The 72,089-nt window shown below is 41.2% G+C and overlaps 3 protein-coding genes across 4 annotated transcripts; 2 read left to right on the forward strand and 1 right to left on the reverse strand.

The window, feature by feature from the left end:
• Positions 1-14,301: 14,301 nt before the first annotated feature.
• On the reverse strand, positions 14,302-46,300 carry ccdc85a (coiled-coil domain containing 85A). 2 transcript variants are annotated; one of them, XM_028423550.1, is made up of 5 exons: positions 45,967-46,300; positions 44,555-45,617; positions 21,225-21,233; positions 16,652-16,709; positions 14,302-15,518 (listed from the first exon to the last, which is right to left on the reverse strand). In XM_028423550.1, the coding sequence occupies exons 1-5, from the start codon at positions 46,189-46,191 to the stop codon at positions 15,503-15,505; spliced, it is 1,371 nt and encodes a 456-aa protein (XP_028279351.1). In that variant the 5' UTR covers positions 46,192-46,300; the 3' UTR covers positions 14,302-15,502. The 2 variants fall into 2 exon arrangements, with proteins under 2 accessions (XP_028279351.1, XP_028279350.1); XM_028423549.1 differs by lacking the exon at positions 21,225-21,233.
• A 6,603-nt stretch (positions 46,301-52,903) lies between these two features.
• LOC114447389 (B2 bradykinin receptor-like) lies at positions 52,904-53,979 on the forward strand. The gene has a single exon (XM_028423612.1). It carries the CDS (start codon positions 52,904-52,906, stop codon positions 53,930-53,932), a length of 1,029 nt encoding a protein of 342 aa, XP_028279413.1. The 3' UTR covers positions 53,933-53,979.
• A 2,908-nt stretch (positions 53,980-56,887) lies between these two features.
• LOC114447390 (B2 bradykinin receptor-like) lies at positions 56,888-59,828 on the forward strand. The gene is made up of 2 exons (XM_028423613.1): positions 56,888-56,974; positions 57,868-59,828. Exon 2 carries the CDS (start codon positions 57,869-57,871, stop codon positions 58,862-58,864), a length of 996 nt encoding a protein of 331 aa, XP_028279414.1. The 5' UTR covers positions 56,888-56,974; position 57,868; the 3' UTR covers positions 58,865-59,828.
• The last annotated feature ends 12,261 nt before the right edge of the window (positions 59,829-72,089 follow it).

The raw sequence follows: 72,089 nt of genomic DNA on the forward strand, positions 1-72,089 counted from the left end.
CAGGTGTGCCGTGCACTTCCTTCCTTTGTCCAGACGTAGACCCGAGGCTAAACTGGTAATGTATCAAGTCATTTCCATTTTGTAGCAGAGACTGCAGTTTGTCAGTGTATGTTGTGGATACAAACTGACAAGCTGCTGTCTCTCACACACCCACACAAACCGCCCACACACACAAACAAAATCCATCAAAATGCACACTCCCCTAAGCTGTCCTGCAACTTAACTCCCTGTGAAGACATGATCAGGAGGAGCAGCACGCTATGTGTCATATTTCATTATGTATTCTTGGGGTCACTAACTGGCATCCAAACTTTAAGTATTTGAGACATGGCACAGGTTGAGTATAAAAAAACAAAAACACGTTTCACCTTCTATTCATTACAACTGCTACCTTGTGGATAAATGTAGGGCAGTTCGGCTGCTGCGACTTCTGGGAAAATTAGTTTCCACAATCTGGAGACTGAACTGGTGGAGACACTGATAATGACATCATAGTATGGCAGGAGAGTTTAGGTCTGTTACCATTATGACATGGGTCATGTTAGCCAGGAGCTGTTTACAGCTCAGTAGACAATTATGTAAGGAGCAGCGGTGTCAATGAGGCAGAAAGGAATGTGTGTTTCCCTGTGATGTTGGGGTCTAAAGCGAACAGGATGTCTACATTTAGCTTGACTTAGTCTGCCTCACTGCCCATTGCTCACTTATGAACAAAGAGGGAAAGAAAGAGAGCATTTTATATGACATCAAACTGCCCACTTCTCCAGATCTTCGTGCCAAAACCTAAAATAGTCCCTTAGCTTCAGGGCTAGCAGTGGGAAGCAGACTCCTGAGCTGTAAAAGTAGGATTCTTTGCATGCCATATTTATTACATCACAATAGTTCACATGTTATGTATGGAATAGGATGTTAATATTTCAGGGTCTTAAAGACAGAGTAAGCAGCTTAGATATAAAGGTAGGAAACTGGCCAAGCTTCAGGTGTTTTATAGGAGTCACTTGGTAGAGATGGACTATCTAGTCCTTCTAGGATCAGCCTTCCCAGACTCTTCTACCTGCCTATCAATAATTAGTGTTGACACAGAATAATAATTTACTTTTGAGGCTCTGGTGAATCTGACCATTTCTCTGTGTATTAAGCTTCACATTTAAAAAGTTGATGATGAAGAAGATGATGAAACCTTTATTTTTAGAGCAGGGCTTTGGTGTGGCTCCTCTTTACTGGGTGCCGTTGAGCTGACTGTGTTGTGCTCTGGTACTTTCACCTCTTGCTTGGAGTTGTGAGTGTTCCTCTCCTATTCACTTCTATACCTCTTGGTGAGGTCCTCATTGATGGCCTGTTTTATGTCCAGGACCTGTGGCGAATCTTCACTACTGAGCTTTGTGTTCAGGATTAGCTTGGCGTGCACAGGAGCAATCAAACATACAGTGAGATTTTTCTTCCTGAGACATGAGTGCAGTAGCATCTTTCATAGGTTTGAGGGCAGTGGTGGCATCCTCTGCATTTCAAACATCCACTTAAGTGCAAGTGGTCAGAATCTTTTATCCTCACCTGAGGAGAGAACAGGCTAGTGCATATAGCTGGCTTTTGCTCCATGAACCTTTTAACCATCTCATATGCACCATTCTAGTGCACACATCTGTCTTCAGCTTGTAGTGTTTGATGCCAAGCAGGTTTTGGTTCTCCTTCAGCAGATCAGTGGCAGTGGCACTGCAATGAAAAAAGTGGTAATCTGTCTCACCCTCCCCAGGAGGCTTGCCACAGCAGGCAACTTGTGCTTTCTGGGAGGCCAGGTTGAGTGTGTGAGCATAGCATTTCACATGTACTTTCAGTAAGTTCGTAACGCAAGATTCAGCTGCAAGTGATGTCCACTCAGAGCGACTCTGCCCGCTGTCTTTAGCAAATCCATCACTGTGGTTTTGGTCTTGTATGATTTCGGGATGGCTTTCTGTGCAAAATTTTTGCTTTGGGAGTCTTTATCTTGGGTCCAACGTCCACATCATAGCTTGAAATCCCTTGTTATTGTCAACTGAGTTTGGGCAAAGATCCTGAGCTATAAAAGTTGAGACTGACTTCTTTTTGCCCTTTCGAAGAATCCTTCTTCAATTGTTTGTTGGTTGGCAGCAACAACCAGCAGCTTCATCTTCTTGTCTAATTCTGGATGGAAACAGGGAGATACCTCATATTTGTGGTGTTGCCATTTGTCGGGGTGAAATTTCCTTGTTTCTTCTGATCACCTCCACCACAGGGGCATCTACTCCCCCTCCCCACTGGAGTGGAGATATACAGAAAAACACATCTTAATGTTTTACACAATACTGGACCCACTTTGATTCTGTGATACCTCATAAAACCTAAACTTATAAGGATCAATACTATGAAGTTATAATGCTACTAGAGACAAACAGTAATTATACACACACACAATCCTGTGGAGCACTCAGGAGGAAAACACATTCCTATAGAATCTGGCTTTTATCATGTCAGAGGCACTGCTGTCCATAGTCTGAATTTATGACCATCTTGTACCATCCTGCGCTATCCCCAGTGAGCAGAAAAACAAGAGGGAGAGGGAGTCAGCTACAAAACTAAGTTATATGAGAACAATGCAATTCCTTCTTAATACATTCAGTATCCTCAAATTACTTTGATTTGCCGCCATTTCACTGACTGGGGTCCGTCTCCTAATATGTCCTGGGGGGGCATGCGCAACTTTTATTCATTCCAACCGCTGCACTTTCATTGCATTATTAAAAAAGTGATTTTTGAACATTTATAAATTGATGCTAAATCGTCAAGTGTCACATCATGATTAATCTATGAATTGATGAATCGGGCACACACCCCTATTAGATTTGGAGGTGCTGTATCTCATCGATGATACTTAGCCGCACACTGCTTCAGTGAGAGCTGGAGGTCATGGCTGGATGAAGCCAACAAGACCTGTCATGGCTGTTGTCATTGTTGGATTTGGCATAAAAAAACAGCTGTTTAAGGTTAGGCATTTAAAAAGATGGTAAGAGGTTAGGTAATTTTATAACACAAAAGAAAACTGCTCACGTCACGCTGATGCCATTTTTTTGTCCGCATTTAAGTCCCCACCTGGTAATTAAAACTACATGCTGTTTTGTTTGAATTAGTCACACATAAGTTTTAAGACAGGGGCAGCAGATTTGTTATTGCTATAAATAATTATTACCTAAAGAATAGAGACTTGTTTGATGTAGTAAAAGTATCTTAGGTGTGGGTGTGGAAGGCCCCTTATGTGTTCAGGCCATGAATCACACAAAACATACAGACTGACAGTGTGAGTCACCAGCATTCACTGAGGAACTGGGACAGACGGGTGTAATGGCACTCTGACAAAGATATCAGGAGCCCAACAATGCTGCATTGCAGAGTGAAGCTACAAGTGCTGTACAGTGTGAGAGAAAGTAGGAGACTCTGTATTGCTGACAGTGACACACCTTAATAAGCAACACACCTTCTCTACTGAGTGTGTGAGAGACAGAGAGATGGCAAATATGAGAGCAGGTTTGGTATATTAGACTGGTGTGTGTGTGTGTGTGTGTGTGTGTGTGTCCGTGTGTGAGAACTATGTAGGTGGCTCATATTTAAATTTGTTGTTAGCCATTCAAGCTAATAAATAATTGGGGAGCATTTCCTTTGGCAGTCAGCCAGCTAGAAATCAATCTGTTCACTGTACACAGAATACACACAGACTCATACACATACATAGAGGGCGAGAGAGAGAAAAGGGCATACACTGTATGCTGGTGCTGAATGGATAAATAAGGAATGCCTGAGCTGCTTACTGCACACACATATACCAGTTTTTACTGCCCCATAGGACTCCCGGGCATAGTGCAGCCCTGTGGTATCCACCCTTTCTGAACAGACTAGAGACATGATTTCAACAGTTAAAAAAATCTGAAGACTGATGATAAATATCAATAGACTCAGCATAAAAATGTATTCTGATTTTTTTTGTGACATTGTGGGGTCCCATATACCAAGTGCATTATATAAAGTCAACACTATAAAAGACAGGCTAGACTGACAAAATGGTTAACAGTGAAGCATTTACCTGCTGTCTCAGGATTCTTGCTATCCTCAACCATTACAGGTTTATCACAGGTTTTCAACTCAGCACATTATTACCTTTAAAATATTTACAACATGACATTAATAAAATACGAAATGCTTTGAAAAGTACCATCGAGTTTGTGACTTTTTATTTTGTCTGGAACATGCAATACCAAACCAGGTGAGTTCTTCCAAGTCACCATCTGAACTTCTAAGAGGTTGCTGCATGGGATGGGCACAAAATTGAGAACGACAATGTCATATACTAATAAAATATTTATGCTAAACCAAATTTCAACTTAACACAACTGTCTATTATATAAAAAAATCCAAAAGCATATTTCACAGACACAAACTGCCTTATATAAAAGCAACGTGTCAAAATAAATGCAGAACAATTCTCACAGATTTAAAAAGTTAAATGTGACTCTGCGTGATACAATAAGGACTGAACTAGATGAAGTGCAGCCACAAATAAAACAAGCCCAAAGACTTCTCTTTTTGTGCATTCACACTGAAGTGCAGCAAAGCGATTTTTAACACAGTAATCTCTTTCCAGCTTCTGTTTTAGGGGGCCCCTAGGGGGCCCGCCTTAATGCAGGCGTCACAATCAGATTTTCCAGGTAGTGATGTTATAATGAAGGCCTACAAATATGTTAAAAAGTATTAAATGCTTTTCAGGCTTTGTCATCATTGGCTTCTGGCATCTCCACATTCAGACTGAAATCAAACTGGTCCAGGTGTACTGTTTACTGATCTATTTGGATCTGGTCCATGGTCATTCCCTAGAAATCTGCTAGCCAGCCTTGTTCTAGTACAAAGGCCACTTTGCTGACTTTAGCCAACTGCAGCGTTCCCTCAGGTAGTCTGTAGTATTCCTATGGACTCGGATATCATGACCAAGAAAATCTGCCAATGTGTCCAACTCATTATCTTGACATTCACGTTGACAGTGTGGACACCTGTTTTCTCAGTTTAGTTCAATACAAAGTCAGGATTCTTGGCACCACAGTCACTTGTCATCTGTCTTAAGGCATCCGATCCCCTTAAGTGGAAATGGAGAATGGATTCTTGTACGACATGTCACAGACCCACCTGTTTGCAACCAGGGTTTCCATTGGGGAGAGCATGTTTGGTGTTAGAAGAATAGGAACATTCCTATTTCTCTTTCCTCTTATTTCCAAGTGTTAAAAATGCGAGCAGAGCTTTTGCTCAGACTCAAACCCTGTGCGTCCCCCTACCACATCAGACTGGACACCTGTGGTACTGACACAGGCCAGCAGGCTCCAGTTCTTCTTATTTGGATCACACTCAAGCTCACATATGTACACTTCCCTGCACTTTTCAACATGCATGTGCATTTTCTTCACATTGTCTACGAAGGGAAGAAGCTGAGGTTTGTTCCACTTTTTCTCTTTCAGTGTTTGGAGAGCACATGTGGAAATTCACACATCCCACTGACTCTTAAAAAGTCTGTGAGGCCTTTTCAGATTACTCAAAACTTCCTAATTGTCAGACTCTGCCATGTGAGCTTCACATTCAAGAATATCAGCAATCTTTTTTAGGCTGTGGCCTAATTTCAGATCCAGTGATGGTGTCTTGTAAATATTTTTACTCATCAAAGCCAGCCACATTTTTCATCGCTACGATCGCGTCCTCTACCTCCTCAAAGAAAGCCAGAAAGGTCGACGCCTCGTCCCCGGACCTTCTCCGCACCTCCTCCGTGGCGCCGCCAACGCTTCTGCTCTTAGCCCGCAGCACCTCTTGTGTATATGTATATAAAAACTTGTTGCTTCTAAGTACTGCTCTATCTCTGAAACAGAACTAAACACAAAATAGAGCAGTATTACACTTTACACTGTATATGTGAGGTCATAAGTTAAACAAAAAATACCTGATCTGACAATATTGAGAAATTTGAGAGAAAAGTATATTAATTCTGTGAGAAGGCATCACTATAACAAAGTGCATGATCACTTGTCATACAGTGCGATCAGGTTGAAACATATAATACCTTAATAATTTTTTAATTTTAAGTAAATATGCAGTGGAAGGTCTCTCTCACTCTCTCAGTTTTTTTGTTTTGTTTTTGACTTGACTCGTGGTTTGGTTTGTGTTTTTTTACAACAACAGACAAACACCTATATTTCCTACACAAACGTTACCTTTAGTAAGGAAGTTTACCAACTGATGCACACCTGATCGCTTTTCAAGCACTTATCGTGATAGTGTAGTATATTGCTGTCTGTATTGCTTGGAAATAAAACAATTGAGGAACAGGCATTTTTCATCCCTCCTCAGGACCTGTGTGTGTGCGTGTGCAGCAGGTATTTAGTTATGTTTCGTCTCAGTTTGGCAATATTATGAGCTGCATTGAGCTGTTTCCAACACATTTAGTTGTAGTAGACTTTTAGTCAGTTGAAGAGAAGCTCTTTTTTTGGTACTTAGTTGTGTTTCAGCAGCTTATTTTATTTTTGTTATCACAATGGGCACACACACTTCTCTGGTGACACACGAATACAGGGCCTAGTAACAACACCCGGGAGTCGGGAGTTTTTCCGGACGGTCGGATGTTTTACAGGATGGTCGGGAGTTTTACCGGAGGGTCGGATGTTTTACAGGAACGGTATTGAGTTTTACAGGACGGTCGGGAGTTTTACAGGACGGTCGGGAGTTTTACCGGACGGTCGGGAGTTTTACCGGACTGTCGGATGTTTTACAAGATGGTCGAAAGTTTTAACGGACGGTCGGAGTTTTACCGGACGGTCGGATGTTTTACAGGACGGTCGGATGTTTTAACGGACGGTCGGGATTTTACCGAACGTTCGGATGTTTTACAGGACGGTCGGATGTTTTAACGGATGGTCGGGATTTTACCGAACGTTCGGATGTTTTACAGGACGGTCGGATGATTTAACGGACGGTCGGGATTTTACCGAACGTTCGGATGTTTTACAGGACGGTCGGATGATTTACAGGACGGGCAGATGTTTTACAGGACGGTCGGAAGTTTTACAGGACGGTCGGGAGTTTTACAGGACGGTCGGGAGTTTTACCGGACGGTTGGATGTTTTACAGGACGGTCGGGAGTTTCACAGGATGGGCGGATGATTTACAGGACGGTCGGATGTTTTACCGGACGGTTGGGAGTTTTACAGGACGATTGGATGTTTTGCACACCAGACTAGTGTATAAAAGGCCCGGTACAGGTGCTTGTCACATAACTTGCCTCTACACATCATCGTGTAAGCCAAGAGAGATAGATACTCAGATAGACCAAACAAAAACCAGACTGAAATTGGAACGACTAAAAAGTGAACGCAAAATGGATCAGATGCAATACATTTTATCGGATCAACCTCCCTGGTACCACCGGAAAGATGAAGAGGATGATAACACTCACGAGCAGTTCGCATGTGAAGTGCAAGAGGGCTTGTTTGATCAGGTTGCTCGCATCATGATTGAACAATATGCCAATCTACCCAGAGAAACCGTAGCTTATCAAGCAAAGACCAAGCGCAAGATTATGAGAGATTTGATAACACAGAAGGTCGCGAGCATTACACAGAAGCCGTCGCGGCCCTTATTGCTTGCACTGATGGATTTGATAGACATTCAACTGGAACGTCTGTACATCGATGGCGAGGACGATGACGACAATGATGACAAAGCTTGCATGAAGCAATTGTTGCTCGCCTTAGGGAACTACATGCTTTTCTACATACCAAAAAATGAGCTGAGGACAACAGATGGCTGGAAGATTATTCCTGTGGTCACACAGTACTTTTATAAGAATATGAACATGCGGTTTTATGACCGGACCAGATCTATGGTAGGGACGTATACAGTGAAAATTACAGATGGGACAGCGTACTTTATGCAACAAGTACTCTTTGTCCCTGGTTACAAGAGTTTGGAGGTATTGAAAGCTGTAACATGTAACAAATTCGAATTCTGGGACATGGCACTCGAGATGCCCACACACCCAGATGCTCTAACACCGTGTTTCCAACACATTCAGTCTGGACAACTCTTGCATGATGCGAATGACTGGCAATCTCGTGGTCACAGTGGCGGTGATGAAGCAGCAACTTCTAAGGACAAGTTTGAACCATTTTGTTGTATACTCGATCCAGAATCAGCGGTGGGTCAGAGTAAAAAACATGGAGGTAGCATCGATTGCTTCGATGACAAGCAGGTACTACATGACCTCAGCAAGTTTAAATGTGAAACCGGGGCAACCGGCACCGTGTATTTCAGACGTATAGGTAAACTGTTCGAGGGAAAGCGTGGCAACCTTGTCACCGTTGTCCATTTGCGGAAAGATCAAGTGGATAAAAACAAGCAAACCTTGTACTTATCTACCACAGCACGCTTCTTCAGGGCTTTGAAGTGTTGTTGCTTTCAAGGTAGCGGTGAGCTAGTGAGTCATTGGCAATCCGTACTGAAGGCTCTCGGGAGGGGAAAGAGCTTCTTGACCGAAGTCGAAATACATCAAGACATACTTAGTCCAGCACTCACAGCGTTCATCAAGCGTACCAGAGCAAACGTCGCATGGTGCGCATACACACCAAAGCACATCGAGAGCGCGATCGAGGATCCTGTCATGGTTGAGATTGTAAACCTGGCTATCCGGTTCATGGACAGTAAGATACCGAACGCGCAATTGCAGAAATACTGTTTTCCCCAGTAGAGAAGGTGCGACAATACATGCGTTTCCACAAGAAGTACTCTGTGGATAAGGAGTTCTGCGGCCGTGTAAACAGACTCAATGTGTCTAGGCTTCAAACTCAAATGCAGAGTGAGTGGGAATCTCTGGTTGCGACTGTGGATAGTTACGTTAAACAGAGATACGACCCCGCTGACTCCGTAGTAGCAATTGTGAAAAGTTTATTCGATGACCATAGCTACCACGATGCATGCAGCATTCAAAAAGAATGGCAAGGTCTGGTTAGACATGAAGCCAAAGCGAGGGCTCAGACCATGAGAAGACCTCATGACTGGCAACACAGAGCAAATCCTGACAGGATGAAAATGAAACAACTGGAGCAGCTGTATAGTAAGATAAAGGTACTATTCCATAACTTGAAGGTGTATCACAATAAAATGAAGAAGCTTCTAAAAGATGGAGGGGGTAATGAGCCAAAACAAAAACGCAATGACGAGGAATCGACATAGTTGGCGTCAATTCAGTTGGCATCGGCATCATCATCATCAGCCTGTAACAGTGAGAGGCGACAGCAGTGTGTGCCAACATCTAAGATCATGCTTATACCTGACCAGGTTTCGGTTTCATTGTGGATTAGGAACATTGCGGTTTTGATACAGAGTCCGCCGTGGCTTTATTATGATGATCTGAGGAGGGATGCTGTGTACAATCTATTGGGCTTGGAGAAAACTCTGCTATGCAAGAAGTACAAGGATATGCTTTGTCAGTGGGTCATTGCCAATGCCACGATCATCGAGCAACTGAAGACCCACAATCTACATGATCGCTTAAGCGAGGCTATGATTGAGTGTTTAGACTCAACAGTGAACTGGATATGTAAGTTGGAATCCAAATACCCAAAACACCCTGCACTATCACAGATGGGGGAAAAAGACAAGGGAAAAAAGAAGAGAAAGGATAAGTGCACACTCTCACGCGAGGGTTGCGCATCCGAATGTTACCCTCAATGCTCCAAGCCTGCCCATGTCCATTCTCGTAAACCTGAATGGTCCCCTCAACACTCCGAGCCTGCCCGATTCTTGTAGACCGAAGTACAGGGTCGACGACGTGTGGGCCACATCTGACAATGGTGACGATGCATTTTGCGCGCAGTGCGGCGGTGATGCTCACCGTATAGACAATGAAGACCACAAAGACTGGAGGTGGAAGACAGTATTGCCATGTGGGAAATTGGACCCACAGAGACCAAATTTGTGACAGTGATACATTTTTTTAATTTATTATGACTGAGCTTTGATATTATCAGCCTACTTGTCTAGAATCAACAGCACAACATATTTAATCATTATATGTAATATAAAAACAGCAATTAGTATGGATAATAATAAATGTTGATGGACTCTGACATGAATGAATAAATCTAAGGAAGCAGCAAACAAATACATTTTTTTTTGCTCTAAAATGGACCAGAAGTTAGCCATTTTGAAAAACTGTGACACTAATAGTTTCGCGCTGATGAAGCAAAACATCAATTTTTAAACATGAAATGAAAATTAAATAACCATTTGCTCACTTCAACAAATGTTACTTCTACATGCCCTATTTTCTGTAATTATGTTTTAATTTATTGTATTTTATAAAAATAAACAAATGCTGTCGAATACAATGACGTCAAGCGCTGTTGAATTGAACCGGCTGAACTTGCTTCCTGTGACATCAATATCAGACGTTGTGTGAGTTCCATGTAAGTCTATCAGGTTACCCACCTGATAGATTGATAGACGGCTACATCTTACATGAGTTTGAGCTTTCTAGTTTACTCTGGGTAGTTTTTGTCCTCCACCAGGCAAATAGCTCAGCAATGACCCAAAAGTATGAAAGAATCACCCTGGGAATGGAACCTGGAGCAAAAAGCTTTCAACCAATCAGTCAGAACAGGACATACCTCACAAAAATGTTTTTGCTCCATAGAGGCCTAGCCTTTTTCTTAACTGACATAAGTCTCTTTCTTTGCAAGCACAATAACCTACAACCTCACTCTAATGCATAACCTTTGTGTTTTAATGCCTAACACCAAGGAGATAGAAGTGAGTCATAAGGCATTTCACCCATATAAAACATCACCCACATAAAACAACAGTGGCATAGGATAGACTTGGACATGGGACTGAAAACCTGTTGCGAGTTTGCGCCATTAACTTTTGCAACTTTATACTGTGAAACGGTGCTTTTGTTTTCATGTTGGTACAAAACAATACATTATGTAACTTTCATAAAATGGGTTGAGACTGTGCTGGAGTTTTCCAAGGTTGTGTCAAAGATTCATGGTATGTGCTTCTTTGGACTTTCCTCATCAGTGCTGACGGAGCACCAACATAACCTATCAATGATTAGATGCTCCAACCCAGTTCTTCTTCACATGCACATATTTAAAAGTTAACTTTAAAAACCTATAAAAAAGGCAAGGACCCTGGCATACATAACTGCAATGAGAGTGAACCTTATTTCTAAGAATTGTTTTGACTATGATTGGTCATAATGTTTGGATTCCTCTACTACTTTTTATGCTCTCCTTCTTCATCTAAGAGGAATAAATAGACTTTTTGTTTGGAATCTGCAACACAACCAAATATGAAACCTAATGCAAATACAGAGGCATTTCAATGAAGACAGTTCCAGGGACCTTTAACAGTGATGGACCTGGCTGAGACACTGTTTTATTGGTGTCTTCTGGTATTGGAAATGTTGTGTTTCTTTTGATTTTGGCATTTCTTTTGTTGTTTGTGCCACTTGCAGAGTTTGTTTGCTAGTGTTGTGAGTTTCTGTATGTCCCATGAGCATATGTATCAAAAAGATGTTTTCCTTATTTGCTGGTCTTTTGTGTAGGTGCAGGCATTTTCTTCAGTTGCAGTGTTGATCGATGTATTTTCGGTCCCACAGGACCTTCTTGCTGGAACCTATAAAGTCTAATATAGATGCCCGAGGTAAAACTGGTGCAGTGTGGAGGGAACAAAAAGCACACTATTCTACGGTCTTTGTGTGTATGTAGTCTATAGAAACACATACAACTTCAGACAAAGGAGTCATTTTAGTTAAAGACACTTTATTAGCTTATACATACATCTCTGGATATAATAATCAGTTATATAATACCAGAAAGTCAAAAATAATAACTGTAGTTATATATTTATAAAACTAATCAGATATACTACTCTTGACTTTTTAAAAACATAAAGGTCTTTAATAATATATTATAGCTCCTGCCTGGTTTCATCAAATCTAAAAAAAAACAAAACTCACAGGGTGAAGAGGTTATACAGAATGGCTTCAAGATAAATGTTTATGTGTGGATGTCTGCATGTGCATATTATTGTGAGTCACTGTGCATATGCACCAAGTAAAACACTCACACTTTCCACACGTCCAATCATCCAGTTTTTTCAGGACAGCACACCTCCATCATTTCATCTGCTTTCAAAGAAAAGGTAAAGAGCAGAACTCCTTTTGCTACATCACCGACTCATTTCTTTTTAAAATTTCGACCTTAGATATGAAATGTGCTTTCATTTCCTGTTTTTTTTCTGTGTAAAAGCACAGAGGGCAGAGTTTGTACAGTGTTGATGTGTGGGAGAATTGATTCAGTAAATATTATTATTATTATAAATTTTAGTTCTGTCATTAGCTGCAACTAGGCCTGTCGGGATAAACAATAAATCAGTTAATTGTACGATAACTTTACATGGGCTCGATACATTTTTCGGCCGCGATAAATTACATTTGCACGCTCGTTTGTTTTCCTCTGTCTCTCTCCCTCTCGCTGCCAAAGAGGCTGGATGACAAAAAGCGTCACTCCGGTGCATCGTAGCGTATAAAGTGTGCCAAAATCAACAGGTAGTTCTTATTTTTTTAACTCATTGTGTAATGTTTACGGGATGTTCTGAGCAGACCATGGTCAGGTCATGGTGAGGTGCTAGTTGGTTTGACTTAACTCCATTGACTATGGTAATAGGCCTACCACTACTCATAATAATAATATCAACATTAATATCATTAATAATAACAATAATAATAATAATAATGTTGATGATTGGGGCCTTTAAGTGTTAAATGTTCTTTAGAAATTAAAGTTTTTTGATCTTTAAAAGGGTGTACGTACTTGCATATATGTCTTATCATTATATTAGTTGAACATGGTCTCAAAACGACAATATTATCGCTTATCGCAATAATTTTTCCTGGCAATGAATCGGCCAGCAAAATCTGTTATCGTGACAGGCCTAGCTGCAACGATGGCTCGAGTACTCGAGTGATATTCGAGGGCAAAATGCATCAACAACTTATTTAGTATTCGATGACTCGTTAGTGACATCATTGAGAATGTGAAACTATGAGATTTACGCGTGATCCAAGTACTTGAATAATTGCAAAAATAATTGGCGAGTATCCAAGTATCAAAATACTTGTTTGTTGCAGCCTTAAACTAAAATAAAATACACTAATAAAAATCACCATAATTGGGGGTGTGGAAAGTGACAAACACACACACAGCACCTTATATATGACTGAACGCTGACACAAAGTTTAGAATACTATAACTGGTATAGGAACAGACCTTGACACAAAAGCTGAATGGGAATGGAAAGTTTTTAGTTTTATCTCCCCTAAACAAGAACATAGATAATTCCACCAACCCATCCATCCATGTTCTCTCTGTAACCTTTTGAATTACAGCAACCGGGAAAATGTCTCACACAGAAACTACATTTACACAGCTCCTGGATCCAACTGGATCTGTTGGTTCTCTGTTAGCCTTTTTTTGGCTAGTTCTCTGTTAGTCTTTTTTCCCTTCTAGCTGGCTCACTGTTATTCGTTTTTATTAACCGTGAAAACGTAACTCGCACATGGGTTACATTTGAATTGCACATTATCTCACTTACTAAAGAAAGCACTAATTTTACACAATATCTCAAAGATTTCAAATTAAATTTACTGGATAATAGATCATAACCATATCAATATCAACAGTCTGATATACATCTCAGCGGTCTGAACCACTGAATGCCATGAGAGACCAATCAGAATCAAGTACTGTGTTTTAAATATAATCTGTCTAAAGCCAGACTTGTGTGTGTCCACATTGCCGGTTTGATTTAAATAAAATAACCCCTTGATTAGTTCCACAAAATGGAGGATATAATATACCACAACAAGAGGCAACTCATCATTTGATAACAAGGCAGCAATTACAAGATGGGGAGATGACCAACAAGCATGTAGGTACAGCCCCGACTCAGCACACAGCACTGTAAATGCAGGTGCACATCTATAGACCACAAAGGCTGTCGAATAAGGTGGTGACCTTAGCCACATTCATTTTCCTTTTTTTTCCAGACCAGTACAACTTAACTACAAATGTGGACACACCCTGTGTTGTAGTTTTGGCCATCATCTCTACACAGAAGTAATAACTTGATAGGAGTGTTTGTATGTTTTTAAGACAATCTGTGATCTTTACCTAACCCCTTACCCAGTTTTTTAATGCCTAACCTTAACCAGTAGTTTTTAATACCTAACTCCAAACTTAGCAAGTGAAAGAAAGGGGATGGGGGCGCTTGAATTCTGGCTGAATCACTGCCCGTCCCCCTGTCCCACCTTCTAATGCAGACTCTTGCAGCTATATTGGTCCCATGATCAGATGACATCAACAATAACATCATATGTTCTGTTAGCCTAAACACAGCAATGTGTCCTATATGGAGGATGTATTATTGACAAAATGTGGCCTTTTGTTCATGATGTGGTAAAGACTACTTTATTTTAATACCTCAGGAAATAAGTCATTATCATTTGCAGAGCCAAATTTTGGTTTTCTGTGCTTTATGTGGGTACAGTGGGTACATCCTTTTGGTGGATGTGTGTATCCACAATGGACACTTTTTGTTGTGTCCACTCATATTCTTGAGGCATTAGCTGTGTTAGCTAGTCCATTGCAACCCACATCCACACAACATGTCTCTCATAATAAAAGGTCATGTGCACAGCTAATGTCCAGACTTCAACCAAAGAGGCTAGTTTTTAGGTACTTTAATAATTCCTAGTATAGTAGGAACACACACTCATCTGTAGTGTAGTCTCATTAACACATCCCGTACACATCTGGCTAAGAATGATGGCCAAAACTACCAGAATAATCTTTACAAAATGTATTTTGTCAGTGTCAAATTATCCTTTTGTGCTTTAATCCCAGCTCCACAATGACTTAGTGACCGTAGTTACCATCATTACACAACAGTTTCAAACAGTTTTCTGACTGTGAAGAGACGGGCTGTAACCTCCAGCGTTAGCAGGAGAAGTAGTCTTCATGTACATCTTCTTTCTTCCCAGAGGGGCTCTGTCTTTCCAAAGAGGTAGGACATATTGTTGGCAACACAAAGATTCTCTCAGTTGTCTTATTTTATTATCCCCAAACTTCCCTTTTGGCAATGCAAAGACGAGCCTCCGCCCGCCCGGAACGATGACATTCAGTCCTTTCTGGTTGTCCGCAGGAAATGCATAGCAGCAACAGCAGCAGACAGGGCAGAGAAGAGTGTTCGAGTGTGTTTCCGTAGGTTTTTTCCACTGGCTTCTTTCACTGCTTCTTTTTGATTCTCTCATCGATTCTTTTAGTTTATCCACCGGTTTATGCATCGATCCTCTCGTTCATCAGGTGTGTGTTGTTGCAGCAGCATCTGATCAGGCAGCATGTCGTGGTCAGGAGGCATCAAAACTGAAAGACAGGAAGGAAACAGCAAGAACATTTTTACGTGTGTGTGTGTGTGCATGTGGATTCTGTGTTCAGCAGAATGCAGGCATCTGTCGTCTCCAGGTAAAGATGGAGGCTGATTTATTCACCCATTAGGAACTGCTTCATCATTAAATATTAACGTACTGCCATCACTCAACCAGTGCATTAGAGCAGGGGGTCACACACCAGGGTGACCTCTCTCTCTCTCACACACACACAAGTGTGCTGTCTGTAGCTAAGATATTTGACTTTTTAAATTTAGTTTTCATACTAGTGCTTTTCCTCTACTTTGTTTTAATTTAATTTAACAGGATTTGTTAAGTTAGTTTATCGCCTTTCATGTTAGACAGTAGCCCAGTTTAAAAGCTGACACCTTAACTACAGCCATTAATTGATTGTGTGATTAATCAGTTGGTCAGTGAATTAACGGATTAAAACATTTGTTAGTTGCAGCCCTAGTTACCACTGTTCCTGCCTGCAACAGTGGACAACAGCAGGATCCTTAGCACACTTCCAAAGAGAGAGTTCTGAACAACAGCAATTACTTTTTATTCTAACCACCAGACAGTCCAGTCCCCACCAGTAGTGAGACAGAAACCCATCAAATACTATGACTATACTAAGGTTTAGTGGGTAGCATTCTGCCAGCTAAGAAAGAACATAAATTTACGTATTTCCCTCATCCTGAATGAGAAATAAACAAAAAAAAATGTGTGTGCCTATTGGACTCGATTCCTGTCCTCAAACATCTCATTTATGGTACACACCCCTCCTCTCTGGCTCGCTGTGTACCTTAGACAGCTAAGGAAATTGGCATAAAGCCCTCCTATCCCTCTGCTCTGCTGCAGCACAGAACATCCTGACGGAGATTATCCACCTGGTGTAGAAAAAGGTCTTCTCAGGACAGGACGTGCACAGTGTGCTAACGGCACTCCCCTCCCTGCAGCTGTTGCACATAGCAATTTTGTCATTTAGATGACTAATAAAGATTTTTGAGATTTGGTGGTAAAGACCAAAACGAGAGCAAATGGGATTTTATAATGAAATTAAATTTACTAAGTGCCCTGAAACATAACTTGTAGGTAGAGTATCTGTGGTGTGTATTTGTGACTCACCTGTCCCAAAGCTTTACACTCCTACAGGAGTTGGTGCAGCAGCCAGCAGATATCAGAGCTGCAAAAAAAGAGAAATGATCAGAAACTGGCAGCATCAGTAGTAAAAATGTGTGCGTCCTTCACTGCCAGCCAAGGGCGTAGGTTTGCATATGGACATGTCACAACCAATATTTCGGGAATTAGCATTGCATTTATTTTTATATATAACAAAAATATGAATGTATTCACATATTTCTCAATAGTATCATTTTAGTAGTCACTTTTTTTACATGCCAGCATTATTCCAGAGCTACAGACAGAGTCATCCATGCTGCAGTTTCATTGGCTGAAACAGAAAGTCTGCAGGCTGACGTTCTTCACACAAAGCAAATCTAGTGGTGCAGGCACAGGCCTGGCATAATAATATTAACCATGCAACTCATGCAAAAACGCTAACCATTGGTAGGCTAATTATTGTTAGTGTAGCCTGTTACTAAGGCTACTTTTAAAGCTAATTAATGAAGCATTTTTGAAGAGGAAAGACAGCATAAGGCAGATGCAAGCCAGGTTAATGAGGAATCTGTCAATATGTCAAATTCATAATTCATTTGAACCCAGTATTAACTCAGTCATGCCATAATTTCTGTTGTTTTGTAAGTAGCCTAGGCCAAATACATTTGCACGGTAAATCCTTACTAATGTAAAATGATAGGTTTTTGAATAATACCGTTAACGTATAGGAAAATCAGATATCTAGTACAATGACTTGAGTTGGTATTGTCCCTACCAAACCTACACCCTGGCTGCCAGCTGCTTGTTTTATGGTCTTTTGATGAGCTAGTCGTTTCACACACACACACACATAGAGGACATCCACCTTTCATTCTGTGTTGCTTCATTGAACATATGAAAGCAACTCTGTCAGTCCTCCTCAATTCCTGTCATGGATGGGCAGCCTCTGGCAGCACTTCCTGTTTCCCATCATCCCCTCCTGCTGTTTTCTGACAGTTGCCACAGATATGTCAGTCTGTGTGAATCTGTTCTGGCTCTGATCTTAGAAATGCCTTCTTTTTCTATCAAATTCCTTTGCATTCAGGTAAGGCAGATTCACAGCCACAGATACTGATAAGCTGCGATAATGACGTGACAACTGGCTCGCTTCCTGTCTCCAGTAGTGCCTGCTGGTGTACGTGTGTCTGAGTGATGTGGCAGTCGGTCAGGAACACAGCCAGCCACATTATATATATTGTCACCGTCCACCAGTCGCGCAATTACACTGATTATAATATAGAGGCCGTGAGTTCTGCTATGTTTTGCTGCTCTTCTGTCAGGAAGAACATCTGAGACGGAGGCCTCTTGTCATCTTACACAGGACACAAACATCTGTGTTGATCCATGTGCTGGAAATCTATTGATGATGACACAGATTAGATGCAATGGAGATAAAGTTTAAGGTTGTTTTTTACACTTATTTTTACACAGAATAGGTGCAAAAAGTAAGTTGAGGACTTTTTACATTTAGAAGGGCATCATCATTAGGACATAGCTGTGCAGGGGTTCGCACTGTCGCCTTTCTGTGTGGAGTTCACACGTTCTTCTTGTGTAAGTGTTTCCCCAACAAAATATTTGCAGTTAAGAAATGAAAGTTTTAAACATGTAAATGACAACAGGTAAGATTCCTTTGTTGTCTACTTGCTAAGATGACACTGATTAGATCAATTTTAAAACCATTGTTGCCTCCAGTTTCCAACAGGTCATAACTTGGGGCAGTGGGCATGGCACAAAAATGTAATGAAATTATTTATATTTATATATATATATATATATATATATATATATATATATATATATATATATATATATATATATATATACAGGAAGCTGAATGTGAGCACACTTTTAGAAGATCAATGCAGTAAAAGTCATTACAATCAATCAATCAGCCAAGTCCTAGCATCTCAGAGCACAAATCACTATCTCTAAACTACCTCTCAGGAAGAACAAACACAAACAATAGAGCAGTCACAGAAAGTGATGGAAACATTTTTATGTATATATTTTGAAAGCAGAGTCAAATTAATGCCGATTGGAGTTATTAAAGAAAAGAAGAGAAGTAGAAGTAGATGTGTAGTCTTCTTTCTTCTGCCCCCGGAGCACGTTACCTACCTCATCTACACAAAAAGGAGGGCTACATTGTCATAGTCAGATCTGTGGCTGTTATATTGCAGTTATGCTGCGATCTAGTCTACTAAAAAAAAGTGTACAGAATTTATTTAGAATTACTAGAGGTCGACAGGGGGAAGCCATCATTGCTGTTCCACCCAAACACAACAGCACACATCTGGATCAAGCTAACCTGGCCAGCTGTAACCTGCTCACTTTGTGAAAATTCCCTCTGCAAAGTGGATTTTAAATTTTTACCATTTGTAGCTAGTTCCACTTTACACTACAAACACTCATACCAGTCGTAAGCATTTATCTAAAATAAGGCAGGCTTTATGCCATGACCTCTTGCTGACTACACTTGTTGCCCAGTGTACCTACTCTACTGCACGCCGTTTTGGGTGTCTTGTGTTTATGCTAGTCCAGGTGTCACCCTGCCTTTATTTCTCTCATTGGTTGTGTGTCTATCCAGATGGGTCCACAGGTTTATTTGCCGTTCATTGATACTGCCCCTTGGAAATCCAACTCAAATCCAGTCCAGACTAGGTCTTTGACTAGAACAAAACAAATGGCTGGATGGGATACGGTCAAGCACACTCCTCCCCTTAAGCTTTTTTATTTTTAAGTAATCTATCAAATAAATGAGCATTCAACACAGATCAGCATGATGACAACTGGCTAACAAGCCATACACTATATCTGGGAAACTGTTATTTTAGGAGTACTTTTAGTTTTAATTTGGCAATCCAGATGTTTTGGCCTTACTTTTTGGGGAGCTGTCAATGCTGTCCATCTCTGTCTACAGTCTCTGGAACAGACACACAACTGAATAATTAGATCTAATCTCTGTTTAGACCACACTGAATGTGAACACACACTGTTATTACATAAGCAGCCGTTTCCGCCTGTTTAGAAGGCCTGCTGTACTGTATGTGCTGTACCGCTCCAAGTGAGCATGTGGCACAGCAGCTGTGAGGAGGAAGAGAGGCTGACCGCTGACGGTGGTCATCTATCAACCCTCAAACACAGATTAACCACTCTGTGTGTGTGTGTGTGTAAAAGTGATGAATATTCTAATTAAAGAGACAGTTCTTTGGATCAACCTGTGCTACCTCACGTCTCTCTGTTTGTCTTTCAGAGACTGCCCTCGTTCTCGTGTTGACCTGCTTACGCCTCTGGTTGTGTCCCAGTGGTGCAGGCTGTCAAATACACACACACACACATTCACATAGGACAGGCCTGTGGGTTGGTTCACAGCTGTGTGCTCTGCTTCGCTTCAATGCACCTCACTGTGTGTCAGGGAGACTGATGGAGGAAGACAGGAGTTTGTCAAGAAGAGTGTGTGTGTTAGTGGTGTTGTGTGTTTTTGTTAGGGAAAGATGGAAAAGAGGGAACCGAAATGGGTCTCTTTGAAGAAGAGAACTGGCCTTCTGTCAACCATCAAAGGGCACATGCACACACACACACACACACAATAGGTGGTGAAGGGACAGAGCAGCAGCTTTTCTGAATTTAAAATAAAGTCTAATTTGCAGTGCACAATCATAACCACCACCCACACTCCTGCACACACACACACAGAGAAGGTGACTGTGCTGCATTTATTTGAATACATAACAGATAAAGCAGGCTTGGAGCCGACACCTGGACACTTGTGTTTTTTTACATGGTTTCTTCTTCAAAGAGATTTTTAAATATGTGTGTGTACATGTGAGTGTGGTGTGCTCACGTGTCTGCGACGGCCGATTGTGTGCTTGAATACAATCTATTAACATGCAAAATGTACCCATGTTGAAATAATGGGTTAAAATGGCTTCAAAGCTGAATGAGGATGAATTGCCAGGGAAGCAGCTGTTGGCCTAGTTAGCAGGCCTGTCGTTAACACAAGACCTCTGATCACACACACACACACATACTTACCACACTTACATCTAGTACATTACACACATTTCCTGGACTTGCACACACTCACACAAGCTGCTAGCTTCAGCTAAACTTTGCCCGAGACCTTTCCTGACCTCCCAGACTGTCTCCTTAAAGTGTGTTATTATGTGTGTGTGCTTCTGTATCATCCCATAATCCACCAGGCCCTCAGGTCAACACTTAATGACTTCTTCTGCCAAATATTCCAGCGGGTCCAGCACCTTCCTGGCCTACTTTATCATAAAATGTCTCTACATCAGTAAAACCTGCACCAAAGACAGAGAGACCCTTTTCCAGCCACCTGATCTTGTGTAGACAGACCAAAAAGAGTATTAAAAATCCAATGCCTCACCAGGGGGTGAGTCCTTACCTATCATATCGTTGAAATTCTCATCAAAACATTATGAGCTTTGTGGCTAACTTGCTATTGCAATTTGCCCCATATGCAGGCATGGATAGTGTCCTAGTTCCCCATCTATCTATAAATGATGGTCAAAATACCCCACACCATTCTGTCCTTACCTGGAAACATAACAGAGGTTGACTTTTTGCCCCCTGTGTTTAAAGGGGGGGGGGGGGGTATGTTGCAATTGTAGCCAAAAATGGCAACTGACCCTTTTTTCCTGTAAAATTTGTATAAATGTGTTGTGCAATCAAGGTGTTCACCCAATCCCCTACCCCGTTTTTTAACATCTAACCTTAAACAATGCATAAATCATGAGCAAAATCAAAGCAGTTTGTTGTGTCAGGGGGATGTGAACTCAGATTTGATTGCACTGTCTGTATCAAACCTGTGACGGGAATACTTCAGGTTAGCATAAACATAAGCATGTGTCGTATATATGGGGATGTGTTATTGACCAAACGTGGCCTTTGTTTTCATGAGGACATGTTGTCCCAAGACACCAAACAAGAGCAGTGTTAGCAGCATGTGACCTCAGTGGTTAGAGCTCAGCTGGTAAAATGTCTAAAGCTGGAAAACAGCCCTGCAGCCAGGTTTGGCACTGACAGCTGTCTCCTCTGAAGAAGTTTTTCTTCTTGTCATTCTCTTATTAAAGAACTGAAATAATCAATAGCACCATCATGGGTAGCAATGGGTTCAAATGCAGTGAGGACTCACGAGAGGCCTTGGGAGCGTTGGTTGAGGAACTGAAGCTTGGTACTTGAGTAAAAGTACAAATAACCAGCAAAATACATATATACCTAAGTAAAAGTAGAAGTGCTACATCAACAATCCAACTTAAGTAAAAGTCATAAGTACTTACTTTTAAATGTACTTAAAGTACTCACGCACCGAATATATAATATTGATTTCCATTGCAAAGGATCAAGGGGGTTAATTTACATTTTCAGTACAGAAATCTTTGAAATGTACCCAGAAGCAGCTATGGACAGGTCTGTGTGTCATGAGGCAGGCTGTGGGCATCAAGTGAACAGAGAGGTTGCTTATAACAAACATTCGGTGTGCTCTTGTCTCTAATTTCCTCACATGGTGTAGGCCACAACAGTCAACTGTCAACCTGAACATGAGTATCAAGTATGTGGATCCAAAGATCGACAGGACTCCAAATGCATAATTTTTCATATTTTCATATTCCACAAATATGTCCAGTGTCACATAAGGGATGCAACATTAAAATAAAACGAATTGTTTTTATTTTAATGTCACAAGAGCATCTCGATCTCTAAATAACTATTGCAATGGAGGAATGAAATGAATAAAATTAAATACATTTAAATTAAATGGCCATTATTTATTCACATTATTTTTTTCCAAAATGGAAAACGAGATGGTGCTTTCACTCTGTAAGCCATGGGAGCCAAAGCAAAGGGTTGAAAGAGCTGCAGGTTGCTGACCCCTGTTCTAAACAAATAGTTTCAGAAACATAGATACAATCGTTACCCAGATTTGAGAAACCTAAATATGATTACTAGGCCCACCATGCTAGATGTGGTATAACCAGACCTTAAACTGAAGCTAGCTTAACCACTATGTTTATTCATTCTTGAGGATGTAAATAGAAGAATAGATATTACTTTCCCCATGTATTATTTTTTAGACTTGTACACTAATCTGTTTTCCACCTCACCTGTTCTTTCAGCTGTAGCTGTCTGTGTCACAGCGTTACTGTGTCTATGCTGAATTAGAGTGCAGGATGTTCTATTATCAAGATCATTCAGTTCATAATGCTAATATAACCTTGTCCGAGTCAATAATAATTCTGTGAAGGTGTGTTTTGAGCACAGGTAGAGAAGATTGAAGCAAGGCATCTGGACTTTTCTTTTTCTTGAAGACGTTTCGCTGCTCATCCAAGCAGCTTCATTAGTTCTAACTGTTTGGTGGGGAAACATGGTTTACATGTGGTTACAGACCTCAGTGGGTGGGTCTGGGTAAAACTTTAAAAAACTTACAAACAATAGCTCTAAATGTTTCCATACTTACCTGTGATGTTCTGGCTGACTGGGCCAGGTGTGTCTAACGACTGGCTAACGACTATGAAACTGCCGGAGGGGGACTGGTTGACAGCCCTTAGTTCTTACTGTGAGTATGTGTAAACTTCCTGGAATGGATGGAATCACTGCATTGTATGTGGTAGAAAGATGATGTCTGAGGCCACCACCTCTGTTAAGGGAAGGTTTTTCCAGCTTAACATAGATGGCTTCCTTGACTCCTCTTTCATACCACCTTTCCTCCCTGTCTAAAATGTGAACGTTGTTGTCCTCAAAGGAGTGTCCTTTGTCTTTGAGGTGGAGGTGAACAGCTGAGTCTTGTCCTGAGGAGGTGGCTCTCCTGTGCTGAGCCATTCTTCTGTGAAGTGGTTGTTTATTTTCTCCAATGTACAGATCAGAGCATTCCTCACTGCACTGGACTGCATATATCACATTGCTGTGTCTGGGAATCTTGTCTTTCTGCCTTCGGGCGGACCAGTCTCTGTCTCAGTGTTGTCATTGGTTTGAAATGGACCAGGATGTCATGGTTGTTGAAGATCCTGTGATAAGTTTTACCCAGACCCACCCACTGAGAAACGTCTTCAAGAAAAAGGAAAAGTCCAGACGCCTTGCTTCAATCTTCTCTACTTATGATGACCTGGATGACTGAGAATCTTCATCAACATTTTGAGCACAGTATATCATAGGCTTCCAAATATTCAGTGAACTCCACATATCATCTGTTTTGGGGTTTCCTTCAACAGGCTATAGATATCAGGATAGAGAGAAGGAGCGGGCACATCAGCTGTCAGTGTGTGTGCATGCTTGCATGCCTGTGTGAATGAGAACGAGAATGAGAGAGTTACGTGGAGTTGAATGAACAGAACAACAGTTTAATTAAAAAACAAAGAAAAACAGAATCAATTTGTGGCGGCGGGTGTTGATCAGGCATTGGTCTTTGTATGGGAAACATACATGAAATGAATAAATTAGATGGGGTGCAAGGGCGTGTATGGGCTAAGACGCTGCCTGTAACACTAGCAGGTGGCACTGCTTCAGAGCAAACATCGCTGCTGCACATAAACTTGCTGATGTATGCATATTAGGCTGGGGTTTGAGAAAGCGTATCGTAATGGATACTGGAATCCACCGAGAATACAGCAAAGCAGCTCTCTTATTATTTTGTCTTTCCTCCAGTTGCTCCTGACAAATTGCTGCTTTTCCCTCTATGAGGTAAATACTGTAAATAAGCTTGTTTGGATTGAGTCACACTGAGGTAAAACAGCACCAGTGGAGCATGAATTACAGTATTATACACACAAAAGTAAGACCAGCGCATACACACACACTAAGCATTAGCTGGACATAGAGTGTCATTGGTGGCTCTGCCACCTACTCTACTTACTGCTTCTCTCTCTCTGCACTGATGCTACTGTCACATTACTGCCCCCTGGTAATGCTCCTCTCTATTAACAACAACAAAGAGTTTGGAGTAAGTGGGCAGTAATCAGGTGCAAAATTAGAAAGGGTAAATGAACCAAACCATTTGTGGATTTGAGATTTCTATTGATCTGTCAGCTAAATGTGCTACACATACATTTCTTGTAGTAATCACCCTTTCGTAATGCTTCAATGACTTTAAATTAGAGTACTTTGTAAGGACATCTGCTGCAAAAGTCAACTGTGGCAGAGCTCGCAAGGGTGCTAGCAAGGGTGCTACCAAATGGTTGTTAGGTTTTATTGTCTTATTATGTATTCAGCAGTTACTTTCATGTGAGTTTCTTGTTTACATGAGTTAGTTCACTATCGAAGTAGGAGAAACTGCTGAAATGGTGTCAAGACAACAGGACAAACAGGAGCTACTCTGTATAAAGTCACATGACTTTACCAAACTGCATTAGAGTACATTAGGAGAAAGGTTTTCTGGTGTGACTAGACAAACTGTAGCACTGTCTGGGTAACATCAGGCAACTTCTTATGTGACTAGTAGGATCCCTATGGTGGTGGTGGCATCATGCTGTGAGGTTCCTCAGTAGCAGGAATGCAGTGTTCAAGTTCAGTGTAATCTCTGAAGATTATATCATGTGACCTGATGAGGGGTCATATTTTAGCACAACAAATGTGATACACAAGTCTTATTTGAAATATTTTATATGCATGACTTGATTTTGTGCCGTGTGTATTCATGAGGAAAATGGAAAATAATTTTAGCAAATGGCTGCAATGTAACAAAGAGTGTAAAAATATAAATAAATCAAATATGTGTTCTTCCTATTTAATAATGTCATGACACAGGTTTAGTCAACTCTCTACCTGCAACCGAGCAGAGACCTGTAAGAAAGCATGTTTGACAGCTGACTCTGCAGTTGCCTAGCAACATCAAAAAGTCACAGCTCTGTGTAGTGTGATTGGACGTAAAAGTGTTAATTTGACTTCATAGTGAAGCTCTTTGTAAGCTCATCTGAGCACGTGTGACTGGCTGCATCTGCCTTTATGAAAAACTACATAAATGATAATTATGTGCATGTGTGCTAACAGGCCCTATTTGATCTTCAGTGGTGCCTATTCATCCGTCTTAAACACTAAAGCACCGACACACCTTCAACAGGAGCCGACTGACAGCGAGAACAGGAAGCTAAAGGTGAGCTGTACCTTCACCGTATTACACAATCCTCTTCCACAGCTTTATCACTTCAGCCAGGCTCCTGTGTATGTTCGTGCATTTGTTTTTCTAAGGGGGGCTGCAGGCGACAGTGAGCTGATGCAGGTGTGCTTCACTCTTTGATGTGGAGACAGTTACATCATGTTCCAGTACATTTATAAACAGAGGAGAGCTCAGGATGCAACAGTAATCCGCTGCTTTAAATTACTAGTCCACCACTTTAAATGGACACAAATATCTTCAATGAAAATGATGGAATTGTACCCATGATGGTGCTTCTTACGAGCTGTTCCCTGTTTTATTTTGTTAATTAGTTTCCTTAGGTGTCATGGACTGACTTGACTTCCTGTCTTGTAATTGTAATCTCTGCCCTAATTGTGTTCACCTGTGTCTCGTCACCTTCTCTATTCAGTCCATGTGCTCCTCCTCTCGGTTCAGTGAGTGCTGCAGTGTTTGTCATGCTCTACCTGCTGAGGAGATTGCGGTCTTTTGGAGTGAAAGCGGCACTCCTGAAGACCTTTTATGACTCTGTGGTGGCATCAGTCATTCTGTACGGTGTGGTCTGCTGGAACAGCAGCATCACTGAGAGGGACAGGAAGAAGCTGGACAGAGTCATCAGGAAGTCCAGCTCTGTCCTGGGCTGCTCTCTGGACTCAGTGCAGGAGGTGGGTCCTGGCAAAACTGACATCTATGCTGGACAATATGTCCCACCCCCGGCTGGACACCCTGTCAGCCCTGCAGAGCAGCTTCAGTGGGAGACTGCTCCACCCTCGGTGTGTGAAGGAGAGATTCAGAAGGTCTTTCCTTCCTGCTGCTGTCAGACTGTATAATAAACACTGCTGATAGGTGCAATACTCACACACCACAGTGTACAATCAATTATTTATTTAGTTTTTGATGCGCTATGTACAGTTTTCTTACAGACCACTTCTACCTCCACTCACCTGTGCAATAACTGTTAATATGTAAACTGTTTTTTTGATCCTATTCTATTTTATCATGTATATATCTTTCTTAACTTATCCTTTGCTGTCTGTATCTGCTGTTGCAAAAATGCAATTTCCCCATTGTGGGACTAATATAGGTTTCTTAATCTTAATCTTAATGACAGTTCTTTTTGTTTCTTTACCTTTTGACTTTCTGTTCTATATCTGCAGTTAGACTCCAACTGATATAACAGTCTGTCAGCACATCATCCGTCTGTGATTTGAGCTGCTTGAATGTCATAATTTTCTATACTTTCAGCACTGTCTGCAGCACATGTAGCAAGTGAACCTATTACAGCTTAGCAGATGGTGATGCAGTGTACAGTAACTGAAGGTTAATGTTATAGTTTGTGAAATAAAATGCTGGAAAGTTAATGAATAATGACCCCCACACAAAACAGCCAATCACACTCACACCTTTTAGAAGTCCCCAGTCAACCGATGTTAGACACAGGGAGAACGTGCAAACTTAAAAAGGTCTAAATCAGAAACTGGTGGCATGGAGGATTTTGAGCAGTTTGGACAAACGGGTCCTCCTCTATAAAAGTCACTATTCGAGAATGATTCTCTGGTGTGATGAGACAAAGCACTGCCTTTGATGGTGGTAGCATCCTGCTGTGAGGGTGTTTGTTACAGCAGTTGAGAGAATAGGGTTCTTTAGAATCATTGAAAATAACCATGTGACTGGATGAGGGTTCACATTTTAGCACAGAAAATGTGATGCACAGGTCTCATTTCAAGTATTTATTATTACTGAATACATATATACATGCGTACATATTTAAATGACAATAAGAAAAGGTCCAAATTAAAGATAAGTGCAATTGGGAGATAAAATAAGTTGAAGAAGTAAAAGTGAAGTAGAGAGCGTACTGGAGAAAAATGAAGCAGAGGGAGGTGCGTGCATTACTCAGAGTGATCGTCAAAGACACGGCGACCTTCAGCTCGGTGCACTGCTTTTATGACACATCACCAAGGTAAATGCTCACGCACACAGCCTGCATCAGTCTGTCAGCCAACGTCACACATATTGTTAGTTTTTCCACAGTCAATCCAAAAGGCTGAATGGTGAGCCACAGATTCTCTCTGCACTCGCACACAGGTTAAATTAGATTTCAGGTTTTCTATAACAAGCACAGACATACCAGTTGTCACTAGCTTTGGGGGGAAAGAGTTGGCTAGCAATGAGGGTCACGAGAATCTATTCCAGAATGCAAACTAGGCTAAGAGCCAGTGAACTCCCCCTTCATTTTGCCATGTTGGACCTCCATTCTGACCGACTACTGCTGGATAGTGCAACACACACACATGATGTTTTATGCAGCCAGGGAGGGGGGGCAAATTCATCATCATGGCAGCAGATTTAAGTCAAAATGAATATGTTCAGATAATACCAGACTTTACTACTGCTTGAAGTAGATTTTGGAGGATGGATGGTGTCTTTGAACATCACATCATCTGCTAAGGCTGCTATAAATAAATATGGATAAGCCTAATTGATCTACAGACAGAAGCCGGCCTTTATACTGAAGCAGCCTTATACGCATAAGCAACGCACAATGGTCTCCTAATGAGAGCATGCACACAACATGGCTGTTCCATAAATACAATGTTATATAAATGCTATATATTATTTTATAGAATGCCAGAAAAAAAGAGTTAGTATATTGTACTTAAGGATATGAGAGGGAGGGTCAAAGGTCACAAGTCACAGACTGAGCTGTCAGGTATTCACATATGAAACATTATAAAGTAACATCTCTCTGAGGTCAATAAATGTTTTTATTTTTATTTTATTTTATTTTATTTTATTTTATTTTTTTTATTTTAGATACTGTATTAATCCCAGAGGGAAATTCTTTACGGCTGCTGCCAAGCAGTGTCATACAATGACTAGCAAGGCGCGCCACAGGCTAGGGTGAAGTGTCTTGCCCAAGAACACACAACAGTGACTAGGGAGGAGTTGGGATCGAACCAGATAAAACTGAACATAAAGGTTGAGCTTAGCATTAAGGATAGGCTGGTTGTGATGGTTAGGGGCCTGGAGATGCAGTGTGTTAGTGAATGTCCTTATGAACATAGCTGTACAAGTTGTTTGTGTGTGCATGTGTTTCAGTTTATCCATCTAATGTCCCTTAATTTGGGCAAATTCTTTTAAGACTTTAATCCTCTCTAACAGAAACTTGTGTGATCAAACAAAAAACAAATATGGAGGATGATTGATGTCACCAGCTTGTTGTTGTTGCCATAATTCCATGAGTTGGTCTTCTTTTTCTATAGTCCACTTAGCTTATACTTATGTTGTGTGTTTTGGTTTCCATCATGTTTGTGAACCCAAGAAGCAAAACATGTTTGGTGATGCTTTCCCAGTCTGCTCGCACTAATGGGCTATAATAGACTATTGTATAGTCTAATTGGCAGCTGGAGTCCAGCCAGGAGGTGTAATTATCAAACATCGGGTTCGGTTTTAGGTCCCGCATTAGATATTTTTGTCCGTTTTGAAGGTTTTTGCTGCACAACAATGTTGTTGACTGCAGCTTGAACTTGTAGAGGACATAGTCAATGTATGTCATTGCAGCATAATTTAGAGCAATCTTTTTTCTAATAGCAGGGGGACCTGCTGTCTCAGAGGCACTTAGGTTCAATCATATTGCTGCTGTGTTAGAGTGATTTGATTATTGAGGGATTTAGTATTGTGATCATCTTCTTCAATCCGCTAAAGCTTCATTGATGAGGGCTCATCATGCAGCTAAACACTGACACACAGGCAGGATCATTATTTTATTCATTTTTTTATTGGTGACTATTATGGTGACCAACAGAAACAACACCGGGGATTTATGAAGCTGTGTTTCCATTGTTTCTTGAACAATTGGTAATGGTGAAAATCCAGAGAATAGAGATTGGTGGTTGTAAAGGATAAATGAAAGAATCTGCCTCTGTGTCCACGCAGAGAACAGACACTAACAATAGACACATATGGAGCCTCCTGCTTCACTTACATTTCTACATTCTTTCAGACAGTGAATAAGCTTTCTACTGCATTATTTTAACACAAAAGCACATCATGTAGACTGCTGTACATGCATTGTTCATCAGGCTGAAATAAAGTAACAGATAAATCATGAGCATAAGAGTAAGATTAAGATTAAGAATTACTTTATTAATCCCTGTGAGGAAATACATTTTTTATGTTAAATTGTAAGAATTGTTGTATAAACATAATTAAATGTACAACCATGTGGGTGGAAACGACCTTTTACTGCACAGCATCAGCAGTTCAGTGGTGCAGTGTTCACAGATACAGATGAACTCAAGTCACTGATTATAGGTCAAGGCTGACAAGACCTGTGAATTATGTCTCTTGCCATTGGAATGTTATTTTCCTATTTAAATATTGCCAAATGTTGCATAGAAATGATCGTCACTAACATACAAATGTTAGTTAGCAGCCTAGGCTGCCATAGGCTACTTACAAGTGTTCTTAGCAAAACAGCAGCTAGTGTGGCTCTTAGTAATGGTAAACAGTAATATGTTATTAGTAGCAGTAGTAGTGGTAATAGTAGTATGGGTATTTGTATGTTTGACTTGTTTACCTTGATGTTGTATTGCATGTTGCCTGTTGTGTATATATTGAGCATGTACAGCACATTCATCAAGCATGGTTGTTTTTAATTGTGTCACATTTGACATTTACCATTAGCTATTTTTTTAAGTGCAACAGCAAATTGCATTATCTTGGTCGACTCACCAGTTAAAAGAATCTTTTTGTTGTTGTTTTGAAGTACAACTATGTAAGCATACAAAGTGTACTAACATGTATCAAGTAGTCAAAGTGTGTTCAAAGGGGCTACATCTATCAGTGACCATGGCTGTGGCATTTTTAAGACCCCAGATGTTTGTTTTAACTAAATTAATATATTAATATACTATATTAATATAGTGTATATAGTATACATCAGTGGTCTCCAACCTGGGTTAGGGGAGATCACAGGAGGTGTGCACAATTTTGTCTGTGCTGAGGTTGCGAGCTTTCCAAAATTATATTTGTCCATATTAAATGTATAAAATCCCAATAAAATGCCCACGGACCATCACACACAACCCTCCCTCTCTACTTTCTCGCTGACAGCTGTCCAGCTGTTTATGGTAATAATTCCACCTTAATGCAGTGTTTTACTAGCTCCTGTAAGTCTTTGACATGGAAAGTATGTGTGTGCACATTTATTTTAGTGACAGGCCAAAATCTGCAGGTATGAGGCTTCAGTTTATTAATAGCAGCAGCAGTGTAATATATTATATGCTCCCTTGACATGTGTTCCTTTCCGCTTATGCACAGTAATGTGAGATCAAGCCAGCTGAGCCCAACAAAAACTGCTGTGTTTTCACTGATGAAACACACACACACACACATTCATGCCATGTGTTGGAAGCGACACCATACCTGACGTGACCCTGTGAGGTACATTTAAACTGTGTGTCATGTCTTTGGGACTTCACAGTATTATTGGTAACAGAGACAGGCCCTGGCCGAGGATTCAGCCTGTTCAACTCAGCTTCCATTAACAGATGAATGATGACAAAAGAGGCGTTTCTCATTTCCTAAATCGCTTGCCGACTGACACTGGCTGGGTGTGATGTAAGAGCTGCAAATCCTCTAAAGCCATTTTGCTCCAATTTTAGATTTGAGGTAATGAAATGTTTTTTTGCAGAAATCGGAGCATTTTGGTGATCAATTTGGGCAGAGAGGGGAAGGAAATAAGAGGTGGGATCGCTTCTGAGAACTGGGCTTGTACAACCTGTTACAAAATCATCCACAGAAATCAGGGACTTGTGAAAATCGCATGGTGTTTTCAAAGAGACTGTGTTGGTGGTGGGGAAATAGAGGGGGTTACAGAGGGGTGTGTAGGGTAAGAGCTGACCTTAAGGAAGGGGTGGGAGTACATGAGTAATGTAAATCTGAGTATAAGTTTCCACCCACAGTGGATTATTAAAAAAACACTTAGAACTTGCAGGATATAAATCTAGATCTGCCAGAAATCTAGATATAAATGATTAAAAAGATAGAATTTAAATAATATATAAAGGCTTCACTTTCACTGGAAATTATACTCCAGAGAAAGTTTGTATCTTTACAGAGTATCTTAATACCAGATGAAAAGCTTCAATTACTAGTGGACGTTTTAACCTGATGTAATGATGTGGAAGCATTTAAAGGGTAACAGGCATGGCACTGGGCCAGAAAGACCAGGGTCTGTATTCACAAAGATTCTTAGAATCCATTCTTATCTTAGCCTAAAAAATCTTGGTAAGGACTCCTAGCTTAAAAGTGATTTAGGAACATTCTCAGAGTGACTCTGGAAAGGAGCAGACTAAAGGTTTAATCTTAGTGAGGAGGCGGGTTTGACCCCGTTGCTAAGTGTGACACATTGTTTTATGAGATGTGATTGGTCGACAGAACAACATGAGAATATGTTCCTAATATATAAGCAGCATCGATTGGACAGTGACAAGGGCCGCATGCACAAAGAGTATTTGTTTCCATTAGGAGAGAAATTCTAACAACATTCTTAGAATTATGACGTTTCTAAGAATTTACTCTTATATTTAAGCCTAAATCCTAGTAAAGATAAAAGTGATTCACAAGGTGAGAAACTGTTAGCAGAGAGGAGGACTTCTAACAGAGGAGACAGAGAGGAGAAACCTCCAAACTAAGAATGAGTGAGGTTTAAAATGCTGCGGATGCATCGTGACTTCTGTGGTTCTTTGTTTATTAATATTATACAACATCAATGATATGCTTACATAAAAAACATACCATTGACCTGTATGCTTAATGCAGATTGCTCAAGGACTTTAAACTGTCTCTGCCACTTGGGACAGCTGTTTAGGGGGTGGCGACCTCCTGAAAATAATCCATTAGGCTTTAAGGGAATATGTCGTTATGCTTCATGTAAAATTTGTTCAAAATATGTGCATACAGCCATCACTTGTACGAGCAGATCCCCGTGTATGTGCAGGATCTCCCCTCACCTTACATTGCAGCCAGACATACGGTGGTATGTCTCACAAAACCGTGCGCAAAAAGAAGCGCTGATGTGCTGCTCTGTCCTCTCGCACCCCGTGTCTCCCGTCATTTGACTGTGCTCAGGCTGAGCTCTGCTCCTCTTTCCAGTTCAGTGTCTGCGTTCTTTAACCTGTTTCCATTGTGTTTGCACGTAAATCTGCTCCAGCCAGCGCCTCCATGTAACAGACAGCAATCACAGGAAGTTGGTGACAGCTGAGCCAGTCATCCCTCGTTTATATTCTACAGGCTGAATTCCATCCAAACAATTTGTGTCACCGTCCATTCTATACTTTTTTTTATATTATTAGAAACACATTCTCATGTTTTTTTTTCTGTCAACCCACCACGTCTCCTAAACAATGCGTTACGCTTAGCAACAGGGTCAAACACGCCTCCTCACTAAGATGAAACTTTCAGTCTGCTTCTTCCTCGGAGACTTTAAAGATAAGAGTCCTTACTATGATTTGTAGTCTTCATATTGAACCACAAACATTGTTCCCGCTCGTTCTAATCTGTAGCGTTTTATGAGTTCAGAGTCATTCATAGCTTGGGGAACGTTTCTCTCTGTCGCTCCGTCAGGTTCTCCCTGTTTAAGGAATGATTAAACCTCTTAAAAGTCCTCCTCTCCATTCTTAACAGTTTTTTACCTGAAGACCTTTTTTATCTTTACTAGGATTTAGTATTAATTTTAAGGGGAAATTCGACACTAAGGGAAACTCCTAGCGCTACGAATCTTTGTGAATATGGCCCCTGATGATTTAAAGGGCTCATGGTTCACTGGTTCCTAAAGATGTCAATTGTTATCATATTTTGTTGAAAAATCTATCATAGATTTGAAAAAAAGGCACTACAAAGAAATGCAAAATGTTCTATTATCAGAGTAAATTCAAAGAAACTGCCAAGATTTAAAATGAAAACATGTGGCACGCAAATGTTTAGTGTTTACAGCAAAGCAACTCTAAGTGGCCACAAAAATGCTTAATGGCCTTGATTTATTAATTATCATATCTTATTTATCAAATTTGCTTTTATCCTACAAACTCCTAGCCCCCTCAGGTCCTCTGGTACTGGTTGATTGATTAAAAGACATAAAATGACCGTAAAAAACTATAACACAGTGGCTGAGTGTATCATCCATGGGCATAATAATAGTCATACTTTTTGATCAGTATCCAGGATATACTGTATGCTCAAGTAATATATGTCGTACAGTTTTTGGTATATACACTGTTTAGTTTATCACACTATAATGCTGTTCTAAAAGCCCCTCTGTTCATTTACAAACATTAACCCTTCTTAATAGAGAAATTGACATGCCCTGTTTAAAACTACCGTAGCTCGGGTTATGTTCACACTATTGGAATTTTTTTTTGAAAGATGAGAAACAGCTCTTTCGAGCACTATTACATTCATTACGGTAATGACCAAATTGCGTGTGCCAGGGGCGGAGGTTTTGTGGAGTGTAGGAGAGTTGTTAGATTTTTGTCATCTCTGGTTGTCTTGTCTACTTGTTGATGCACATTTATAGTTGTTTATAAAGAGAAATTTGATGAAAATTCAAATCCGTTTTTTTACTTTTCTTGTCATTACACACTGTTCTGAGCATAATAACTTTCAAAGTTATATTTCATCTGTCAAGAAAAACAGGTAAAATTATTAATACAAACAACATTTTCTGACAGAATCATTTAAAAAAAAGAAGGTGAACTGTTATTAATATAGTAGTGAAAGGGTTAAACATTAGCATACACTTCCTGTGCTAACACAAATGTTATTACACTCACAGCCCTAGCACTCACATCCTTGGCCTTAAAGACGGGACTTTTTTCTGCCCCATTGCCTAAAGATCACCTGTTTATCCTATAGCTCATACACAGCCCTGCAGTGTGAAAGCACCCTTTAACTTATGACATACATGAAATCATGTCTGAACTATATATTACAACTGCAAAGACTTCAGCATACAGCATGTTAGAGAAGCAGCTCATAGAGAGAATTTTGAATTGAAAGGTTGCTTGTTGGCCAATTGCCAAGCAGATGGAAGAATGTATCCAGAGAGACAGAAGATGAAGCTATATGAAAAATGTAGTACAGGGAAAAAATATATAAAATTGATTTATAGAGGAGGCCGAATGACAGATGGAGGAAGGATGAGTGGAAGTAGGAAGGAAAATGTCAACGGACACACAGAGCTCCATCCATTCCTCCTACGGACGTGATCTCCGAGGGGCACAAATTACATTCCAGTTTGACACCAAAGCAGCCCAAGTTCAAGTTATGCACTGATGCGCGCGCACACACACACAAATCACACCCATTTCAGTCTGAAGCAGACAAATTCAATTAGACCACCACTGGCTAAATGGGCTTATCTGAACAGCACAAGCTTGTTACATGAAGCTCTTAAGCCCTGTGTGTGTCTGGGTGTGTGTGTCCGTGTGTGAGAGAGAGCATTTAATATCCTATGTTAATAGGAAAACATGAATAGAGAATAATCTTGTCCATTTACACATCACAGGGGAGTCAGAGTCAGGGGATGTACGAAGGGGACAGATTTCTATTCGACTTAATCCTGACTCCTTCTAACACAACGCTTCTTTATACACGGGGCATGATGGGAAACCCTGATACCCTGAACATTTTAGAGGTTTAATTGAATTGATATTTGATTGTAGTTATATTATGTCAGATTTTCATTTCAAACCAGTGTTGTATCATTAGATGTGGACTTTATAGTTTAATGTTGCACTTTTGTGGCAGAAGAACAGCAATGTTAATATGAATACATACAAAACATGTTTTATATTTTGTCTGCTAGAGCACACACAATATCCCGGTTTAAGATTTAGCCCTAATTAAGTGCGTTTCAGTGTTAGGCCTCACTGTAATGGCTCTTAACAGTTGTTTTTAATGGCATAGAGCTAAGAAGGGAACAACTGGAGTTTTTTAATTTCTTGCTTAGGTTCCAAAACACATATTAAAAGATGAAATTTGTCCCATTTTTAATTAGATTTCCAGTTTCTTGGTTTCCATGGTGATGTTGAGCATTTTTTTAACTTTATTGATGTAGCACACTGTCCAAATACATTTTGAAAGTCTCATCCAGGCATGTATTTAAGATAATTTACAATGCTGTTTCTGTAACACTGAAGAGACATTTGAAAACAAAAACAAATAAAAAGCTTCGCGCTAGGCTAACGCTTGCTTCACTGACTTAGTCAGTTGTACAGCATGGCTTGAGCTATATGTTTGTATAATTGTGTGGTTATGTAACAGTAATGCAAGTGACACCTTCCCTGTCATTGCAGATGGAAATTAGCTCCATACATTCTCTGTGCAGCCTTCAAATGTGGACACTAAGTCTGACACTGTACAGTAAAGGTGTGCGATCCTCGCCTCACAGTGGTGACAGGAAGGTGATGATACTGAAAACAGGAGCACAGTCACTTCTCAGGCTGAGGGCAGAGAGGGTAGTCACAGCCTATCACATCTGTGGTGTGTAACCACAGAAGGTTTTTTGTGTGTGTGTGTGTGTGTGCGCGCGCGTGCTTGCATCTGTTTGCTTATATAATGTGTAATTGTGCATGTGTTTGCGGCAGCTCTGCTTCAATCACGAGACATGTTAGGCTCCTAATGAAGCGAGGAGGCTCTTTGGTTCTCCTCCTTTGGAAGAACAAAGACCGCATCCAGCACCACTGCATTCTGCTTTGGGTTCGGCCTTTGTACGGAGCCTAATGAGTTTTACACGCTAATTCTTCCCATCTGATTCAGCACATATCCACAATTGGGCTGGAAGCCACACCAGCTGAGCTCAATGGAACAGCAAAGAGGAGAAACTCATGCTAAAGACATAGCACAGAAGTGCCTTCTGCCTTCAAAACGTTGCGTTAGAGCCAAGATTTAGTGGCTGTACTACAGATATCAAAATAAAATCCCACGCCACAAATCTGACCTAAAAGACATGGCTTCCTATTAGGAAAGAGGGCAAAAAGAAATGTAATATTTTCCCTGAGGTGCCATTATAAAAAGTTATCTGATGTTTGGGGTGCTTGAATTCAGTACAGCATTACAATTAAAGGATAATGTTCCCGGTCGTTATAGCAAGTTTAATGGATCATGCAGCAATAATAACACTAATAGTCTTAAATAAATAAATTGACCAGCTTTGTTTTGCATCCTTAGCAACAGTCAGTTCTGCATAGCAAAGATCTGAACTGAATGCTGCTCTTGACCAATCAGAATTGTGCATCTAATACAGTCATGTAATAATAAGAGAGCTGTGGTTGTCACTAATTATACCATTGCATACACTATTTCACAAGTGCTTAGATGGATCAAGTCTTATTTAACCACTTGTGAAGGCGGTTGCAGAGACATGAGGGCTTGGAGGATCATTAACACTTCACACAGCCCAGTTGCAAAATGGTTGGTCCTTCATTAGCTGCTGATTTGACTGTGATGACTCCCAGGTGGAATGAAAACACAGCCGTCACAGCACTTCTTGTCGGCTGCACAGTGCTGTATACATGTTCTCTAACAGAACAGAGTATGAGCTGCTGCAGAAAACTGTCCATTAAAAGCACTCCACAGATACAGTATCACACCTTGCACATTAAGGGAGCAGTGTCATGTTTAGTGCACTCTTATGGGCCAGCACAAATTGGCTGTAGACCAGCAAGCTAAAATAAATCATATACCATGATGTCAAGCCACCCCATCTTCAATGTATTGAAGTGTGATAGGCTAGGATAGCTAGAGGTTTGATTGTAGTTTTCCCACTGATTCATTGTTGGTTGTAGTTTTATATGACTAGTGTCATGTCAGTTGCCTTGTGTTCTGAAGTTCCTTCTTGTACTTCGTTTTATTGTGATAGTCATCAAAGTGCAACATGATTAGTTGTACTTCCCGTCCTTGATTGTTTTTTTATATATATGTATATTCTCCTTCTCTTGTCATTGGCTGCCCCACCCTAATTGTTTCCACCTGTGTCTAGTTACCTCATCTACCCCTGTTTGCCATACCTCTTTGATATATTGTTGTGGAGGACCCCACTTTACTCAAGGTATGCCCTACCTCCTTGCATCTGGTGGCACCATGTGACAATCAGTGCCTTCCATATGGCCTTAAAATAGCTCTTGTATTAGCCTAGCTTAGCAGAAAACAGTATGTGCCTGCCTCTCTGCAGGTTTAGAGTCTGAGATTTTATTTGACCAATGGTATACCATTGAGCCATTGTGCAAAATCTGGACTGTCAAACCACTTTAACCTTTTCCTTTCCCCTCATGCACATGTATCCCATAAATGGACACAGCTAACTCAAAGCCCCTCAGCCTGAGGGTCACACTCTGAAAACAGCGTGTACTGATACTAGCAGCACGACTATAAAGGGGGAAAATTACACAGCGCCTATTCAATTATTTAGTGCACTAAGGCTGCAGTGCAGAGAGACCACTGAAGTTAATGACCTCAATTTGTAAAGGTGCTGGCCCTTGATGGAACCTGCTTAATGAAGATTTACGCTGGCTGTGAACAGGGCAGCAACAAGAAGTGGAGAGCTTGGTATTACATGCTGCAGATACAGTCCAGAGGCACAGGGCAGTAAAGGAAATGAAAGTAGAATGAATGAGAGGTGGATAAGACAGATGGAGTCAGGGCAGAATATAAGGCTGGGATCAGAGCTGTCTCCTGCAGAGAGAATTAAAATGAGAGACAATAGGGCCCCATTCACACTGGGGAAATCAATCCATCTAGAGCGGGATTCATGCCGTATCTGGATATATCCGGATAGTTTTTTTCTGAGTCTGAACAACATGAATCCGGATATATCAGAATTGATTTCAATCCACCTCTCGGAGGTGGCTCTAGCCGGATTGGCTCAAATGTGGCTCAGGTCTGAACGCAAATGCGGCTAGCGAATCCTTCTAGCGATGTGATACTTCTGGTTTACAGGGACAGTGTCCGGTACAAAAGCCGTATGTAAACTACGACAGCTTTGCCCTGAGTTTATCTTAGACAGGGCTACAAAGGAATATGAATGAACAAATGAATGAACAAATTTATTGTCACATGTGATACAAGTACAAGTACAAGCACACAGCGAGATTAGGAAGATGGAGTACGCATCCGAGCCGCAGGCATCAGGCCCACCACACGCGCTCCTGAAAGTTAGATTGCAGTTGCAGATACATACAAATCAGCACAAACATAATAACATTGACATTTGATTACAGTACACGTGGTAACGTGATGGAATTTTTTTCATGGACACCAAGGATCAGATACGAAGGCAGCCGTTTTAGGGGGGAGCAGGGTTAGGGAGGGGAGTGTATGTGCGTCAGTTCCATGTGAGTGTGTGCGATAGTATGACTGAGACCGCCAGGCAGTACATCAGTTGTCCTTGAAGGGAGATAGGAAGTTGCACAGGAGTCTGATGGGAGCACAGCTGCTGGGCTATTCTTCAGGCCGAGAGAGGGAGGGGGGGGAGAGGGACAGATGAAAAACAGCCAAAAATCATATAACAATTTTCAATCCGTGATCAATTTTCCCAGGTCAGTAATCAATCGGTCAGTCTGGCCTCAGTGCTCAACAGGTGCATGGAGAATCTTCGACATCTCTCCAACTTGACAGATATTCCTTCCATCGAGATCCTCAAGTGGTCGGACTGTCTTCCAATGTTGTCCACCCGCTTCCAGCCCCCGCTGGAGTGGGCTGAATTGTTGCAGATCAGCCCCTCAATCTGGTCCATCTTCTGATGTAATTCTGAGATCTGGGGTCCCACGAGCCCAGGGTTTTGTTTTGTGTCCACACTAAGCGATAGTGCCAATTTGCCAGCAGCGGCTTTTCCAATAAATTAATACAGTATCTAAAAAAAAAAAATACTTCAGTACAGCAGGACTGCTCCCACGCAATTCAGAAGTATGCTACTACCAATGTCCAATAGATGAATAGGTCCTCCACATCTTCCAGGGACAGTGGCTGGAGACATACCAGACACCAGGTTTCCCAGGATTCACAGACATATCCCGCAGTGAAAGTCCCTTCAGGGCAGAGGGGTTCTCCCGGTGATGTCTTCCTTTGTGAGAAAATGTTGTCCAATGCACTGAGCGACCAATTTATTAGCTCCATGTCAAAAAAGGATCCCAAGGACAGGGTGGTCAAGGGAAAAAAGTCAAAAAATCACAGGACAGGAGAAGAGAGTACAGAGCAGAGCGGTCAGAAACATGTGTGCACTCCTTGAAGGACAGATAAGAAGAATAAACTGCTTTTTAAACCGAAAAAAACCCAAAAGAACGACACAGGACAAAAAAAAAACGCACGACGCATGGTCCTACTGCAGCCTGAACGGACTTTGCATATTACGAGGTGCCACCTAGCGGTTTGGAGGACAGCAACAAGTGGGATTTAGGCTAGATTGAGCATGGACACACATGTGTCAGATTTGAAAATAGGTCTGAACGTATCCAGCTTAAAGGCTATCCGGATTCAATCCACTCTAGCTGGATTGACTTTCTCACGTAAGCATGTACTTGTACACATCAGCTGGTACACAGGGGATTTTTCTCCTCATAGCCTTTCATATGCAGGCATATCTAAGTTCACCTCCTTAGTGCTTGTTGTTTGAGTTTGAAACTGAATAAAGGTGGGTCTGTGTCCGCTGACTCGTCTATTTATATGCAAAATAAACCCACACCATCTGCTGCAAACAAACTTTACTGCGCTGACTTTAATGCCTCGAAATGAAATGCATTCTTGATTGTGAAGTTCTACCCCTCTCTTTTTCCCTGTTTTCTGTGGCAACATTTTTAAAATGTTTTCACCTTGGAACTCTAAAATTCTATGTCACTCTGTTGTAAAAAGCTCACATTCTGAAAGAAAGTGTGTGTGTGTGGGGGGGGGGGGGGGCACAACAATAAAGAACATTCTGAATTGAATCTGTACTTGCCTCTACCTCCATTAATTAAGTCTTAATTATGACACCTACTATTAAAGTAAACACACTTTCATGTTCCTGCCACCCACAGTGTCCCCGTGGATGTTAATTTTGTCCTCTGCAGCCCAAAGTGCATGTGACAGCCAATTTCAGAATTAAACCATTTATATCTATTTAGGGCAGCACCATCTGACTCACATATCAGACATCAAGCATGCATTTTTTTTCTAACACTTTTTTCCCACTGAGGTTCTCAAAAAGTAAGTTTGGGATCCACTGACCTGCTCACAGTGTACATGCTTGGCTCTGTATGGTAATAAGATCTCAGCTAACAGCACTGTACATCCAGCCACTATTGTTTCCTGGTATCAGCTGAGTCAGTGATCCTACAGCCATCTAAGGTACAAGGCTATTTCCCATGGCCTCAGCTGTAATATAGAGAGCTTCCACTCAGCACTGTGGAAATCATTACTGCTGCTGCTGCTGGGCTACCACAGTGCAGCACCTCACATTACAGCACACTGCATCACATACACTCAGCCGATTCCTTTGTTAGCATTTAGCAAATGTAGCCATACTCTTTCAGTCACGTCTTTTTATAGTGTCTGACTTGAATCATCTAGCAGGACTCTGCAGGGAAGGATGAGACCATATTTGGAATATTGTGGGTGTGTCTGTGTGTAAATGTAGTATAGGTGAGGTTTCAAGTGTGATTGCCTTCTGTTTGTGTGTGTCCATATAAGATAAGTAGCTGTATAATTTGCAAATGTCCCAATGCCAACCTCAAAATGTGGTCATATTTTCAGTGGTTGGACAGAATGACAGGCCATGTGGTGGCTGATATACTGTACATGGATGTCAAGGTGGTGGGGACGACGGAAATAAGTCATTCTATGTGGGTCTTCCTCTGACATGAACATCCCTGACTTTATGTGCGCTTGCAAAAAAAAGTTAGAAATAATTATTTTAATTTATTTATGTTTGTAAAGTGAATATTTCAAAGAAATAATTGTATGGTTTTTGTCTTTCTATTTTATATTATACTGCACAAAGACATTTCAAGATCTCTCTACCTATAGCTGTGGTAGTGCTGTGTCTATACAGGTGCTGCCCATGAGACTAATAAAAGTGTGAACATACTGCAGTCTGCAGTTTTCACATTGAAACGTAAGTCAGACGTAAGGTCCAGATTAAACAAGCTGTTTGAAAATAGCTACAAAATTTTTGCCTCGTTAGCACAGCTCTCTGTGCAGAACTGGCTCCATGTTGTGAAAAATGAGGCTCCTAAAAGTCAGTGTACCCTAACACCAGCAGTTACTGTTTTTATCGTGGCCAGTTGTCAGCTTGTAATGTAATATAGTTAGGGTGTTCAACATGTGCACAGACACCCTCAACTCTTCTGTAAGGAGGCTGTTCATTCTGCAAATCCACACTCCTTCCTGTTACATGGATGTACAGTATCAAGACTTTCTTATGAAAAAACAGCACATTTGGTCGATAATACGACCCCCTGATATGACACATTGTTGGGAGTATGCTAATGGACAATGGATGTTGCCCACTGTCATCCAATCATATACAGCTGTTAGGAAGTAGGTTAGGAGATAGGGCAGGGTAGGTTGGGGATGGTGGGAGTACAGACAGGGTGACGAGCCAGGGTTTGAATACCCCTGACCATGCGAGCTGTTTTGTTTTCAATTTTTGCCATTAGGCGTCACCGTCGAGTCTCTGATTCATAATTTGTTTTTGGTCAAATTATACCGATAATGATTTATTATATTATTTATTTGTTTCTGTTTACATTTAACATGTTTTTCTTTTTTGGTTAATTTGTAACTGGTTTGCATGTTTGTGTGTGTGTGTGGAACTTTCAAATAAACGTTGTATCCTAAAGTCTAAAGTCGTATCCTAAGTCAAACGCAGTGTTATACACAGAGAATCAAAAGTCCACAGAGCTGACCTGGATCAGTTTAGTGAGTGAATCAGGGGAATCCATTTACCACCACTTAATTGCGCACACAGCAACCCTATGCTCCTCCCACACAAATGATATAATTAAACTAACCAGCCTCTAGTGTGATCACAACAACATAAATGTGCGCTAAATTGAACTTTATTTCCAAGTGTGTGAGTAAAGTGTGTTAAGGCTGTTTTACTGATTGCGGTTTCCCTGGATGCACTTATCAAACTCAAAGCCAATGCTCAGAAACACAGAGAAACAACTATAGCATAAGTACCACAAGGGAGCTCTTTGGAATATTTAATGACAGCCAAATTAAGTCAGCCTTAAAAGCCAAGCAAATGTATTTCACATCTGCTGTTTCAAAGACTCTTTTGCTGTCAAAAATAAATTGTGAGGAGAAAAAAAAACTGACATCAAGTTGAGCAGCTGTCAGATGTGAGCTAACAGAAATGATCGGACAGCTTTAACACACCTCACACACACACACACTCTGTTAATGCACACTCCCCTCTCTGCTTCCACTTCCGCTTCTCAAAGGTGTGTGCTTGTGTGTGTGTGTGTGTGTGTGTGTGTGTGTGTGTGTGTGGGGCAGCATGAAGCACACCTCTGTCGTACCTATGTAACCCATACACTCAGGAGAGTTGCATCAGTAGTGTTCCCCTGCTTACAAACACACTCAGATGAGTACAACTCCCTCGCACTCTTGTTGCCACAGCCAGTGAATCAACACAACCTCTGTGCGTGTGTGTGTGACCTCCCAAGCTGAGTCTAGGCTTTGTTGAGCTCCTGAGACTTTGTGTGGGTGAACACGACCTTGTGTTTCCTTCCGAACATCAAACCAAGGTCATCCCTTACTGTAGCTTCCACACGCAGTTCAAACATCATGAGACAGAAATAACTGCATCAGGAAGTTCTCTGTTCATCATGTGACCCAGCAGCTACATGATACATAGGTGGCTGGTGTAGGAATGGCTGCGTTAAGTCTTTAAGGGGCCCCCGCAGGGGCAAAAATGTGTCCCAACCGAAGCTACTGCTTTTTTCCTGCTGCCACCAAGCTTAAATGAAGTTGTGCAAACATAATTAAATTGGGTGTCCTCAAAGTTGTTTAAATAAAACAAAATCCTTAATTTTACATTTAAATAATGACCAGAAAACAAGAGTATTTGGACCTTGACTCATAGCCTAGCATAGCATAGCATTGTGCAACCTTGACCTTAAACCTCCAGTGTTTAGAATTGTGTACTGACTCCACTTTAACTGCAGCAAAATAGCTTAGCTTAGCTTTGTGCTAAGCTAATACTGACCTACTCTATATTATTTTCTTTAACTTCAATATCCAATGTTTAGAATTGTGTATTGAAGCCTCCTGAATGGCAGCCATTTACCTAGTTTACCTTTGTGCTAAGCTAATACCGACTTAGAACAAGTTCCATGCTAACTTTACACTGACTGTTTTGTGTGTTTAAGTTAGCTAAACTTGCTAACATTCACAGGATGCACAGGTGAAATGTGTATGTAAACTAAGCTTTATGTCCTGCAGGTAAAATGAGGCCTCTGATGCTACTTGTCCTCAAATAGGTGAGTCACAATCTGCACAGCTGAGATGCAGTGCAGAGTCAGCAGGATCCATAATCAGGGCAGCCACAATTTTAAAAATAGCATCCAGGGTGTAAACTTTTGGAGCTAATATTCTTGTCCTCATCAAAGCCATATGACAAATTCAGATATTTCTATCTGCTGCGATCTGTAATTGTGTTATGAATGGGTCAAAATACAAGATAAGAGTTACCATGTGCCTACCGTTGTACAGACTCTGGTGATGGGAGGTCACCTCCTCTCCCACCGCTCTCCTCTGACTCCCATCCCTGCCAGGAGAGCCACTGCTGTACCTCCCCTTGCCATGCTCCACTCCAGTGCTGTGCTGATAGTGATGGTGGTGCCGTATAGACTCTGGACTCCCCACGATCACCCGCCCTTTTCTCAGGTGTTCAGGCGTTCCCATCACTGCCTGCTTGGCTTCAGGACTCCCACAGCCAGCCCCCACTGTGCACACCTGCCGGTGTCTCTGATTCAGCTCCGGGCTAGACTTGGCTGAGCCCTTCCCGCACACTGGTGACGCCTGCCCTGACATCAGTAGCTGTTTCTGGGCTAGTAGGTCAGAGCTGCAGGGTTTAGGGTGGGAGTCACACTGCAGCCTGGTGGGAGACTTGCTGTGTTTCTCTGGACTGCGTCCTCTGAGGCCACGGGGGTCCAGGTCGGTGAGGGACCCTCCGCGGGGGCGGCATGACTGGGGGAAAGTATGGTACTCTGGTGTAGAGCTGTGCCTTCTGCCAGTGGATTCACAAATATCCCTTGGTTTCTCTGAGGAGCCACATCTCAACCCGGACCCACGGCTGGTGCTGCAGCCCACAGGAGGGTGTTTGTGCTGGGGGTTATCGGGGCTGTCCGTGCTCCCTGCACTGGAGGTACTGCTCCCGTCACCGACGTCACGCAGCAGGCCGGGCGCAGGCACTCCTCCGCCCAGCTGAGACAGACTACACTGACTGTCAATAGAGCTCCTGCAGCCGGGGCCTCCCTGCCCACCCACACCTGCTCCCCCAGCCACCCCACCTTTCTCCTCCTCTAGCATGAGACACAACTCCTTGAGTTCCAGGTTCTCCCGGATGACCTCCACCTGCCGCTGCTCAAGCTCCTTCAGCTTCTGCAGGTAGATGGCCACCTCCTTCCTCATCAGGCCAGCGCTGTAGCGGCCCAGACGCTGCCACTCCCGCGACACCCGCTTCCCCTTCTGACGGTCGTCATCCAGGAAGCAGCACAGGTCCCGCAGCTCCTGGTTGTCCTCCTGCAGTTTCTGGTTCACGTCCTGGTTTACATAGACACACACACACACACAGAGGAACAGAAGCACACACACAACATCAAATAGAGGGATTACATGCACTCTCCAGCAGTGAGTGAACAGCAGGAGAGTGGAATTAAATAAAAACTCATCCTGATATGAATGTCTGTAAAACTCTTGAAAAGCAGTTTGAATGCAACAGTTTTGCTTATTTCCTACTGCTGGTTACTCAGTGACCATTTCGACCTTACAATCTGTAAAACATGTCTCCTATACAGCTTCCATATTTCAGATCTAAAGCAGCATGTTCATTATAGCTCACACACACACACACACTCAGTGGTACAGATCCCCCGGGGCCCACCCATCTTACCTTCAAACTCCGTATCTCGTTCAGGTGCTGCTGGAGCCTCCGGTTCACCTCCCTCATCAGATTGCCGTGCTCCACGATGACGCCCCTCTTCTCCGCCTCTGCCCTCCGAAGCCGCCTCACCAGCTCCTCTTTGCCCCACTTTAGCAGCTCCTCGTCGGTCACTTTGGAGATGTCCTCCGCTGGACCCTCCGCGCTTTTGGATAGCTGCTGTGCGCCTTTCTCCATCCTCCTTTAAACTCCAGCGAAGGAGACAAAAAAGTACAGCGTTTGGTGGGTTTGACAGAACCAAACACCAAACCAAGCTCCAAAATACTCCCGGGACAACTCTGATCCAAATGCTTCTCGGGTTTTTCCCCCCACCCACCCTTCTTATGTCCGTGGAATTACATCGCGTTCGTTTTGGTTGTGCCTCTCTCCCACGCCCATGCCGCAGCTCCGCTATCCACCCGGTGCTCTGTACGCTATATCCCTGCTGTTAGAGCAGCCTCAGTCTGCATGCTGCTGTGTCTCCGGCTGAGCCTTTGGCCGGCTTGACGGGGCGGTTTCTCTCCAGGTGCATTGCTGCCCGCTTTGCGCACTCCCGTTGCCTCAGTGCGCAACTACTGCTGTCCCGAGGAGGACGGTGAAAGGAGGAGGAGGAGAATGAAGAGGAGGAGCAGGAGGACTGCAAGAAGAGGCTGCAGGTGCTTTGCCGGAGAGCCAGGATGATAAGGTGTGTTAGTGTGGAGAACAGACTCCCTTCTCTCCCCTCAGTCAGCCGCTTTCTCACATCACGCCAGTCTTGTTGCGCCACCTGCTGTTGGTGTTGGGTAGCTGCAGCTCAAGGTGACTGAAGAAAAACATTATCAAAGAATTATTCAAATTACAACATTTATTTTGCACAGTGGCTTCTTGTAGACAGTTGAGCTACATAAAGGGCTTATACTGTATCATTTAAATCTTTGGTTTGATTATCATTGAGCAATAAAATATATTTAATTGAATCATATTTATATGAAATGAATGTCCCTCTGTATTTGTTCCGTCTCTTTGTTCAGTTGTTTAATGCATCTGTCCTTTTTGTGTGTCTGTGTATATGTTTGGTGCATACCTTTTGTGTATTTTTGTGTCACTGTAGCTGTTTTGTTTGCCAAATATGCGTCTGTCTGCCTTAATATTTGTTAGGTGTGTCTCTGTATGTCTCACCAAGCAAAAAGTGACTTGTGGATGCAGATCTTACAAATGTCACAACATATCCTGAGTAAATGTGGTTAATGTCCCCTCCAGCTCAGTGTGTGTCTGTGTCTGCTGTTATCACATGAGTTTTGGCCTCATGATATCATCTCTGTTGTTGCTCTGTCAGTGACTGTGAAGCCAGGTGTCCTCCACATTCTGCTGTCAGTGTGTAGAAGTATGTGGGCGTGTCCCTGTGACCTGTTCATCTGGTAAATGCTTTAAAAGCTGCGGGCCTGAGGCTGTTGTGCACTTCCTTCTGTGTCAGCGAGGATGGAGCGGCTGCTGGTTACACTTTTTGTCCTGCTGTTCGCCGACAGAGGACAAGCAGCTTGGACATCTCCGGACTTCTGTCACCAACAACAATGTCCTCAATACTCAGTGGTTGAGACAAACAAGGTAGGCATCAGAGTGGTTATATACACTGCAGCTGTTTGTGTGGTTATTAAAAAAAGGTTTGTGTGTCTGTTGTGTGCAGGAGTTTGAAGTGCGCTTGTACGTTGCCACTGATTGGATCACAACAAAGGTGGAGAGCACAGACGTCAAAGGCATGATGGATGCAAATTCAAGGCTGAAAGACTACTACAACAGACAGAAGGACGCAGGTACGTCCTGGGTTTCACTTGTCCTTTAGCTTCTGATGCTAACAGCTAATCCAGATAGAATAAATCTCAGGCTTTCAAAGGCAGATAAACATCATGAGGCATGTCCTGTGATAGAACCGGAACAACAGGTTTGTCGCTACAACTTCTGTCTCTGCAGTGACGTCTCATTAAAAGTGTGCAGTGTTATTCACTTAGGGCAAACTGGCGTCTCACTGTGGGACATTATACTGTATATGAAAGACATTTTTAAATGTTTAAAGTTTAATGAAAAAGAAAAAAAAAAGTTTTAACATTTTTCATAGTTTGCTACAGAAAAAAATATTGTACTGGTTTAAGCTTATGTAAACTAACCATGAGATGAATCAGTTATGTGCTCCTCTCATAAACTATTTGTTTTTTATACAATAGTATGTCTTAAAGATGTGGAAGTGATGCATAAAACACCAAATTCATAGAAATTTTATCTTAATAGTTTCAGTTTGAAAATAATTTAAAATTCTGTCAAATGTGAAATTCACATAAACAGACGTATTCCACATATCGTAAACAAATATGGGTGAACCCAGGAAGTACAAACATCAACAAAAAAGGTGGAGCGTGATGGTGGATGCAGGAACTTCACCATCTGAGTCAGAACCCACCTGGCACTCAAGTTGTGACTGTGTACTATTAACATGAGTGAATTATCATAAAAATCACCCTCATATTTAACAGATCAGGCTGTAAACATGTGAACATTGCTGCTGTAAAGTTTGACAGTTTTACATGGAGGTTTGTGACTTTTGGAGAGGCTGCAGAATGACCGTGACTCATCTTTGGCTTCATTCCTCCATAAAATGTATTTTATTATATCTTGTAAATTCTTTTTTTCTTCTTTAAAGATGTTTTATGTTAGGTCTTGTTCATTTTCTTTCTTAAATAAATAATAAAATGGAACTTCAACAGGTCGTTTTATTTTAGTTTGTTACAATAAAAATAAGTGTGTACATGTTTTGCCCCCCTGCAGTGCCACAGGTTGCCCCCTCTTTGTACCACATCTGTCTGTCTCTTCCAGGTTATGACATCCCTCTCGACACCTGGCCCGTGCTGGTCACCTCCACAGACAACGGTGCTGAGTATCACCTGTCCTGGTTCGTTCCTCCTGGTATCACAAAGCCTGAAAACACTGATGCAAATGTCAGACTCCAAACCAGACCTGAAGCCACCGTCTATGTCAGGTGAGTAGAGGCTTCTGAACGTGTTTCTTTCTCTTAGGAACCCAAATACAATCAATCTAACATTAGATTGTGTCATGTAAAAGGGTTTTTGGTGGAACTCCGGGCCTGGAAAGTGCAGAGGAAAATGCGAGGATCCTTCGCGAGGCATTGGAGAGAGCCGGCAAGAGCTTTGATCACAGCTCTTACTCTGGGGTCGGCTATGACTCCTATTTCTCTCTCACCCACCACAATGAACTCTGGATCTATGCTGCCTGAAGACAGCCGACATCATCGGTGTGCTCTCAATCAAGATTTTAAAGTTTAAAGTTTTACTTTCTGGTTTGAACACTAGTCAAATCACACTCTTTTCTATCTCAGTGCAGTACCCCATTTTCAAACCGGTTTAAGGAATGTAGTGGTTTACTGTCTCTTCCTACTGATGCCTCTCTGCTGTCAGTTCCGTGATTGATTAAACTTTTTTTGCTTTTATCTTCTCTTCTTTGTGCGTACAAGTTATGTTTTTTTAGCACAAACTTTACCTTTCAGTGTCTTGGATCAAACAGAATGCTGGGAAAAACTAAGCACTTGAGGAACTTCCTGCAGACGTTCCATCACACACACACACACACACACTAAAAAAAACAGACAAAATGCAAAGTACTGGTTGGACTTGTTTTTATGTTGTTGAACACAGCTTTTCTGAGTGCCCAGAGGTAGTTTGATAATAAAAGATTTTAAAAAAAACATAATAAAGAGTGTAAAAATACATACATAAAGTCAACATTTTTATCATCATCACATTATATTAAATAATCCAAGCATTATTATTATTATTATTATTATTTTATTACGTTTTCATTTTTTATACCTTGTTTAGTGCTCAGGTGTGGGTTTAAAGGGAGTCTAATCATTACATTATGCATCTTTTGTCCAGTAGAGGGCTCCATAGTTCATTTAGTTTTCAGATTCAGGCATATAACCCGCCCTGAGATCTGTTTCACCTGTTTTTGTGCTACACACTTTAGACTTAATTAATTTTCCAATGAAAATCATTTTATAATGCATTTATATGGAGCCTAACCAATAATTTCCTCTTTCCACAATATACAGTAAATGAACTTGTTAATATGCAGTACTTTATAAACTGAATAGGTTCTTATTTGTCTTTAAAAAACTGATTTGATTTATCTTTGATTTATCTGTCTTCAGGACAGAGAGGATGAAGGAGAGAGAGAGAGAGGAGAAGAAGAGGGAGACAGGACAGAGAGGATGAAGGAGAGAGAGAGGAGAAGAGGGAGACAGGACAGAGAGGATGGAGGAGAGAGAGAGGAGAAGAAGAGGGAGACAGGACAGAGAGGATGAAGGAGAGAGAGAGGAGAAGAAGAGGGAGACAGGACAGAGAGGATGAAGGAGAGAGAGAGGAGAAGAAGAGGGAGACAGGACAGAGAGGATGAAGGAGAGAGAGAGGAGAAGAGGGAGACAGGACAGAGAGGATGAAGGAGAGAGAGAGAGGAGAAGAAGAGGGAGACAGGACAGAGAGGATGAAGGAGAGAGAGAGGAGAAGAGGGAGACAGGACAGAGAGGATGAAGGAGAGAGAGAGGGGAGAAGAGGGAGACAGGACAGAGAGGATGAAGGAGAGAGAGAGGAGAAGAAGAGGGAGACAGGACAGAGAGTATGAAGGAGAGAGAGAGAGGAGAAGAAGAGGGAGACAGGACAGAGAGTATGAAGGAGAGAGAGGAGAAGAAGAGGGAGACAGGACAGAGAGTATGAAGGAGAGAGAGAGGGGAGAAGAGGGAGACAGGACAGAGAGGATGAAGGAGAGAGAGAGGAGAAGAGGGAGACAGGACAGAGAGGATGAAGGAGAGAGAGAGAGAAGAAGAGGGAGACAGGACAGAGAGGATGAAGGAGAGAGAGAGGAGAAGAAGAGGGAGACAGGACAGAGAGTATGAAGGAGAGAGAGAGAGGAGAAGAAGAGGGAGACAGGACAGAGAGGATGAAGGAGAGAGAGGAGAAGAGAGAGAGAGAGAGAGAGGAGCAAACATGCAGCAAACATGATACAGTACAGAGCAAACATGACAGCAAGATGAAACAGTGATTATATTATAATGGATATCTATATATATCATCAGTCCATAAGTAGTAATAGTAACTTGATAGTAATCAAAGCAAGGATGAAGTTGGAGATAACATCCAGACAACAGGTGGGTTAGATTCTGTTGTATCTGTATCTGTTTTGCATAGTGTATGATGGTATATGTAATAAGTTGTCAGTTTACTTCCACAGTGTCAGTTTCTTGGTTTGCATTACTTCCTGTCTTTGTGTTTGTCCCGCTTTTCTGATTGGCTGTCCTGCCTCTATCGTCTCCACCTGTGTGTGTTACACATTAATGCAAGAGAGTGTGAGCAATGAGCAGATTTAGGTCACATAGTCGAACTGTGCATTGAGGAAATAATCCGAGTAAATGAGGGACGGTTGTGACCCATCGAAATGCTCCACCCATTCTGAGATATTTTTATACATAATACACAGATCAGTGTATCCTAGGACTGCTCCACTCCAGGACCTCATCCTGTGGACAAAAACAACAGAAAAGTGCAAGATGCTAGTGCCAAATGAATAGAACCTGATTGCTTGAAGACTTTATTAATCTCCTCTCATCTAAGAGTCATAGAATAAACTAGAAGGAAGGAATTTCCTAGGATCTAAAATAAAACATGCAAAGTTAACCAAAATGGTGACATTCTGTCCTTTTTTTCTACATGTGAACTGGGTCTGTGGTTGCAACCCTGACTGTTCTGTTAGCACAGAGTTGCCATGAACAGTGAGCCAACACTGACACTGAATGGTGATTTTTGTCCTCGCATCTTGTGCACTTTGATTTCCCACATCCTGATGAACAAATGCATTCCTGGCTGGAAGAGTCACATGACCTTTTTTTATGTGTTGGTTTTTAATGGCGCATTAAAATGAATGACAGTAAGAGACTGAAGTGTGGGTGTGGTTATAGTACCAGGCTGACGTCACTTTGATGCCAGCATCGATATCTGGTGGGTGCAACCTGATGTTGTGAGCAGCAACAATGGCTCTGTCACCTACAAGGTATGCGTAAACTTTTTTCCACTGTAGTTATGAATTTTAGCGAGGGACATTATCAGTGTTATTTCTTCCCTTGTTGTAGCAGAATGATGGCTAGCTTTGTGTGCTTTTTTTTGTATAAAGAGAACCTTTATACTGTTAGCATCTTTTCCTGTACACACAAACAAACATGGCTTTTGCAAAGTTCATTACATTTTTTATCTTATTTTAAAAGTTAAAATTGTAAATAAAAACAATACTATCAGTGTTTCTATAGAATCAAACAGAATAGAATAGTAGCCCACGCATGAATGTAATAATTAAGTGAGAGTGGTGAATTAAAGTGGCATCAATACAAAATTGTACTGGTGTATAACATGGTTAGGTTGCTGGCTTTAGCCGGTGACGGCGTGTGAACATTTTAAAAGAGATTGTTGTTGTGTTTTGTATTAGCATGATGAATGATGGTCACCCAGTAAAACAACCTGAATAATTAATATACAGTCAATGTAATTTTAAAAATTGGGTGGAGGGATAGTAGTAGTCGATAGTAGTTGTTGACACTGATATAATTGGTTTTGACATGACAGACCACAGAAACACATCGCTTGTGTTTACTGAGGGTTGAAATGGGCTTTTTACACAGCTATTAGCGCTGCACCCTCTCTGTAGGTCTGTGTGTGAAAACAGGATGGGACTAATTGACATAATGGCACAGAATAAAGACAATTGCTTTATAATGTTTTGTGAAAGAGTTTGGTGCATTGTTGTTGTTATTATTACAAAACTGAATACTTTCCTTGACACTTTTACATAACTGTTGGTCGCCTTCCTGTGTTTTCACAGCATGCCTGCTAACCTGAGCAATGAGACGATGCACCAAAGCACACTGGTGTGTTCAGCTAACATGTCTTGGATCCTCACCATGATGCCAGCGTCCCTCCTGATCATCTGTGTGCTGGGGATCATCCTCAATCTGTTTGTGTTGGTGGTTTTCTGCTTCCACAAGAAGGCCTGCACTGTTCCTGAGATCTACTTAAGCAACCTGGCTGCTGCTGACCTTCTTCTGATGTGGTGTTTGCCATTTGAGGCTGTAAGTACAGCGAATGAATACATCTGGCCTTTTGGCAATGCCATGTGCAAACTGTTGAGCGTCTTCTTCTCGATGAACAGCTGCTGCAGCAGCGGGTTCCTGGTTCTGGTCAGCATAGATCGTTATTTGGCGCTGGTGCACCCGTTGTCCCATGAAAGACTCCGCAGACCAATTTGTGCCAAACTGGGATGTCTTCTGGTGTGGACTCTGGGTTTGCTGCTGAGTGTCCACAATATAATTTACAAGAAAACAGTGCAAAATCCTACAAATAATGCTACTGGATGTGCTGTTGATGAATCAGTTATTACTACATTTATGCTTTGTGATGTAATGGTCACAATATTCAACTTCTTCATCCCTCTTTGTGTCATGTGCTTCTGCACTGTCAAAATTGTTAAAGTTTTGAGGAACAGGGTCATAGAGAGGTCAAACGCGCAGAAAATGGAGCACAAAGCCACCACTCTGGTCCTGGCAGTCCTCCTGGTGTTCCTGATCTGCTGGCTGCCATTCCACATGACAAAGATGCTGATAGTGTTCCTTTTTTCTTTTCCTCTGAATAATTGCCCTGTTTACATCACCATGGAAATAAGCCGGCTGCTCTGCATCTTCTTGGCCTTCCTCAACAGTGTTCTCAACCCCCTTCTCTATGTCATTGTTGGGAAAACCTTTCACAAAAAAGCGAAGGCATTCTTCCGGCAGTGCATAAATGTAACAATGACCACAAGCCTCTGCTCAGGAAAGCTTTTAATACGATGCTCAAAATGTTGTGAACAGATGCTGTGAGGGCAGTCACTTTTTGGTCAGACTAACAACAGACGCAGGACAGAACAGCCAGGATAGCACAAATGAGCGTAATGAGTGACCTGCCCTTCGCCTTTGTAGAGAACCCTAAAAGTATCGCATTGGCAGATACTCAAAATCAAATCTCGGACTCTGACTCGAGGACAAAGAAACCTGATTGGGACATCCCTAATTATTATTATTTACAGACATAATGAAAGACTGTGGGATTGTTTTTTGGTGGGTAACACGTTTATTTCTAGGAAGAATTTACAGTAGATTTTTGAGGTATGAAATAAACACATAGTATTATTGCATTTCAAAAGAGGACATTTGTTGTGATAATATAGTAATCTATAGTAATATGAGTCCCATAAGTCCTGTTAACAAAGTTACATTGTGGATCATAAATGATTGTAGACTGCATTCTGTTCACTTGTGCTGTCATACATAAGTTACTGTTGTGTATTGTGACAGTAGACAAACAACAACTTTTGCCACTTTTGTCATTATTTATTTAATTGTTATTTGATGAGCTGCAGCACGTGCTGCTGATCATCCATCCTTGATGATTTGATCATCAGCAAGTGTGCAGGGTCAGGGTCGTCTGTCACTGAGCCAGGGAATATGACTTTGTACTGTTGTCATTTCCTGTTTTATTTTGAAAACTCTAACCTCCGTCTCATTTCAAGTGTCTTGTCTTCTTCTTTCTCGTGTGCTCCCTCCCTCTGCTGATTACCTGCCCGCCCTAATGTGTCTCACCTGTGTCTCATTGTCGACTAATATGAACACACATTTCTTGTTCACCAGTGTGTTACCACCATCTTACCAGCCTTTGATTAATCTCGGTGATTTTTTTTTGGGCTTCTGTCTGTTCAACTATCTGACTGCTTAATCCTCTGGTGCTGTAGCCTGTGTGACTGATCTCCTGTGTACCGATCTGTGACCGAATTAAAGACATTGTTTTTTGCTTCTACCTCCTGTTGTCCCGTGCTTGTGTCTGCCCTCCTTTACAGCACCTGACATACAGACCTCTATAAAAACATTGTTGACAGTTTGCTGCTCTGGAACATTCAGGTGTGTGTGAAGTCAATAACAAGAGGGAAAGACATAAACAACTGTTGCTGTACATTAGTCTAGAAAGACTTGTAAAACCATTCCAAACTATTTGCAGTTCAACGAATACACCCCAAGATCAGACCATGCAATGCTCAAATACATGAAAAAAACAAGATCCACATGTCAGAGTCTACAGTTTGTTTGAAGGGTTACCAGGAGAAAGACTCTTCTGTCTAAATTGCACATGGAAGCAGGACTGAGGTTCACTAAACTGCATCTGAACAAAGTGTAACTAGGTCCTAAATGATCATTATTATAATTACACAAAATCTGCTTTGTTACTTAAATGACAGATTTTGCTGTGTTTGTTTTGGTTTGTTTTGTTTTGAAGTAGCTGTCTACAATGCAATAAATACATTAAACTCAGCTCCTGTTTTGGAGTCAGATTTGATTACATGGACTGTAGGCACCTCATTAGTGCACTAAATAATTGAATGTGAGAGCTGGCTGGTGTAATGGAGTTGTCTTCTGTCTTCTTCTGTCGTGTACAGTATGAGTCACTGATACAGACCCACAGCATCCACTCTGCTGCTGCTGCACAGCAGGTTTACCTCCGAAACCAAAGAAGTAGCCTTGAAGAGAATTACTGAGCTACACTACTTGTAGTTGGCAGCAAGTGGAAGCTATCAACGGTTGCTGCCAAAGTCCTGAGGAGGCAGCTGGTCAAAAACTATCAACTGACTTAAAAAAACCTACAGTGAGTGTTGATGGCAGCAGACACTGAAGTTTCAGCTGCCATAGTAGAAGGCACATACTGAACACTGAAGGGTTTTTTGCCTGAACTCCAACCAAGATGTACACCTCTACAGACTCGAAAGCACAAGAGAAGGCGGCTCCAATTTGAGAATCTCAAATCTATATAACTAAGCCAAAGAGGTTTTGGGATCCTGTTCTGTGGAGCCATGAAACAAGACTGGAACTTTTTAGGCCTGTGGAACAGCAGTGTGTCTGGAGGAGGAAAAATGAAGCATGTGGTGGTGGCTCAGTGATGCTCTGGGGCTGCTTTGCTTCCTCTGGCACTGGAAACTTGCAGCGTATAGAGGATGGATTCAATCAAGTATTAGGAAATCCTGGGAGAATAGGTCATGCTTTCTGTGAGGAAGCTGAAGCCTGGGCATCATTGGATCTTCCAACAGGACAATGGTCCCAAGCATACCTCAAAGTCCACCAAGGCTTGGTTTCAGAAGAAGTCCTGGAAGATTACTTGAACCCCATTTAAAATCTTCTTAATCCGTAATTGTATTAAAGATTAATCTGCAGGCTTTCTACAGATACGTAAATTTGAGCTAAATGTACTATTCATGTACTGCTAAATGTTGATGTATCAAAGATTGTGCTGTTTCCATAGAAGTGCAGGACTTGGAGCACACTGAAAACTTACTAATATAATTTACAGTAAAAAGGGTTGTTGTCCATCTAACAGCTCTTAATGGTGCTTTTATTACCCATACTGTATACTGGAGTAGATGATAAAGATGTTCTCCTATGACAGTTGTGTTTTACCACATCCTGATGAAGAAATGTGTTCTTGTCTTGAAGAGTTTGTTGGTTTTGATGCATCAAACTTCAGGTTCAGGGTGTTGAAATAATAAACTGTAGCTGTTTTATTTATCATTCTAAATGTGTATCTCGGGACTATTTGCTGACAGTGACAGTCACATTTGGTGAGAAATCAGAGATGAAAACATCATTAAATACATAAATTGTAAAGATAAAATGTATAACTGCGCACAATGCAACAAGAGGGGGGAGGGCACAGTGGACGTGGTTACAAATCCAGTCATGTGACATTTCTGTCTGACATCACATTAATGTTAATGCTTATTTTCTCTTTGTGCACATCAGATGCTGAAGTTCCTGGAAGAGAGCAGCGGAGTGATTGACAGTTTATTCTTCATCAGCAGGAGTGACCCTCTCACCTGCGAGGTATGTATAAGCTTTACTGGGATGTGTTTTATCTGTGTGCACTGTAAAATAATGCGATGTATAAAAGTGAAATTACATTAGTGACTGCAAATGTAGGCAATAAGAGGCTATATTATTGCCTACATTCGCAGCCTTTTGGCTTTTATTATTAGAAGCTCACCTTCAGTTGAACTCCGGTTTGCCTTAGTGTCTGCATGTCTGCGTGTCCTTAAATCCACCATCACACAGTTTTCCCATTCTTCATCTGTCATAAATAGATTTCCTTCCTTACCCATTTTTGTTTTTCCATACCTCAAATTTCCTTCTGTTTGTTTTAAGCCTACATGAACCATGAGTTTTGGTTGTTGTTCAAAGTTTAGGCATCTGTATGAGCTTATATGTCAAATAAGTCTACAGACGACCATTGCCCTGACACTGCGCTCTGCCCTCTCCCACCTGGAGCAGAAGGACACTTATGTGAGAATGCTGTTCGTTGATCACAGCTCAGCATTCAATGCTATAGTGCCTATGAAGCTCATTCAGAAGCTCAAGATCCTGGGACTGCACTCATCTGACTGGCTTCATCACAGCAGCTGCTCTGCTGTAGTTTGCAGGTTGCTTGGACAAGTGGTGAAGACAGCAGAGCACATCACCAGCTGTCACCTCTCATCCCTATCTTCAACTTAAATGCTGCCGTTTGGTAGACGCTACCAAAGCATCCGCACTCTGACCACCAGACTCAAAAACCGTTTCTTCCCTTCAGCCATTAGACTACTTAACCAGTAGTTCATTTGCACAGTCTCACTCATTTGCATGTGTGTGTATGTTGTGTATGTATGTGTGTGTATGTTTTATGTATATGTGTTTTTTACAACAAAAACAGACTGTTTTACAATATTTTTGTGTCTTCACAGCATGTCTGCTAACCTGAGCAATGAGACTACATACCGAATCATAAGGGAGTGTTTTGGTGACACGTCTTGGATCCTCACCATGATGCCAGCGTCCCTCCTGATCATCTGTGTGCTGGGGATCATCCTCAATCTGCTTGTGTTGATAGTTTTCTGTTTCCACAAGAAGGCCTGCACTGTTCCTGAGATCTACTTAAGCAACCTGGCTGCTGCTGACCTTCTTCTGATGGGCTCTTTACTCTTCCTAGTTGTAAGTTTAATATATACATACCATTCTGCCCTATGTGTGGTGATCACTGCCATTAACATCAACAGCTGCTGCAGCAGCGGCTTCCTGGTTCTGGTCAGCATAGATCGTTATTTGGCGCTGGTGCATCCGCTGTCCCATGAAAGACTGCGCAGACCAATTTGTGCCAAACTGGGATGTCTTCTGGTGTGGACTCTTGGTTTGCTGCTGAGTGTCCACAATATCATTTATATTGAAATAGCACATAACCCCTGGCAAAATGCTACAGTATGTACTTTTAGGTTTACAGATATGTCTACAATTCTGCTGTCTTATGCAATATTTTCAATATTCAGCTTCTTCATCCCTCTTTGTATCATGTGCTTCTGCACTGTCAAAATTGTTAATGTTTTGAGGAACAGGGTCATAGAGAGGTCAAACACGCAGAAAATGGAGCACAAAGCCACCACTCTGGTACTGGCAGTCCTCCTGGTGTTCCTGATCTGTTGGCTGCCATTCCACATGATAGTTCTAATACATGTGCTCCTTTCATATATCCCTCACAATTATTGTCTTTATGAATTTATTAGCATTACCCGATGGTTTTCCATCCTTCTGGCCTTTTTCAACAGTGCTTTCAACCCAATTCTTTACGTTATTGTCGGGAAAACCTTCCGCACAAAAGTTAAGGAATTCTTCCAGCAGTGCAAAACGATAACAACAACAACAACAACAAGCCTTACCTCCACATATACAACACAGACGAGTGTGTAACAGCTGATGGTGCTTTATGTTGTTTTATTACCTTTGTATGTTCATGTTTATTGTCCCCAACAACCTTTGTAGTCTTATTTAGCCACTTTTTGGCTATGCAAACCGTCTGTCTCTTGTCCTCAACCCACATTGACTCAGAGGAGTAAGATGTACTCAGTATTACCTGTGGAGTCACTCAGGGATCAGCAGTAGGACTCATACAGCATCACACAAATGATGAAATGTGTGTATGTGTGTACACTGTATTTTTTTTCTACGAAGAAGTTACAGCAGATTTTTGAAGTGTCAAACAGAATATGCACTAATGATGTACAATGATAATGTTGATTAAAAACATTCCTTTGATTAAAAAAAGCACAAAAGCTGCAGGAAATTCACATCGTTTTTAAATTCTCTTCACTTAGATGATTACTAGTTTTACCCTCCATACTGTTCACCTGTACTGCCACGTGAGACTCAATGTTTACAGTTATAATGCAACATGTTCCTGGATGTTTCACGCCTGTATGTGTGCACATGTAATGTATACATTATTAATGTCTGTATCTGTACTGTGACATTGCATTACAGCCAAACATCAATCTCTCTTTTGCATCACACTGTAACTCATGTTCTTCTCAAAATCAGAAATCTGTCAGAAATCACACTGTACACATATTTGTATGCTTGTACAGTTTGTTGTGTATAGTGTTTCTGTCACAGTATCCTAAAGACATCGTAGTAGCTGCTGCTGTCTTAATAACAAGAAGGTGCAGTCAACAAACGTACCAGACCACTGCTGTGTGTAATGGTTGTAAAGTTTCTTGATATACTGTATATTTGCACGCCTTAAATTCCGCTGTGCATTGCACATACCTCTTACCTGCATTTGTGCCTATGTCTTTTCTGTACATGCAGTAATTTGCTTTTTATTTTAGTACCCTATACCCTTATGCATGCTGTGCTGTCTGTTCCACTGTTGCTCCTGGATACCTGAATTTCCTCTAGTGGATAAATATAATGTATCTATCTGTCAGGATCTTAATGGTGGTCGTGTTTCTCATGTTTTACCCACCTGGAAGATAAGATGATGTGCACTTACCACAGCTTTGGTTTCCCCACCTCTTGAACAAATCCTGGATCATGTGATCTGTTTAATGCGGTGTTTTGATGTATCAAACTCATGAATAAAATGTAGCTGCATTGTGTACCACTCTGGAGCATTTGTGGCAGATTTAGTTAAAACAAACAAACAAACAACAAGGGGGGGAAGAAGTTTCCCATAAATTTAACTGAACTCAAATATGATTTATTGAAGTAATATATCAGCTGGTTTGAGTGCTGTTACATTTTTGGAGCTTTCTATGATTTGTCAGTGTCCTTCTAGTTCTAATGCACCACTGTGCGTGTGCTATTCCTCTTGTTCTTGTAGATATCACAGACTTTCTTGCATGTTATTGCTGTAGTAGTAGTAGTTATTTTATTTTATTTGTATTGCTGCTGTTGTTGCCTTTATATCATTACAAACGCATCAATAACAGGCTACTATAATGCTGAGTATGGGTTAGGTTTAGATTTTTTATTTATGGTTTCTATTTCTGGAAATAAATCAGCATGTTGCACTCAAGCAAAAGATTTGTTATTTGTTATTTTCTCAGCCATATAAGTGCATTTCTAATATAAAGTTCACGTTCCGAGCTCCTCCAAATGCCTCCAACAAAAGTGACAGTAGACGTGAACCTGGCCGCCATGTTGTCGTAATTGCGTAGGGAACGTGTCTTTTGCTTAGCCCCGCCTACTGAGAGAGGACAGCATCCACTCCATCCACAGGGAGACGCCGCTGTGACGTTATTTTGGATGTAATTTTAACGATTTATTTCGTGAGCCAGGACGCAAATACCGATTTGTCTCCTGTCCAAGGTAACGTTTATCACTCTCGTGCTTACTGTAGTGTTTGGCATGCTGTATGATTTGTAAGGGTGAAAACACGCATGTTAGCTTACTGAGCTGTGCAAAGCTTAGCTATGGCTAGCATGCTAGCAGCAGGATTTGAGAGTCACAACGAAGGCTCTGTTACTTAGGACCATGTCATATTTCACTTTTTCTTCTTTAATACATCTGCACAAATCAACAATTCTGTGTCTTTCTGTCAGTATGGTTAGCTGTGTGTACATTAATGAGAAAAAATGAACCTAAATGATTTTAGCAAATGGCTGCAATATAACAGAGAAGCATTTAAAGGGGGCTGAATATTATCTGTACCCACTGTAAATACAGTTGTTGAGTCGTGACGAGCTTCACAGCCCTGTACCTGTTTAACAACTGTGTACATGCACACTTTTAATTTACTGAAGGTCCATCTGATAAAAGCACATTGAACAAAACGAGAATCATGATTTTACTAGTAATTAAATATTTAATTGCCCTGTGTGGGGATTTTAAGTAAGGGTCAACCTATATGGTATCAGAGCTACCAATCATCACTAATCTAGGAGACCCTTGACCATTATTTGGAACCGATATTTGTCTGTTGTTTAAAAAAAAAGTGTCAAATTTAGTTGTACAATATTTTGTTTGATAGGATGCCTTAAAACCAAGGCATAAGTTTAATTCTTATAACATCACAAAAAAGTTCAAGGACCTATTAGCAGTACAATTGTGACGCTAAACAAACAAACACACAAACTAAACTAGTAAGGGAAAACTGACCTGTATCAATCAGCCGGGCCAGTTACATGACCCCTAATGTGTGGCATTATTCTCTAGAAAGTGATGTGTACCTTCTGTCACCAGCAAAGAGGAGAAAAACGCGCCAAGCCAGTAGTTACCTACATGTATGTGTCCATTCTCACATCTTTACAGATGTATATAAAAAAAAAGTCAAAGAATCCACTTTGCAGTTGCCTGGACAGTAATTGTCTTACTGTATTGACTCCTGCTGCCAGAACAATCTGCTTCTTTCAGGTGAGGGTCAGAAGTGTAGATACCATTAAGTTCAATACAGATATACAGATGTAAGAAAAAATAAGCAATCTTTGAGGAGTAAACTACCATTTGAGCCCTGTTGATATTTAGATGTTTTATATTGAAGGGTTTGTCTTTCAGTTAAATCTGGCGTGCACAGTTGTTTATATTGTGCCCATCCACAACACTACATACCGGCAGTTGTTTTTTTTAAGATGATTGAAAGACCTGTTTTGAAAGAGTCCCTTTTTACCCAAACTCAGACTATGACTATTTTGTTTAGTAAAAAATATCAATATTGTTCCCATCAAATATTATTTCTTATTATAGAAGTTATATAGGAAATGTAATAACTGCAAGTTGTTCTTTCATTTAAAATAATAAGATGGAATTGCCATAAAGTCTTAAAGAATAACAGTTCAATTGATTAAAACAAAAGTAGAAACTTCCAAAATCTTCTGAATGATTTGGCTAATGTTTGTTTCCTCTGTTTTCACAGCATGTCTGCAACCTGAGCAAAAAGACTACCAAATCCGACTTTCTAGCTAACATGTCTTGGATCCTCACTGTGATACCAGTGTCCTTCCTGCTCATCAGTGTGCTGGGGATCATCAAACAACCTGGCTGCTGCTGACCTTCTTCTGATGTTTGACCTTCAAGGCTGTAAGTACAGCAAGCGAATACATCTGGCCTTTTGTTGGCCTATGTGCAAACTGTTGACTGTTGTCCTGGTCTCAATGAACAGCTGCTGCAGCAGCGGCTTCCTGGTTCCGATCCGCATAGATAGTTATATGGCAATGGCGCACCTGCTGTCGTTTCGTCATCCCCCTTTGTATCATATGCTTCTGCACTGTCAAAATTCATAAAGTTTTAAGGGAACAGGGTAACGAGGAGCTCAAAGCCACCACTCTGGTCCTGGCAGTCCTCTGGTTTCCCTCATCTGCTGGTTGCCATTCCACATGACAAAGATACTAGATTAGTTTATTTTATATATCCCTTATAGAACTGTCCTATTAAGTTCAATGAGGTCAGCAGAGTGTTGTCCATCTTGTTAATGAGTTAATGTACCTACATACATAAGCAGGGATGCTTCTTCTTCTCAGTGTTTACACTGTTGTATGTGTGTACAGTAACATTAAAGTATTCTAAAACAACATCTCCTGCAACAGGCAGCTGCTTCTGCATCGGCAGACACCTTAACTATAAGCAAATAAATGCAATGCCTTATTTTTAAACACTAGATGGTGCTGTAGGAATAGTTAATTATAGCAGGAAAATTTATTGGCTTGTGTTGGTGAGCTTGAGAGTTGTATATCAATAGACAATAGCTTTATGCTTATTTACAAGTCTGGCATTTAAAATCTTACTGAACAAAAAACAACACATTGAGTTTGTATAGTATTAATAATACTCAATGTGCCCAACATCTCCTCATCTAAACTATGTAACTACTCTATAAAATCTAGCTTTTAATAGTGTTTTCCACAGACCAGGTAGCAGTTTGTGGTGGCCCCTTGGCATCGGTGTCACAGTGTCGCATCGGCCAGTGGAGTCGGTCATTGGGATTTATGCAGAGGGTGTGCAGGAAGTGGGATTTAAACACACTTTCTGAAGCTGCTATAGGTTGTATATACACCATTATGCTTATCTAGTGACCATTTTAAAGCTACAAGAAGCAATGTGAATTGATTCAGTTCAATCCTACTTCTTAAAGGTATTTCTGAGAGATAAGGCAAATGAATACATTTTTACTAGAACCCTGCCTGGACCTTCCCCCCGCCTCAACTCCATACATTACAAAGCAGGCCAGCAGAACTCATACAAATACCATGAAAATGAAAATTAAAGTTGAGTTTTTACTTAAATGTGTGCTTATTTAAGTTCTCATCTTCAGATTATGTGTAATTTCAGGAATGGATTGCAAAAACTGCTGAAGTTGAAGGTTTTTATTTCACTATAAACATGAACTCAAGACTAACCTCAGCCCATATGTCAACCTGTTCTTGTATTGTAAAATGACATTTTCTGGTAAAATCAAGGTTAAAATAAATATTATAATATAACCACATGAATGCTATAATTAGATATTTGGAACTGATAAAGGTACAACAAGGCAACTAACTCAAATAATGAAGCTTTTGGTTTTATTATTCTTTAATTGACTATGGGCATATGCCGTTTATCTCAACCGCAACCACATTTGACCTTAAACAGCCTAATTGTGTGCTGCGTTAACAGCTCTGTCTATGCTGAATTAGGTTGCGGGATGTTTATTATCAATAACGTTGAATGAAGATATCGCCAACCGTCTTCTCTGTGCAAATATCCGCTGATTCAAGTTTTCCTTCAATAGTTTATAGTCAGGCATTGTACCTAAAGAGGAGGAGTGGGCGAATCAGCTGGCAGTGTGTGTGCATGCATGTTTGCTTGTGTGTGCGTGCACATGTGTGAACGAGAATGAGAGGGAGAGAGACAGTTGAGAGGCGGAGGGATAGCTATATTTTAAAATCGTGTTGGTCTATGTATGGGAAACCCTGGACTGTTGCTTAAAACAGACCGCTGCTGTGTATAACAAGTTGTTTCTATGAATACACTTCAGTCTAACATAAATCTTCTAAGGATCTTCTACATTACATCTTCTAAGAAGTAATATACATAACATAAAACATGACATGAAACTCCTGTTTCTTTACAAATAATTCATTACAAAAAAAGATCAACCAAAGCCTGGCTGTAGGCACATATCATAAGTGTTAGCACGCTGACAGTGTGAGAGCTGGCTCAGGTAATCGGCTGTCTTCTTCTGTCATGTACAGTATGAGTCACTGATACAGACCCACAGAAGTAGCCTTGAACCAGAGCAGCACATGACTGTATCTTACAGCAGGACTCTCATCCACTCAAGGGATACACTTGGTCACCACAGCAACCATTTCTATAGCAGGAAGCCAGGCCTTGTGCAACAGGTATTGAATCACACTTCTGTGAAACACTGCAATAAAAGTAGAAGATTGTGAGGGCATGACTCATACTTACTATACTTTTCTTCTTCCTGTCTACCTTTGCATGATATCAGACTGAAGATGGAAGGAACACTTTTAAGAAGCTGATACAGTTGGATTGGAATGTCAGTGATTTATGTATAAAATGAGGCAGTTGGTCCTGTTTCCTATATTATTTTGAAGGTATAACTGTCTGTTTGCATCCTGTCTTTGTTGCCTTCCATGCTTTAAATACCTGCCATGTCCTGTTTAGTTACACCTGTGCCTCATTTCCTTATTAGTTCCTTGTGTATATATGGTCCAGCCCTTCCCTTATCATGGTTATGTCTGTGTTTTTCCTCTGTGTTTGTCACTGCTTTGATTTAAAAAAAAAAAAAAAAAATTAGTGTCTGGTGTCAGCTTTTGTTGCTCAGCTTTCATCTTCCTTAAAGGTTTTGTTGAGTCATCATGGCTTGTGTTAGGGCCATTATTCCTGGGATTAGAAAATGGATTTAGTATGTTTAGCTTGAAATCATATTTTGTGTTTTCCATGTAAAAAGGCAGGTAACTCAGACCTAAGAAAGAGATTACGTTCATAAGTTCAGAAGGATGCAAAATTGTACCTACATGAAAATTCCACTTGTGATGTTGTGGTTACCTACTTAAAAAAGTAAGTAGGTAATCACAACATCACAAGTGGAATTTTCATGTAGGTACATGAAAATTCCACTTGTGATGTTGTGATTACCTACTTACTTTTTTGTATGATTGCGTAATGATTTCCAGTTGTAGAAGGAAAAAGACTAGGCAGACCTCTTTTTCTCAACGTCTATCACCACGGTGACTTGTTTTTACTAAGGCTTCATTGATGATGGTTTTCTATAGATGCATGATCTTAACTCAGAGTCAATATTCTCAGAGTTAATTGAACTGACTCATACATATTTGAGTGGTGGGAAGAAGATCCCAGTGTTTCGTTTTAAGTTTTTGAAGGATAGACATCTCACAATACATTTGTTGTGTAAATTGTGCATTTATGGTTTGATTGACCTGTGCCTGGCTTAAGCTACAGATGCATTTACAGATCAACAGTACAAGGATATCCTGTTTTCTTTCAATTTTGTCTGGCTATTCTAAACTTCTAACTTCTCTAAACTGTGTCCTCCAACTGTATGCATGGCAAAATAACACTCACTCTTTATCTGCTGGTGGAGTGTGCTCACCTGTCTGTGCGCACACACTTCTGTGTGTGTGGGCACATGTGTACGCCATAGACTGTATTTAAAAGGTTGCCAATGTGATGTCTCCCATTGGTTTGTCTCTCCCTAATCACTATATATGACCCTATGTATTGCCTTCGCTATTTTAGTGCTGTCCGAATGTGTAGTGAGAATTTTTAGACCCCATGTAGGGCCCTCAATGTATCCCACAATGCGTCATGAAAAGTAGTGTCCATCTGATGGTCACTACATTAGTGATATGTACCATCATGCATTGCATGGACAGGAACGGAAGTTACATTACCTGTCTTACAAATACACTGCTCAAAAAATAAAGGGAACACCGTAATGAATTAAAGATTCCCTTCATTTTATTTTTTTTCTATCTTCATTCATTACATAGTGGAATACGTAGAATCAAAAAAATGATCACATTACAGGCTGATCCAACCTAAGTGGAAATACCTCAAGGCAAGTCAAAATGAGGCTACAACGCCTGGGATGTATTCCTGAGGCATCTTCTCCCAGACCTGGATTAAATTCATCATGCAGAAACCGCTGACACACTTCAGCCACATGAGGCCCAGCATTGTCATGCATCAGAAGGAACCCAGGGCCCACTGCACCAGCATATGGTCTCACAATGGGTCTTAGGATCTCATCCTGGTACCTGATGGCAGTCAGGGTACCTCTGGCTAGCACATGGAGGGCTGTGCCTCCAAAGAAATGCCTCCCCACACCATTACTGACCCACCACCAAACCGGTCATGGTGGAGGATGCTGCAGGCAGCAGAAGGTTCCACACAGCGTCTCCAGACTCTGTCACGTCTGTCACATGTGCTCAGTGTGAACCTGCTCTCATCCATGAAGAGCACAGGGCGCTAATGGTCATTCTGCTAATCTTGGTGTTCTCTGGCAAATGCCAATCGCCCTGCATGGAGCACTGCCAGAGCCCTGCAAAATGACCTCCAGCCGGCCACTAATGTTTCTGCTCAAACTGTCAGAAACAGACTCTGTGAGGGTGGTATGAAGGCCCGACGTCCACAAGTGGGGCTTGTGCTTACAGCCCAACACTGTGACAAAATGATAAAGTGATCAAACATCAGGCAGAAAGGATGAGAACAGAGAAATGGTCTGTGGTCAGCAGCTGCAGAACCTCTCGTGTATAGGGCTTGTCTTGATAACTGCCTCTCGTTTCCACCTGTTGTCTGTTTCATTTGCACAAGAGCAGCTAAAACTGATTCACAATCAGTGTTGATCCTAACTGGACAGGCTGATACCACAGAAGTTCTTTAAGTGTTCCCTTTATTTTTTTGAGCAGTGTATAATGATCTGTGTAACATGACCTGTTATGTTTGTTTTATTAATGTTTGCCATAAAATGTGTATTTGGGCTACAACGACACAAATTATAATTATTTACATACTTTGTTTGCCCGGCACATTTTATTTGTAACAGCAATGATGAAATTAACAGCGAGAAAATGGCGGAGGTAGTGTCTGAAATTGTTTTCCCAATAAGTTGAATTGAATTGAACTCCCCATAACGGGAGTAGGGAGTGAGCGAGTCATTTCGGACACAGCATGTCGTTGCAGAGCTGGGAAGCAGCAAGAGACGGATACACCCAGCTACCTACACAGCTGGCCGGTCTCCTGTACTATTTTCAGCAGCCAATTTAATGCCATTTATGTCTAAATTTGTCAAAAAGTTTATACATTATTAGCAACCTGATAATTTTTTTGTTGCTGTTAGTTGGACTTTTATCTCTGAAACAATAATGGCACTAAAGCTCTGTAGCGTATTTTTTACACTGTACACCTGGTTGGAATTTTACAATGTTAACCTAAAAATTACAGGAATTGTACAAGAACAATTTCACAGAGGCTTTAGTGGCGTTGTAATAAAATACTAGACTTCATTTGTTTTTTTAATCACCATTAGTACAAATGTTTATCAAATGTTGCTGTCCAACAAAAGCTCAAAAGCTAGATAGCAGCATAGCAGATTTATGTAAAATTCAAATTATACAGGCATATTAAACATCAAATGAACATTTCAGAATCACAAATGGTGTCCAAGGCACCACCCTTCTCGCTGATAAGATGAAGGACGCTGAATAAGCTCTGCTTTCCCTTATGCTGGTGCAGGGTCAGTCAGGGGTCGACCAGTCAATCACGCAGACCATGCCCCCTTATTTATCACTCAGTGTTTCCCGCAGTGCTTTATAGTTAGGGCCTTGACCCTGTCCCCAGAAAAACAAATTTAGTCACATCCATGCACGTGCAGACAATAAAATAAGGCCGCAGCGCGATGAGGCATAATATCAGTATCTGTTGGTTACATATCTAAATGCGTCATCTATCGCCCGTTGCTACGCCAACATCGTTTTTTTTGCGTACATACACACACTCTGGCAAACGCCCATGCACGCTCAACCTTAAAATAGGCTATATCCATGGCCAAAGTGCAAAACCTGATCTGAAAAATGTACATTATTGAGAAAAAAAAAGTTATTTTTTATTGCAGAATGTTATATATTAGGTAGGGATGCACCGACAAGCACAGGCTTGTCTGGACGCTCCAGCATGTCTGCGGTGGCTCTTCTCCATTTGCACCATTTGAGCAACTAAAGCTGGATCCATACTCCGCGAGAACAGAGAACTCCCTTCCCCCTGCCGACATTATACAAAATGGCGTAATTTTCTCTCTCGGACCGCCCGTTGTGCAGCGCTCTCGGACACATGGCCCGGGCAGAACTTTTTCTTTTCAAGGCTGTGCGTCAACCATGCTGTGATTGGTCGGAATTTATTGTGGGCGTGATCAATGTGGAAAAGTGCAAAAGCTTCTTCAGGTGCAGAACACACAGACAGAAGGAGGAAGCACAACGACGGTGGACAGTTTAGATGAGCAGCTGGCAAACAGCTCCTGGAAGGAGAAACACGGCGCACAGAGGAGAGAGTCTGTCCAAAAGGTGGCGATAAAAACTAATCCCAGTATTGATCACGGCGTTACAGCGGCTGGCGCACATTAAACACCGGGAGACGGGATGTATTATTGCAGACAGTCATCCACACGTTCACAGAGTGCTACAGTCAGCTACGCTGATCTTCTATCTATTGTCATGCTATGCACCCTCTTTCCTGAACATTATCAGCTTGTTAGGCCAGGTAACCACGACTGTGTGCACAATTTGCAATACAATTGCATTATCAACCTTTTGTGTGTGACGTGCGCTGCGTAGGAGGGCCGTATGCACACACACGTCTCGTGGAGTATGGTACCTTCGTGCCGAAACTCTGTTCTCTGTTCTCGTGGAGTATGGAACAGCCTTAACTATAGAGATCAGCTCCTCTGATGCATCTGTACCTGACGTTATTCTTTTAAACGCAGCACTAAAGCGTCTCCTAAGCAAAGAGGTTGAGATGGACCGCGGAGTGAAAACGTTAAAAAGTACACTCGTAGTCCGTCAGCACGCATTTCAATGAGATGTACGGTATTAATCCACGTTATAAAGATCATACTTGGATGAGGGAATAAAGCAGCGCGCGCGAGAAGTGATCCAGGCCGTGAGGATGCGTAGAACGGAGAAGCGCACAGCGCGCCCTCGCTGTCTGATGTGTTCAGTCAGCAAAATCATAGACAGGCTATTCTTTTCTGATTTACTATATATGTGACATCAGATTTATTTTTCTGCTGGACATTTTTTTTAATTTGGCAAAATGTGTATTTATGCACATATAATACAATGCACACATAATGTCACATGAGTGGGGTCAAGCTAAGTTATTTTATTTTATATTGTGCATTGTTAGAACGTGCTAAATAAATATGTTCCTAATTTTGTAATTACTTTATTCTTTGAAACATTAATATTAAGTTGTGCATTTGCAATGCCTTGAATTTAGTGAGGTTAGTACACAGTTATAGCCATAAATGCAATGGTACTAATAATTGGCATAATGCGTTTTTTTCGGCCAAGAATTTTTATTTCGGTGCATCCCTACATAAAATTGCTCTGCAGTATTTTAGGAACCAACACTTTGTTTGTATTACATATTAATGATATAGTCCAAACATATTGTAGTATATGTTGGGTATACCTAATATTAGGATGCACTGAAATGAAAAACCGAAACACCGAAAAAAACCTATTGTGCCAATTATTATATTCCAATGGCAGCAGTGGCTCAGTGGTATAGCAGGACCAATAACTGGAAGGTTGGTGGTTCGATCCCGACTCCTCCCTAAGTCATTGTTGTGTGTGACACCACTCTTGTGTACATTATGTGTGCGTTGTATTTCAATAGGGCCAATGCATAAATAAACATTTTGCCAAATTAAAAAAAGTCCAGCAGAAAAATAAATCTGATGTCACATATATAGTAAATTCAGAACAGAAGAGTCTGTCTATGACTTTTTTTGAGGCACTGCACTATTGCAGCTTAAGCTACTTCCGTATTGGCCTCACATCACCCCCCTAAAATATTGGCAGGGGAAACACTGGCACTGTCTCCGTGTGTGTTTGAAATACACATCTGTGATGTTATAGCTGGTCAAAGGGAATGCAGGATGCTTTTTAAGATTGATAAATCATTCCCACATTAATTTTGAGATGTTTTCATTACCATCAATAAACAGCACTAATGCCAAGAGGGTTAGCAGCCTCCACACTGCATTTTTCATCATGTGCCATCAGGCAACATTTGGCAGCCAATCTGAAGAGTTTTTTTGTGGCACAAACCTGGAAGAGGGAATTTATTCTGATACCCTTTTTAGAGAAGGGTTATAATTTTTAGAAAATGTAGCTAAAACAAAGGATATGAACTTGGCGTTACTAAGGTTTAAATATACAGGAGCTGATGTATTCTGGTGTGTTTGTAGGGACACGTACAAATGAAGTCAAACGTCAATCATTCTCTCTTTTTCACTCCTCATATCTCTCACATGCACATGAACACACTCAAATCCGTGGTGGTTTGTGCAGAAAAGCCCAAATGGGAGGCGACACGCTCATTTCAGAGCATCACACTGGGACTGCCATCTCAGTCAAAGAGCATGAACTGTCGAAAATGCTTACACAGATTTCAGCATGTAGTATAGTTATCTGCACTGTGACTGGCTGGAAAGGCTTCTCTCTTCCCCCTCTTTTTGTCTCTGTACATCCTTAATGTATGGTCTATTTCTCTCTCTAATCCACAATCTCTCAGGTCTGCTTGAACCATGTGCCTGTGTGTGTGCCTGTGTGTGTGTCCTCCTGTTCTTGAGGACAGTACTGTAGAGTCTAATAGGAGAAGTCAGTGTCAGCCCTGAGGGGAGACGCCTTCTAACAGAGTTTGCTCTGTGGAGGAGAGTGCTCTAAGAATGCAATGTTGACGCAGTGGTGTGTGTGTGTGTAAGACAGGAGGGTTCAGGCAGGCACACAGCTCATAATGGTCTATCAAACCAGAAAACTAACATAAAGATCCATCTGTGTTTGTTTTTTTTACGGGTGGAACGGTTTACAAAATCCTTAGTTCGGTTTGTATCGTGGTTCTGAGGCCACTGTTTCAGGTTTAGTTTACATTGTTTTTTCTTGTGTGTGTGTGTGGGGGGGGGGGGGGGCGAAACAGCTGTCAATCATAAGAGAAATTCAGTGTTACAGCAGGTAAGACAGAACATTCAGTTTAAATTCAGTTCAGAAATCAGAATCAACAAGGAATTATATCAAATAAAATAATATGGTTCTTATAGCTTTTGACTGAATATATGGGGCCTTTCTGCAAATAGTTTGCTAACAAATAACAAATAACAGCTTGTTATTGAACAACAACCACTTCCTGCTCGGTTGAAGAGATACAGGTTTAGATGTTGGTGTACTAGATCTCTATTTCATAGAGCAAACTCGATGCTATTTTTAGCCACACCAAAGATCTGGTATCATGTGCGAATAAGGAATGAATGAATGATCTCCAGACAGTGGTAAGCACCGCCCACCAAATTAGCATACATCAGAATGACTAAAAAATTAAAGAATTAAAGTTTTGGAACTGTCTAGTCAAGTTTCAGACCTCAACCCAATGAATGCTCAAAAACCTCAATGAA

The sequence above is a fragment of the Parambassis ranga genome, chromosome 15, assembly GCF_900634625.1.
Source record: "Parambassis ranga chromosome 15, fParRan2.1, whole genome shotgun sequence".
Taxonomy (NCBI): Eukaryota; Metazoa; Chordata; class Actinopteri; family Ambassidae; genus Parambassis; species Parambassis ranga.

Bases quoted from the DNA above. Each gene is read 5' to 3' on its own strand.
- ccdc85a (XM_028423550.1), bottom strand. From the start codon at position 46,191: ATGGAGAAAGGCGCACAGCAGCTATCCAAAAGCGCGGAGGGTCCAGCG. The intron at 45,618-45,966 runs GTAAGATGGGTG...TATGTAAACCAG, and splicing joins ACGAGATACGGAGTTTGAAG to GACGTGAACCAGAAACTGCA.
- LOC114447389 (XM_028423612.1), top strand. From the start codon at position 52,904: ATGCCTGCTAACCTGAGCAATGAGACGATGCACCAAAGCACACTGGTG.
- LOC114447390 (XM_028423613.1), top strand. From the start codon at position 57,869: ATGTCTGCTAACCTGAGCAATGAGACTACATACCGAATCATAAGGGAG.